Source organism: Borostomias antarcticus (assembly GCF_949987555.1).
Source record: "Borostomias antarcticus genome assembly, chromosome: 16".
In the NCBI taxonomy this organism is placed as follows: domain Eukaryota; kingdom Metazoa; phylum Chordata; class Actinopteri; order Stomiiformes; family Stomiidae; genus Borostomias; species Borostomias antarcticus.
Window position 1 is genome coordinate 8,096,479 of NC_140249.1, and position 72,089 is coordinate 8,168,567.

A 72,089-nucleotide genomic window follows, 5' to 3' on the forward strand; every position below is an offset into this window, starting at 1 on the left:
CATTCATGGTTGAGAAAGTAACGTTAGGGTCAGGGGGGAGAGAGGGTGAGGTCCAGGGGGGAGAGAGGGTGAGGGCAGGGGGGGGAGAGGGTGAGGGCAGAGCCAGGGGGAGAGAGGGTGAGGGCAGGGCCAGGGGGGAGAGAGGTTGAGGTTAGGGCCAGGGGGGGAGAGAGGTTGAGGTCCAGGGGGGAGAGAGGGTGAGGGCCAGGAGGGAGAGAGGGTGAGGGCAGGGCCAGGGGGGAGAGAGGTTGAGGTTAGGGCCAAGGGTAGGGCTGCACAATTAATCGTGAATTAATCGAAATCGCGATTATGACCTCCCCGATTAACTAATCGCAAAAGGCTGCAATTAATGTGATTAATAATTTTGCTTTGAATTGAGTGTGCTAGGACTACACAGATGAATCACAGGCGCTTATGCTGTCTGACCAATCACATGCGTTCCCGCTGAGTGTGCCGTGCGCAGCAATTGCACTGAGAAGACAGATAGCAGTAGGTCAAGACAAGTGTCACAAGAGTACCTGCAGCCGTGAGTAGTGAAAAAATGAGCGAAAACAGGTGTTCTTGGCGGAGGGAGATCACCCAGAGCCTAAGACTGTATTAGCACTGGTGTGCCCAGACCCTAATGGCCCAAATCATGCACCCATAATTATTGGAACAAACGCCAGAAGTTTCCACCATGGGCCTAATACTGGAGATGGAAAGAAGAGTAATGGCACAGCCCAGTCATTGCGAGTGAGTGTGAAGGTACCTGTACAGGCTGAACCAAAACCCACCTCTTGGCCTAGCGGTGACAGTGTGGAAGGGCCCAGGACCACTCAAAATTCCCCCTGGCGGGGTAGAATGTGCTGGCTGCAAAGTGACTGCAACAGAGCCGTGGGAGCAAAATGTTTTAGTAGTTGAGGCACCTGTCCACCACCCTCTTCCAGCCGGGATTGAGATACCCCCATGTGTTCTCCTCCCCTCCGACATGGATGCAAACAACTTCTCGGTGTTAGTGAGAAATAACACCCTAAAAGTCAAGTCTATCCCTAAGGGCACCGTTGTTGCCAATGTTCATAAAGCTGAACTAGCGACGGAGCTCAAGAGAGGCGAGGAGTCTGAAATGAAAAACAAAATAAAATGCCCGAACTATCCCGGACCAGTACACTGTACCCCGAATAGACAACGCCTTAGACTGCATGGCAGGGAGTTGTTGGTTCTCAGTACTGGACCTCAGAAATGGCTACTACCAAATCGCCATGGCAGAGGAAGACAAGGAGAAAACCGCTTTTATATGCTCAATGGGGTTCTATCAGTTTGAGCATATGCCCCAGGGCATCACTGGAGCCCCTGCTGACATTTCAGCGGCTCATGGAAAAGGCTGTGGGGGACATGAACCTGCTCCAATGTATAGTGTTTCTCGACGACCTGATTGTGTTCGGCCGGACACTGGAGGAACATGAGGAACGCCTCCTTAAAATCCTTGACCGCCTGCAGGAATATGGCCTGAAGCTATCCATAGATAAATGTCAGCTGTGCCAGCCTCAGGTGAAGTATGTCGGCCACATAGTGTCAGCCGCGGGAGTAGCCACGGATCCAGAAAAAATCTGTGCAGTGGCCCACTGGGAGCAGCCAACTGACCTTAAGACCCTGCAATCCTTCTTGGGTTTCTGTTGGTACTATAGGAGGTTCATTGCTAACTACTCAGTTATAGTGAGGCCATTGACAGACCTGACCAAAGGCTACCCGCCTATACAAAAAGCACAGAAAGGAAAGAAAGCCGCGACAAGCCACGTCTACTTTAAGAAAGCTGAGCCATTTGGAAAGCGGTGGACTGCCTCTGTAGGAGCCATAATGTTTATTTTGTTTGTGTATGTTTATATTTGGTTTATTGTTTATGAGCCTGCATAACTGCCTTTGTTTATTGTCTTATTTTGTCATTGGGATCCTCTAATTGTTGTGTGGGTGTGTCTACCTACAGGGTGTGGTTCTACCTACATAACTGGAGGGAGGGCCTAGAACAGGTAGACAGAGAGAGGGGGTTAGTTGGCTCGGGATATTTTCTGTTGACCGTCATATTTACGTTTTCATTCATTTCTTTCAGTTTAGTTTAATATTGTTCTCTTCCTCATAAGTTTAAGTGCTATTTAGTTTGATTTAATAAAACCTTAAAACGTCATTTTGTCTGGACATGGATCTCTGAAACGAGTCAAACAGCAACGAGTCCATCTAAGCCTCTCAGCGACCCTATATTGTTTTGTTTAGAAGTCGCTACAATATAGTCAACAGAAAACAGTCAATGAGGACAACCACGGGAGTCGCGGCGGACACCGAATTCGCAAGCAAAGAAATGGATTACAGCGTTTTCACCCCTTCAGTTTGTAACCTAAGATGGAGCCGAGCCCGGGCTAATTGATTGTAGACACAGAAACATCGCCCCAGCCAGCAACGCACAGCACCAGAAGCGGTAGGCTATTTTGTTGATTGAAAGCCGATTGTGCCGCTTGTCCATTGGGGACTATTGTTTGTGTTGCGCGCGTTGGTCTGGTTTTGTTATTGGCGCTTGTTGTGGCTGTCGGCGTTGGGTTGATTATCGCGTCTCCAACTCGTGATTGCGCAATCGCCTGTTGAATGCGGTTCTGAATGCGGTTCAAAGTGATACAATGAGCGAAACAAAACAAGTGTTTAATGAAATGGAAGGAAAGAGGGTTGTCAAACTTTCAGCCAAGGTTTTGGCAAACAAAATTGAAACACTTCAAAAGGAACGTCAAACCTGTGTGAAAAGGAATCAAAGGCTCGCAAATGAAATTAAAGGGCTAATGCAAAGTGATGTGAATGCAAAGGAAGTGCGATGCAAACTGGACCTAATGCTTCAACTGTATGAAAATGCAAAGGTTTCTCATGAATCAGTGATTGTGTTAATTCCCAAAGATGAACAGAAACACCAAAATGAATGGTTTGAATGCATAACAAAATGCAACATGGGCTTTAAGGAAGATGTGATAAGATGGCTTGGGGAAATTGAAAAGCTTCCTTGGAAATTGCATGTGACTGAAGAAAACCCAGACGCTGCAGAGACGGCCATTCCTTTGGCACCTGAGAGTGTACCTGGGAAAATGGTCACACCCGAGCAATCAAAGGAGACAGACCTTCATATGGATGATGCTCCACACTATGATGTTCTCACCTCTGAGTCAAACATGGAGGGAGAGAATGCTTTGCTGGATCAAATACGGCCAGAGGATAGTGCATCAAATATTGGAATTCATAACTCAGGCTCCAGAGTTTCAAGCACTACGGCTGCACGAATCATAGCTGAAGCTGAAGTAGCTGCTCTTAAAGTGAAACAACAACTGCTAAAGGGTAAACATGCCTTGGAAGAGCAGGAGGAGCAGTTAAGAAAGAAAAGGGAGCAGATGGAGCTGGAAGCAACCATTGCTGCTACTTTGGCCAAAGTGAAAGTTCTAAGCTCATTAAAAGGATCAAGTGTTCGCAGCAAATGGAGAGCATCAAGAGGAAGTGATGGTATGAATTCATATTTTGAGAGACAACAAATTGAAAACCCGGCACAGAACCAAGCCAGGCCTTCAGGGGGGGCCGTAACTAGCAGCCAAGCTGTGGCTGCAGCTCCCAGCGAGCCTACAGATGGACGGGCTCTCCCAGAGCACAGCGTGAGGTTATCACAACAAATGTCACCTACCAACGGTGCTGTAACTGGCAGCCAAGTTGTGGCTGCTGCTCCTTTAACACATCATTCACGTAGTGGAAATGAAGATGGAAATCAAGGAAGGACTGTGACATCTACAGCTACACTGCCTGTTTTAAGCAACAGCGAGCAGAGTAATATTTATAGACTGATGGAAAAACAAAATGAAATCACTGCACTATTACTTCAGCAACAGTGTCTTTCAACCATGCCTAAGAAAGAGATTGACGTTTTTGACGGTGATCCCCTCAAGTACCAAACATTCATTAAATCTTTTGAGCATAATATTGAAAGCAGGAATACGCATCCCAAAGATTGTCTCTACTATTTGGAGCAATATACAAGAGGACATCCAAGAGAACTTGTAAGGAGTTGCCTATATATGGCCTCAGACTCTGGATTCTTGAAGGCCAAATCTTTGTTGGAGAAGAATTTTGGTAACGAGCATAAAATTGCTACAGCTTACATGGACAAGGTTCTTTCCTGGACATCAATAAAATCTGATGACACAAAGGCTCTGCAAGCATACACCTTGTTTTTACGTGGTTGTTGTAACACAATGGATGACGTCAGTTATTTGCAGGAGCTCAACATGACTGCTAACCTGATGGTCATCATAAAGAAGTTGCCATATCGATTGAGGGATAAATGGAGAACTGTGGCTTGTGATTTCCAAGAGAGATACAACAATAGAGCTACATTTAAGAACCTGGTGGATTTTCTGGAAAGGCAAGTGAGGATTGCAACAGACCCAGTCTTTGGGGATATTAAAGACACTCCAGCAGTGAGTAGAGATGCAAGGAGATTGAAGTCTCAACCTCAACCAAAGAAAGGAAGTGCCTTTGCCACCACTGTGACAGTCACTGAGAAGAAACTGCACAAAGGAACTAAGGAAAAGGAGAGTCTGCCTGCTGTGTCCAGATGTTTATCCTGTGGAGGTGGACATGCTTTAGATATGTGTCCACAATTTGAAAAGAAGGCACATAATGAGAAAGTCTCTTTCATAAAGGAAAATGGTATATGTTTTGACTGTTTGTGTAAAGGACACATAAGCAAAGACTGTAAGAAGCGACTGAGCTGCGCCATATGTGGTCTAAAGCATCCAAAGATGCTGCATATCCACCAAGTGAAGAGGAAGGACATGGACAAAGAGCAGGCAGAACCAAAGAAGACAGAGGACAGTACTGCAACAGTAGAGGGCAGTGCTGCAACCTCTGTGACCTCTGTACAGTCAAGTGGTCTCACTGGGGCCGGTGAAGACAACTGTAAGCTCTCAATTGTACCTGTAAAGGTGAAGGCCAAGAAGGGGAGTGCAGTAGTGCATACCTTTGCTTTTCTTGACCCAGGCAGCACTGCATCATTTTGCACAGTTGGTCTCATGAACAAGCTTAATGTGCAGGGAAGAAGATCAAATATTCTGTTAAGAACCATGGGTCAAAGGAAGATTGTTGAAACAAGCATTGTCTCAGGCCTAGAGATTGCAGGACTGGAAAGCAGTGACTTTTGTGCTCTCCCTGGCCTGTACACACAGAGAGCAATGCCTGTGCATAAAGGAAACATCCCACGTCAGAGCGACATTGAACAGTGGTCTCATCTGAGGAATGTACGCCTGCCTGAAATTGACTCTGAGATTGAGTTACTGATTGGCTCAGATGTACCAAAGGCTTTGGAACCACTGAATGTCATCAGGAGTGTGGGAGATGGTCCATATGCAGTGGAAACCATTCTTGGTTGGACGGTCAATGACCCTCAGAAAAGGGGAAAGCGAGAGTGGCTCCATTAAAGCCAGACACTATTCCTCGCATGGAGTTGACCGCAGCTACCATGGCAAGCAGGATGGACACAGTGTTGAAGAAGGAGCTGCAGATGGAATTGGCAGACTCTTGTGTTCTGGACCGACAGCACCTCTGTGCTAAAATACATCAACAACAAAACAACAAGGTTCCGAACATTTGTGGCGAACAGAGTTTCTGAGATTGCAAAGGTGTCACATGCACAGCAATGGAGATACGTCAACTCTGCTAACAATCCTGCGGACATGGCCTCTCGGGGCCTGACAGTCAAAGCCTTTCTGAAGAAAGAGATCTGGCCAGCTGGGCCTCCATTTCTGTACCAGCCTCAGGAGGTATGGCCTCAAAATCCAGATGGGTTGGAAGAGATTTTATTGGAGGACTCTGAAGTGAAGAGCATCAGGGTGCACGCTGCTCAGATGACATCAGAGGAAGTGGATCCAACAACCCGCTTGATCCATCATTTCTCATCCTGGACTTGTTTGAAAAGAGCAGTGGCATGGATGCTCCGATTCAAAGGACTGCTTCTGTCTCAGAGCAGGAAGAACAGACAAGCCGATCAACATGACCCTCAGAAAACTGACAGACTTGGACTTGGAGAACTCGCTCAAGCCGAAATAGAGATAGTCCGCTTCTGCCAGAAGAAGAGATTTGCAGACGAAATCTCATGTCTGAAAAAGGGGATGAATGTCAAGAAGAACAGTTACATTCATAAACTCAACCCCACTCTGGAGAATGATGTGCTAAGAGTTGGGGGACGTCTTAGCCGAGCAGCGATGCCGAAAGAAGCGAAGCATCCCGTCATACTCGCCAAAGATTTCCACATTTCTGATCTGATTCTCCAACATGTTCATCAGGACACTGGTCATGGTGGCCGGAACTATATGTTATTCAGATTACGCCAGAAGTACTGGATTCCTGGCGCCACTGTGTCGATCAGAAGGATCGTGTCAAAGTGCGTTGTTTGCCGGCGTATGAACGTTACTCCTGGGAAACAACTGATGGCTGATTTGCCTGTGGACAGAGTTTTACCCGACGAACCACCTTTCACGTATGTTGGAGTCGATTACTTCGGACCCTTTGGAGTCAAACGTGGCAGGAGTGTTGTAAAGCGTTATGGTGTGATTTTCACATGCTTGACTGTGAGAGCAATTCACCTTGAGGTGGCATCCTCACTTGACACCGACTCATTTATCCATGCCCTCCGTCGTTTTACAGCCAGACGTGGTCAAGTAAAGGAGCTGAGATCTGACAATGGCACCAATTTCGTGGGAGCTCAGCGTGAGTTGAAGGAAGCCATTGAGGGCTGGAATCAGGATCAGATCCACAATGCACTGCTGCAGAAAGGAATACGCTGGATTTTTCATCCCCCTGCTGGCTCACACCATGGTGGTGTATGGGAGAGATTGATTAGGTCAGTGCGCAAGGTTCTTAATTCCACCTTTAACCTGCAGAGTCTTGATGAGGAGGGTTTGCAAACAGTTTTTTGTGAAGCCGAAGCTATCCTCAATGGTCGACCAATCACCAAAGCCTCAACGGATTCTAATGACCTTGAAGCACTAACTCCGAACCATCTCCTGCTTCTCAAAGCTACACCATCATTGCCACCAGGTCTCTTCCAAAAGACGGACATGTATGCTCGCCGCAGATGGAGGCAGATACAGTATATGTCGGATGTATTCTGGAAAAGATGGATTAAGGAATATCTTCCACAAATGCAGGAGCGGCAGAAATGGTCTCAAACCAAACGCAACTTCACCCCAGGAGACATTGTGATCATCGTTGATGATTCAGCACCACGAAACTCCTGGCCTGTCGGGAAAGTTGTCGAGACCATCATGGACAGGAAAGGACTTGTGCGCATCCTACGGATCAAGACCAAGTTCGGATTTTTGAACAGACCCATCACCAAGGTGTGCCTTTTGCAAGAGGCAGAAGAACTTCCATGAAGACCCATACAGACTTCCTTTTGTTTATTTTGCCCTCTTTTTAGCACCATTGCCCCTTGCCCCTTATTCACTACACTACAGACTTTGACTGATGGACAAAGAGTGATTCCATCGCTCAGACTCAGAAGACCATGTGCTAGTAACCTCTGGTCTTACTGATCTATCTCTATCTCTTTGCCCCTCTATCGCTCTTGTAAAGCATCTCTGGCTTTATGAAGAATGAAGATCTACACAACGTTAACCGTGTTATTACTGTTATACCAGTAGTTGATAGTTTGTTAGTGTGTATGTGTAATGGTAATTATTGTTATTACTGTCTGTAACACAATAATTAGGGGCCGGAATTGTAGGAGCCATAATGTTTATTTTGTTTGTGTATGTTTATATTTGGTTTATTGTTTATGAGCCTGCATAACTGCCTTTGTTTATTGTCTTATTTTGTCATTGGGTTCCTCTAATTGTTGTGTGGGTGTGTCTACCTACAGGGTGTGGTTCTACCTACATAACTGGAGGGAGGGCCTAGAACAGGTAGACAGAGAGAGGGGGTTAGTTGGCTCGGGATATTTTCTGTTGACCGTCATATTTACGTTTTCATTCATTTCTTTCAGTTTAGTTTAATAGTGTTCTCTTCCTCATAAGTTTAAGTGCTATTTAGTTTGATTTAATAAAACCTTAAACGTCATTTTGTCTGGACATGGATCTCTGAAACGAGTCAAACAGCAACGAGTCCATCTAAGCCTCTCAGCGACCCTATATTGTTTTGTTTAGAAGTCGCTACAATAGCCTCACTCATGCTCCTGTCTTGGCATTTGCAGATCCGACAAAGCGCTATGTACTACACGTGGATGCCAGCCTAAATGGTTTGGGTGCAGGGCTCAACCAAGAATATCCAGAAGGAGTGCGTCCAGTAGCTTTTGCAAGCCGGAAGCTGAAGAGTGCTGAAAGAAATTACCCAGTCCATCAACTTGAGTTTCTGGCTCTGAAATGGGCCGTAGTCGATAAATTCCATGACTACTTATATGGGGTCAAGTTCACCGTGAGAACGGATAAAAATCCTCTCACTTATGTTCTCAAAACAGCCAAACTCAGTGCTGCTGGCCATCAGTGGTTGTCAGACCTATCCACCTATGAGTTTGACATACAGTACAGGCCAGGCAGGGAAAATATTGACACCGACCTGCTGTCCAGGAAGGCAAGCACAAGAGATGAGGGGTGGATACCATCGTCAGGAGTGAAGGCGCTCTGCAAACAGGTGAGTGTAGCTGAGTATCGAGACCTCTCAACTCGGTGCGTGGAACAGCTAGGTGCCTTACCCTCTGCCATCCCAGACCTCTATGCATACCCAGTACAGCTACGTGAAAGCCATGTGGAACAGTTAAGCAGCACAGAGCTACAAAAAGCCCAGGACTTGGATGAAGCCAATGGAAGGGTGAAGCAGGAAATAAGAGCTGTGAGGTGGCCCTGCAATCTTCAGAGCACCCATCTAGAGACCGTTCTTCTTCAGAGAGAAGGGGAAAAGTTACAGCTGCGGAATGGACTGCTGTATAGAAGGATAAGGAAGCCAACTGGGAAAGAAGTATTTCCGATGGTACTTCCAGAAAAGCATCGGCCCCTAGTACTACAGTCATTGCATGATGACTTTGGACACCTGGGGATTGACAAGACCTCAGAGTTGGTAAGAGATAGATTCTTCTGGCCCAAAATGGCCGTTGACATCGATCAGTACGTCAAAACGTGCGGGAGGTGTGTGGCACGGAAGACCTTGCCTCACAAGGCTACTCCATTGCATCAGAGTCGGGGCCCACTGGACGACTGCATCGACTTCTTGTCCATTGAACCAGATTCCCGTGGAGTAGCTAACGTCTTAGTCGTCACGGACCATTTCACCCGGTATGCCCAGGCGTTCCCCAAGAACAATCAGCGGGCCTCGACTGTTGGAGAAATTCTTCGTCCATTATGGTCTGCCGGCGCGCATCCATTCTGACCAAGGGCAGGATTTTGAGAGTCGGCTGATAAAAGAGCTCTTGAGCAGTGTTAATTTCGTTGACGAGAACTATGACGAAAACTATTCGTCAACGACATTTTTGGGGTTATCGTCACGAGACGATAACTAAATAAAAATGAATGTATGATGACAAAAACTATGACTATATCTATTCACATTTTCGTCAACAAATAAAAACTAGACTAAAATGGTTATGGAGGGACGTATGGGAAAAGTTCAAATCAGAATGTCGAGGTTCGGGATGTGCGCAGTTGGATCATGGATGTATTAATAGAACGAGTTGGATGCAACCTACAGGTAGCCTGTGTGTATAGGCCTACATTTGAATAGTAGCCTACCGTTGCTACACCGGCCGGCGGAAAGTCAACTAACAGCATACGACTGCTGCGCCTGAACTGTTCAGTAAATTACCACAGTTCAGAAATGTCTTTGTCAACGTTCGCACACACCGGGAGAAAAAGGAGAGCAGACATCTTGATAAACTTCATATTTGATGCAAAGGAAAACAAAACAATTTGTAAACCGTGTGGGGTGAAAATTACTGGCAAAAATACAACAAACTTAAAGCGACATTTGGAGAACAGTCATCCCGAAATTCACGAGAAGGTAAGCACCCCCCCACCCCCGGCTAACGTTACTGTATTAGCTAAACCCAAGCTGGTGTGTTTCTGAAATACTTCAAATACAATACAAGCTAAAAGAAATCAGTGTTTCACGTAGGTTTGTGGCGGGGGAGAACTGAAGTGTCTGATCATTGCAACGCTAACGTTAGTGGCTAGCTAATGTTAGGCACAGGTTAGCTAACGTTACACTGTGTAGCAACAAGTGGGGCTATGCTTGTGGCGGCTGGCGGGGGTATCTAGCATTAGCTAGTCTGGGTAAGCTAGCTAAGCAACTACTGCTGCTGTCTAATGTTATACTGTAGCTAGATGGATAAGACACGAACAGTTAGCTACCTGGCGCCGCCATAGCCCCTCTCCGGTGTGACGTTAGCTAGCCTGTGCCGGATGTTAGCTAGTCTGACTAGCCAACTAGTGCTGACATGATAATGTTATAGTTTGCTATATCAGGCACAAACACAGTTAGCATCAGACTGGGGGAGAGGAATGCTTCATTATGAAACTGTCTGACAGAAGCAGCCACGCTTCTGTCAGTCTGCCCCAGGGCAGCTGTGGCTACAGATGTATCTTACCACCACCGGTATGACTGTCTGAATGAATACTGGACTCCGTAAAGCGCTCTGGGTTTCATGAAGGGCGCTATATAAATCCAACTTGATTGATTGATTGAACCAAGCCTGTTAAATTTGAGTTGTCTAAATCTATGGTAGATTTTGTCAACTAAAGTCGTAATGATATTTAGTCAACTAAAACTAGACTAAAACTAAAACAAGTCAGATTACTAAAATATGACTAAAACTAAATGGCATTTTAGTCAAAAGACTATGACTAAAACAAAATCATAATTTGCTGTCAAAATTAACACTGCTCTTGAGCATGCTGGGGATAAGAAAATCAAGAACGACTCCTTATCACCCACAGGGGGACCCGCAGCCAGAGTGCTTCAACCGGACTCTCCTATCTATGCTTGGCACTCTCAATACAACCAACAAACAGAAAAGGAGTCAACATGTGTCCTTCTTGGTGCATGCCTACAATTGCACCCGCAATGAGTCAACAGGGTACTCACCCTACTACCTGATGTTCGGCCGAGAAGCTCGTCGACAACGCTTACCACTTGGCATCTGAAGCCTCTCTCAAGAATCATCAGAAAAACAAACGAGGCTACAACACCAGAGTCAAAGTCCACAACCTGCAAGAAGGAGATAAGGTTCTTCTCCGAGCCTTGGGAATCCCATGAAAAACACAAGTTGAAGGAAAAGTGGAATCTACAGCCATATGAGGTGATTGAGAAGCTCCCTAACCTACCGGTATATCGTGTGAAGCCTGAGGATGGAAGAGGGATAGTGAAAACACTCCACCGAGACCATCTTCTACCCATAGGGTTCCTGGTGAGGATGCCAGAAAGACAAGAAGAGAGGGCTTCACTTCAAAGACCGTCAACCAGAGCATCTAGAGCCCTTAAGCATAATAGAGCCCAAGGTAATAAGGAACACACAGCTGGTGACCGAGAACACAGTGCTTCGAGAGTGAGGAAGAGACTTCTCACTATCCGCCCAGAGGAATCACAAATGGTGACTGGTCAATCTGGCCCCTTCCCAGTCAGTAACTCATTCTGATGATAGTACTGATGCGGTCTGTGTGGAAGGAAACAGTTGTACTTCACATAGCCAAGAAAGAATGTCTGACTCTGATGCTACTGTAGAAGACTCTTCTAGTATTAGGGGATGACACTGGACTGGACGGGGGTGGCATCACCACAAATAGTGAGCCCAGTAATGAGGAAGACACTGACAGTCTCCCTGCTGCCAAACGAGTATTCAAGCCAGTCATTCGGTTGACCTATGAGGAACCAGTGGAACCCACATACAAGCCACTTGTCATTGTACACTGAGGGATGAGGATATATATCACCAGTGATATGGGAGAAGTGAGCACTGCGGCTCCTACATCTTCAAGCCAGAGAGAAAAAGACAAGAACCTGACAAGTCCACCCACAGATAGAGAACTGTTTGATAGGGCTGCCAGATATCTTAAGTTAGTCTGATGAGGGCATCCAGACTTCTAGAAGGGGGAGAGTGTAACCCTGGGAGTTTTACATGGCCATCTATAGGGCTAGCCACCAACCTAACTGTTGTCGCTGTGTTCAACCCTCATTGGTTAGTCAGGGGTTACTTCAGGTTCCTCAGTTGCCATTGGCTGGGGGGCGGGACGACAGAGGGGAGAAGCAAGGGTGGACGAGAGGAATTAACTCTCTTCAATTTCACGACACAAGACGGGGCTCCAACGGACAGTGCGGGTGAAGGGATCAGAGGCGCGGAGGATACCAGATAGCGCCCCGTGTGACCTCCAAAGCACGGGTGCACCACTGGCTACGGGGGATCGGTGTCATGCTTATTTTGACCACATTGAGGACTACGTGGGATTTGTTGGTTGGAGTAAAGCTGAGACAGACTGTGCAGCTGATTGTACTCCCTCAGACTGAGTAACTATCCAAAATTTAATTACTGCCGACTTGTTTTGTTTACCTTGGTTGTGTGGGCCCACGCTGTATTGGTTTAAACTGATGTTGTTTCCTAATATCTATTTTCTGTGGATTTAAAAACCAGATAATGGCTATGTAACCATCATTCAACGTCCGTGATTTGGGAGCATTTTGGTTATTATATATGAATATTATATATTAAATATTAATCGCAATTATTCATCGCAATTAGCATTTTGAAGCAAATAATGGCAATTATTATCTTTTGTCATAATCGTGCAGGGGGGAGAGAGGGTGAGGTCCAGGGGGGAGAGAGGGTGAGGGCCAGGGGGGAGAGAGGGTGAGGTCCAGGGTTGAGAGACGGTGAGGGCCAGGGGGGAGAGAGGGTGAGGTTCAGGGGGGAGAGAGGGTGAGGGCCAGGGGGGAGAGAGGGTGAGGTTCAGGGGGGAGAGAGGGTGAGGTTCCACCCTGCGGTCTGGACACACTGTCTGCCCAACTCCTCTGGCTCGGGGGGTGGTTTCACAAACAGCATTAGGGGAAAAAAAGAAAAAAAGAAGAAGAAATCTCACACCAGCTCTTTTCTCTGCCAACAAACCACCACCCTTGACCAATCCCCAGGATGGTTCCTACAGCACCGTCACCCTGACAACGCCACCTCAGCGCCAGTAGAACCCCCTCTAGCACCGTCACCCTGACAACGCCACCTCAGCGCCAGTAGAACCCCCTATAGCACCGTCACCATGACAATGCCACCTCAGCGCCAGTAGAACCCCCTATAGCACCGTCACTCTGACAACGCCACCTCAGCGCCAGTAGAACCCCCTCTAGCACCATCACCCTGACAACGCCACCTCAGCTCCAGTAGAACCCCCTATAGCACCGTCACCCTGACAACGCCACCTCAGCGCCAATAGAACCCCCTCTAGCACCGTCACCCTGACACAGTGTCACATCAGCGCCAGTAGAACCCCCTATAGCACCGTCACATCAGCGCCAGTAGAACCCCCTCTAGCACCGTCACCCTGACACAGCGTCACATCAGCGCCAGTAGAACCCCCTATAGCACCGTCACATCAGCGCCAGTAGAACCCCCTCTAGCACTGTCACCCTGACACATCAGCGCCAGTAGAACCCCCTCTAGCACCGTCACCCTGACAACGCCACCTCAGCGCCAGAAGAGCGTTCTGGTGGGAGTCATTGTTCCCGGGGAAGCCACCACCGGTACCGTATGTTGCAAGAAGACTTGGTTTTGTGAACGGGCTGTTTGTATTTGGACCTCTAGAGTCTGGTGATCTACCTGCTCTGTGAAACTCCTGCTCCTTTTTAAGGCTTCCTTTTAAGCTTTTTTTTTTTATGAAGGCCCGTTTCTTACAGGATTTCCTCACAGTCACAAAAACCCTCAGATAATGGTGGTGCCATTTTTTTAAATACGCTGTGTCTACCCAAGCCTTGGAGCCTGTCCCCGCGCTACACTGGTGTGTCTACCCAAGCCTTGGAGCCTGTCCCCGCGCTACACTGGTGTCTCTACCGAAGCCTTGGAGCCTGTCCCTGTGCTACGCTGGTGTCTCTACCCAAGCCTTGGAGCCTGTCCCGTGCTACGCTGGTGTCTCTACCCAAGCCTTGGAGCCTGTCCCCGCACTATGCTGGTGTCTCTACCCAAGCCTTGGAGCCTGTCCCCGCGCTACGCTGGTGCTCAGGGTTGCGAGACATTGGTCCAGATGAGACTCCTGCTCCCGCTGGGCGAGGGCAGGAAGGCTGCTACAGACCTGCATTCTCCATGAGGAGAACCTGCTCCCTACAGGCCTGCATCCTCCATGAGGAGAACCTGCTCCCTACAGGCCTGCATCTTCCATGAGGAGAACGTGCTCCCTACAGGCCTGCATCCTCCATGAGGAGAACCTGCTCCCTACAGGCCTGCATCCTCCATGAGGAGGAGAACCTGCTCCCTACAGGTCTGCATCCTCCATGAGGAGGAGAACCTGCTCCCTACAGGCCTGCATCCTCCATGAGGAGGAGAACCTGCTCCCTACAGGCCTGCATCCTCCATGAGGAGGCCCTTCTGCCCGGGGAGAGATGTGACTGATGCTGCCCACAGCCCTGGAGGACAGGAAGCGCAGTGAGGACCTCTGATACAGATACAAGGTGGGAGGGGCGGCACCAAAGAAGAAGAACATGGCGTCCAGACAGACCCTGAGTGGGGAACCGGCTATGCGCTGCCCCAGAACCACACTCCAACACTACTGTAGGAAATCTGAGCGCTTCCTCAAACAATAGCCCCTCCCCCTCTTATAGCCCCTCCCCCTCTTATAGCCCCTCTCCCACTTATAGCCCCTCCCCCACGTATAGCCCCTCCCCCTCTTATAGCCCCTCCCTCTCTTATAGCCCCTCCCCCTCTTATAGCCCCTCCCCATCGCCCCTGAACTCAGCTCTCCTCCACCCAGCCAGTGGCCCGCCAAGCTATCCAACTTCCATCTTGAGACACTTTTCCTTGTAAGGGAAACAAAACGCAAAGGTGGAATTTCTGGCAAGTGAGTCCAGATGTTTCTGGCAGTGAGAGGAGAACTGGGCCGGCCCGTCCTGCCAGCCCACTCGACCCGCATGGGTGGTTCAGAAAAACAGAAAGAGGGGAGAGAGAATGGAGTGAATGGGACAGATTGGGTTTAATATAATCAAAGAAAAGCTTTTTTTACTCCATAATCTCTTTCATTTTCCTTTGCAGTGGGAGACGTGACTCTAGTCCACCCTCAATGGGATGATGTAAACATGATGACATCAGCTCAATAAAAAAATAAAAACACACAGAGGCTCAGACCTGGCAACCCCCCCCCCTCCCCCTCCTGAATGCAGCCCTGATACAGGAAGAGAGCCCCCCCCACCCTCTCTGAATGCAGCCCTGATACAGGAAGAGAGCCCCCCCCTCTGAATGCAGCCCTGATACAGGAAGAGAGCCCCCCCCACCCTCTCTGAATGCAGCCCTGATACAGGAAGAGAGCCCCCCCCCTCCGAATGCAGCCCTGATACAGGAAGAGAGCCCCCCCCCTCCTCTGAATGAGCCCTGATACAGGAAGAGAGCCCCCCCCCTCCTCTGAATGCAGCCCTGATACAGGAAGAGAGCCCCCCCCCCTCCTCTGAATGCAGCCCTGATACAGGAAGAGAGACCCCCCCCCCTCCTCTGAATGAGCCCTGATACAGGAAGAGAGCCCCCCCCCCCTCTGAATGCAGCCCTGATACAGGAAGAGAGCCCCCCCCCCCCCCTCCTCTGAATGAGCCCTGATACAGGAAGAGAGCCCCCCCCCCTCCTCTGAATGAGCCCTGATACAAGAAGAGAGCCCCCCCCCCTCCTCTGAATGCAGCCCTGATACAGGAAGAGAGCCCCCCCCCCCCTCCTCTGAATGCAGCCCTGATACAGGAAGAGAGCCCCACTTCAAGGGCCTCATTGAGTGCAGTGTCACTTCATTATGTGTGCAGGGGTGGTCTTGGATAACGACTTGAATCAAGACCACCCTGCACATATAATGAAATGACACTGGTGAATGGGAGTATGTTGATCAGCATAATGACATGCTTTCCGCTCTCTGTCATTCAAAAACATTCATTAACTGGGCCACAGTGGTGAAATGTGATCGACCACTTGGATATCCATTATTAATCATTCCTATTGATGTCATTTATTTTTAACACCAATTCGGTTACACCAGCATGTAGCCTACAATAAAAGTAATTTTGGCAACCTCAACAAAATAGTTGTTATTATTCGTAAAATCGTCTTATCTAAAGGGTGCTGATGTGTGTAATGTCAGCATCTTAATCCATAATATCACAACTGAAACTTAGTGCCTAGTGGAGTAGCCTAGCCTATTGCTTGAGGGTTTACAGCGGTTGGCATGCGAGTTGTGCAAATAAACTGATCGCTAATTTGCTCTAAATGGGAGAAAACACGCTAAACGACCCTGTTGTCACGTAACCGCTCTCACAACTGCGGTGCTTAGATTCATGAAGGCTATACGATCATTTACCCACCTTGAGTTGATGCTGCCTTCTTGTCCAGACTTGTGCAGCTGTTATAATTGGTTGCGAGAAATCAGTTCCTCTCGCAAAAAGTGATTCCTATTCTGTAATAACACTTCACCTTTGTCTAGATAATTTTCAAGATACACCAATATTATTTCACGATGATAACGACCATCACGCAATCGTTATACAGGTGACAAAAGAATCTCCTAATAATGTCGCCTAATTAACATTGGCGCGCTGTCTATCGCCTGTCACCCGCGCAAACATGCCCGCGCCTTCCTTAGCGAAGGTATGCTGTGGATAACACTTTATCAGTGTACGAATCGAGAGAAAATATATCACAATACGTTGGAGTAATGTTAGTCCATTCGGGATGCTTTTTCGAGTAGCAAATGATCTTCACTGATAATCCGCAAAGGTGAAACGGCCCAGAAGCGTCTTGGTTTGGGAGGGGAGTTGTGATAGTCTGGAGAAAACGCCGACGTCGCCCCATCCCTCTCAGAGCACTTTTTCCAATCTGTTGTGTTCCAGCGGTGGTAGCCTAGTCTACCCTGCTGGAGTGGTTTCAGCGCAGGGATGTGACCGACAAAGAGACGGAGCTGGGAGGGAGCGGGCCCACTCATCTGTTATGTATTTCCCCTTTGATTCAGCTGCCGCTCTTATTTTCCACCGCTCCGCCTGCAGACGTTTTGTTTTAGCTTTGGGATGCGCGCCAATTCGAGCTGCTTGACTGCTCGGCTCATTATTACCGTTTATATCTACGTCTCTTCTTCTTTTTTTTTTTATCCCCTACCTCTTTTCAATTCTTCTCAGTTTCTCTCTCTCTCTCTCTCTCTTTCTTAAGCTGGCTGTAAACAAAAAAAACAACACTGTTTTACGTCTGGAACGAACTGTGCCAAAATCTCACAAAGCATTTTCAATGTGGCTGAAAGTTGTGTTTTATGACTCTTCCAGAGGGCCGACATGCTTGAGCTTTTGCAGGTGACCCGAGGCAATCGCAATGAAGTGGAAAAGGAGTCTATGCCATCAAATTGTATAGGCCTCTTGCCGGAATACGCTATTCAAAATAAGACTGTGCTATTTCCTAAAAGACACATTTTTATTAATCTGACCACAGTAGGCCTGAAAGGCTTATAGATTAGATCAACTCCACACATTATCCCCTAAATTTCTCAAGAGTAGGCCTAGAGGAACTGCTGATTGGGTCCAAATGTTATTTAAATCAACACAATATTTTATATATTAACCACAATTAACAAATACAATTGATCAAAATGGTCATTAATTGAAGTAAATATTTGTCAGTCTTATCAGTGAAATATTTGTAAAAAAAAACATTTTGAGTATGATATGAAACCTGTCGGTAATCCCATTCGAGCATCACTGTGATAGACGGCCAGGTCACTGAGCTGTAAATGTGATTATGTCCACTCTCAGGAATGACACGTTTGACTAAACCAGGAAAATGAAACATTAGCGCCACCTGTTGGTTATAATACGGTGGTGGATTTGGTGTATTGCCTTGTCTCGTTTATTATCAATTATTTCTGGAATATTATGTTCACATTGGAAAAAGCAGAAAAAAAACACAAAGACATTAAGGTAGTTACTCTTTTAAAACAAGTATATCACATACAAATCATCTTTATCATAAATGATTATACAATTATTGTATTGTACAATCAAATCTCAGTGAAGTAAATAGGTACATTACAGACGGTGACAACAAATTCCTTGAGAGAAAAGTAAGGCACCGATTGAATCGGTGGTATAGGCAGTTGTTAACAGAAGAAGAAAATCCAAAGTGGATACATTTAGTAAGGGACTGAGTCAAAAGAAAAGCCTACTACTGTACTTACAAAATGTTTAACACCAATGCAGTGTGAACACACCTTGTGAAAGTTGTATAAAAGTGTACTGTTCCTAAATAAGACAGTACACACCACCTCTGTGCCATGAGCCATGTGTGCAAACAGCTGCAGGGGACAACTCCTACCTCACATCTGGGTCATTCATTCTGAATCATTGATAGTGCACTAGGGCTTCCTGTAAGCATTCATAGGACACCAATGCCCCTAATAACTGCAACATGAATGCCCCAAAATAAAGCAAAAATGATAACCATCCTACAGCTTTCATAGATATATACAGTGCATCTACTGTAATTGTAATCGCTAGTAAATTATGACTAATTGTAATCCAAGACTTTCTTGAATTGCTATAAGATCTTATAATTTATTTTAAAAGCCTAAAGTAAAGCTAAAGGCACTCAATGCATAATGCAAAGATGGTTAACTGAGCGTGTTCCAAAGCTGGCTCATTCATATTCCCTTCTGGTGATGCTGGTGAAAACCTCAGACTTCTCTTTGGTAGAAAACATCCACATCTGTATTTTGAAGGTGTGAATGTCACCGTTGATTTCCTGACATCAGATCTGATCTATCAGTTGCCAACGTATGTCATCACTGTTCCATTAGTCTAATAATGACTGTGATGTGATATCAGCGAGGGTTCAGTGTGTGTGGAGTGATATCAGTGAGGGTTCAGTGTGTGTGGAGTGATATCAGTGAGGGTTCAGTGTGTGTAGTGATATCAGTGAGGGTTCAGTGTGTGTAGTGATATCAGTGAGGGTTCAATATGTGTAGTGATATCAGTGAGGGTTCAGTGTGTGTGTAGTGATACCAGTGAGGGTTCAGTGTGTGTGTAGTGATACCAGTGAGGGTTCAGTGTGTGTGTAGTGATACCAGTGAGGGTTCAGTGTGTGTGGAGCATCTGTCATGTAATCATTAAAGAGCTTCAAGTTTCTTGGTTTTAAAAATCAATCCAACATTAATCCTTGTGAAGTCCTTGATAAGCAAGATGCCATTTAAATGTGCAAGGATGTCTCCTTCACTCAACCAGATGCCAGGAAGGATGTTAGTCTCCATTGAAAGGGATCCATATTATGCTGGTGAGTCGACTCATGAGCCTCACAGAAGTGACAGGTAATAATGAGATGGTCTCTGGTTGACTGAGTCCCACAGGGCCAGAGAGGTGCTCTATCTGATAGAGCGGGTGGACTGAGTCCCACAGGGCCAGAGAGGTGCTCTATCTGATAGAGCGGGTGGACTGAGTCCCACAGGGCCAGAGAGGTGCTCTATCTGATAGAGCTGGTGGACTGAGCCCCACAGGGCCAGAGAGGTGCTCTATCTGATAGAGCGGGTGGACTGAGTCCCACAGGGCCAGAGAGGTGCTCTATCTGATAGAGCGGGTGGACTGAGTCCCACAGGGCCAGAGAGGTGCTCTATCTGATAGAGCGGGTGGACTGAGTCCCACAGGGCCAGAGAGGTGCTCTATCTGATAGAGGCTGAATGCTGCTGGAGCCTTCGTCTATGCATCAACGTTAATGTACAGTATTTGACTTGGATGCTATACTGTAGGCCTACTCTCCTATCCAAGTGTAACAACCAGAGAGAGAGAGAGAGAGAGAGAGAGATAAAAAGAGGGAGAAATGATTGGAGGAGGAGACAGAGGTTGTGCTGCATTGTGGGAGTTCCTGTGAGGGGGAGCAGTCTTTCACAAGGTGTGTTTCACTGTCAGACTGTCCAGATGTGCTTCTGAGTCATTACAATCCACACCAGTCTGACTTGACAAGTTGATTTGACAGGCTTTTCTTTTCACCTTTGAATGTCTTTCTATTTTGTGAGGGAGACACAGAACATGGCTACCAGATCGACGCCATTACCTGCTGACAACAGCACCTAGAGACAGCATCACAGTAGCAACCGTTTCCCCCCAATACATTTACATGTGTCCCTTTTATAGAAGTGCCTTCCCCAGTTTTCTCCTCACTAAATACACAGAACATGTCGTTCACTCTATTAAACACATTACAATGGTTCATCACAGCAAATTACGTGACAAAAGAAAACTAGATCAACCAAACTGAATGAGGTGCAGATGTGACGCCCAAATCATACAGTATTGCTCATAGAGCTATTAAGCTTATACTGCCTTCATTTATTCTTGTAATTATCGATACAAAAATAGGTAGGAAAAGATCTATATAAAGTACACAATGTGTAACAATCAGTAAGTGCGTAGTGAAACAGAAAATGGTGACATCCCACAAAGAACAAGCAACCACCAACTACCAGACAAATGAGCGCAAATGCACCATCCCCCACTGTAGCTTTAAAACACAATTATCTAGCCTTTATAGTAAACGTCCAGTAAGTAAGCGCTGCACACTGCTACTGCAACTTGAACGACAGGTACTGCCAGGATCAAGATGGAGTGAGTATTTCTAAGTCACCATGGTAACTTTGCTAACAATATCAACTGAGTTCATGAAAACTTGAGCTCCTATCAATAAATCCTGGTTGTACTTCTAAACAGTTGGAGCAAGTCACCATTCATGATCAATGTGTTCATTAAGGTTGAGTAGTGTGCAGGCCTGTGTGCTTTCTGGAGACGTGGACTCTGGGAGGGGCTCTCAGGGTGACTGGCTGTGTGTCCTCTCTGTACCCATGTGTTCCACCCTAAGGTGAAAGGTCATTGGATCCCATGGCCTGGGATGGGATCCTCCCTTAAAGTCGCACTGAAATGAAAAAAGCATTCTGTCCCATTTTGGTTCACATAATTGGTCATAGTGTTCACATATTCAACGATGTATGCCAAAAAACGTACAAAATTCTACATTTGTTGTAATCTTATATCAAAGTATATAATTTCTTAGTTCCTGGAAAACGGTAGGTCACGTGCAATGACGACAACAGGTACCTTAGATTTTAGGCCAATAATCTCACAACATCCACCCGTCAATCAACGCTATCCTTCTATCGAATCTCTCTAAAGTTCTTAAAACCCGTCCACTTGTCAATGTTCCAATCAAATTCCTCTAAACATATGTCCCACCCTCATAGCTTTTTTGCGTCGGAAATACGTCAAACTACTGAAGTTAGATGATCTCAAACGTCCGTTTCAGTGCGACTTTAAAGAGCAACCTGGCCTAAGTGAACATGTAAGGCAAGCGTAGGGCATTGGGTGTGCGTGGTCTGGGCACGCTCCTGCAGCACGTGCACTAGCACCAGGGAGGACACAGAGGGAAGATAATACAGGGGAGTTATTACAATAGTATATTTCATTGCGTAATGTATTAGACTGGTGGGTCTATTTAAGTGAAGACTGGAAATATCTACTTTTACTAGAACCATCACCATCAACCCCAAATCAAGTCAAACATTCCCTTGATTTACTCTGAGAATATTGGCCAGCAATGACAGTAAAATTATTATAGTCTAACTTGTTCAGTATCGAATATGCAGTTTATTCCAAATGTACAGAATCAGTTTGAACTGGTGGATGTCAACAAAAATGCCGTCTAACTTACTGTAGGCCTTGGGCTGACAAGAAGACAAGTACTTATGCTGCTGTATGACATATTTTCTGAACACCTCATACTATCTTCTCCTGCAACTCACAATGACAGTTCTATTCTTCTTTTTTCAATGTTCAGAAGAAGAAGCAAATCTTTCACTGAAGACACAGTGTTGTCGCTCTCCTTAGGACTGTGATGCCAGAGAAACTTGAGCAAACTCAAGTAATATTCAGTTAGCGTGCTGATTTTTCTGAAAAGTACTAACGATTGTAGAGCACTAGGCTATGTCTTGGACTTTTCCTAATAACTCAAACTACACAGAATAAGTTTTTATATTCCTGTTTCGAAGCTTTGATGGAATTAAGCCACTCACGCATGTTGGCCGTCATATCGGCAGTTCTAAAGCGGCGTCAGAATTGACAACCCCCCCCCCCCCACACACACACACACACACACCACTTCTACATCTGGCCTGGACCATCAACCACATGGATGACCCTACAGAAGATCCAACTGGACTATGACAGGCACTGTCTTCAATTCAATTCAATTAGCCTTTATTTATACTCGAAGGCCACTGAGGTTTGCCCTCATTTTCAGTGACGACGAGTAGTGTCTTGTCAGCTTTGGCAAGTAGTCATCACACATTTTATTGTTACATCTACTGTAAGTAAAACATGTCAATCTCAAATAGGCTTTGAACTGTGTTGGCCATATTAGACAGGCTACATAACACCAGTCGCCATGCCCAGTCCGTAATCTGGATGCCTACAGAGGGAGGATTTCTGCTGGAGCAGAGGCACCTTCGGGGCTTTGCTCTCATTTCCCTTTGAGCCCATCCCTCTTCCTCTTCCTCAGCCCCTCTAGGATTCCTCTGCTCAGCCCCTCTAGGATTCCTCTGCTCAGCCCCTCTAGGACTCCAGCAGACTGTGCCACCGACAGACCTGCTGTCCTTTAGACTCTTTCATCTGCGTCCAATGAGAGAGCTCCTCCTCCCCGGAGCTGTTGAGGCCCAGAGAGATCCAGCCAATCATCTCCTTGCGCTTCATGCTGCGCTTGTTGTAGACGGAGAGAATGAGGGTGACGTCAGACAGCTGGAAGAGGGCCACCTGGAAGACAAAGCTCTCCTTGTAGGTGGGGTTGGGCTGGCCACGACAGATGGACGTCTTACACTTGGACATCTCCTGGCCCATCGAGTTCAGTAAGGTCAGCATGACATATGTGTCTGAGGAGAGGGAATAAGGAATAAGAATTACAACAAACAATGACATCAGGGTATCCACTCAAACACTGCATATGATCCAAATATATTAAGGATGTGTCATGTTTATAAGACAATGCTAGCAAGGCAACACCATACAGTACATTCTACTATGTTCCAAATCACTTTGGATTTGCTTTAACAACAAAAATATTATGGCGACATGCAAAACTGTGATGACTACCAGATGACTACCAGCGTTAAGCCCATAGGAAGGATTCAACTGTATCTATTAGCAAGTACAGAATAATATATACTGTATCTATTAGGAAAACCCGTAAGTCTTAATCAGAGTTTGGTTCAAAGTGCATCAAGAAAATAGAACAAAATTAAGTTGAATTGTGACTCTTCTGCCACATTCTATCCCATCAGCTGTTCTGTTCCCCCCCAGATCCCAGAGTGTGTTCTGCCCCCCCCCCCAGATCCCAGAGTGTGTTCTGTCCCCCCCCCCAGATCCCAGAGTGTGTTCTGTTCCCCCCTCCAGATTCCAGAGTGTGTTCTGTTCCCCCCCAGATCCCAGAGTGTGTTCTGTTCCCCCCCAGATTCCAGAGTGTGTTCTGTTCCCCCCCAGATCCCAGCTTTTGTTCTGTTCCCCCCCAGATCCCAGAGTGTGTTCTGTCCCCCCCCCCAGATCCCAGAGTGTGTTCTGTCCCCCCCCAAAGATCCCAGAGTGTGTTCTGTTCCCCCCTCCAGATCCCAGAGTGTGTTCTGTTCCCCCCCAGATCCCAGAGTGTGTTCTGTTCCCCCCCAGATCCCAGAGTGTGTTCTGTTCCCCAGATTCCAGCGTGTGTTCTGTTCCCCCCCAGATCCCAGAGTGTGTTCTGTTCCCCCCCCAGATCCCAGAGTGTGTTCCGTTCCCCTCCAGATCCCAGAGTGTGTTCTGTTCCCCCCCAGATCCCAGAGTGTGTTCTGTTCCCCCCCAGATCCCAGAGTGTGTTCTGTTCCCCCCCAGATCCCAGAGTGTGTTCCCAAATCATTTCATATTCAGCTTATTGAATTACCTCCTAGGGAGGCCATTCATCTTCAACTATTAGCAAGTGAACATTCAACATTCCCTTCCTGCTCTTTCCTCTCCATTCATTCCCACGCAACGAGCTCTGATCGAACAGCTGACTACAACCCAGGCCACAAATCAAATTGTGAAAAATTGCGGCAAGAGTAGCAATCAACAAAGGCTGTTTCGCTTTTGCCTACAACCATACTCCATAATAATATTCTGCATTCGACACTTGTGTATCAGTGGGTAAGGAATTAATTGCAGGGGCTTTTATGTTACTGAGTGCCAGCTGCTTTAGAAAGCAGACAGGCCAGCCTGGAGCTCTCCACCTCAGATGAACATGTTGCCTTGCTCGCTTTGGCATAAAAGCGCCACTAAAATAGCCTTGATTTCCTTTTCATTTGCAGTTAAATGGCTTTGACTATTGAGCCCTGCATGTTGATAATTGGCCAGTAGAAGAGGGACACTTCTTTTGGAATTTTTCTGACTGATAGGCTGATAAGAAATTGCCTTTGAAATTTGCCTTGTAGGCCAATCAAATCTTTATCCAAAACGTACATTCACTACTCTGAAATGTAAAATGCAAGGCATCAGTCATGGCCGCAATCAGGATTTTTAACACTTTCAGGTTCAGTGTCAGAGTCCCTCATTAACATTGGACCAATTAATTAATCTCTTAATGCAATCTAGTAGAGATCCAGACCCATTGGCTCGTGTCAATGTGCATAATGTAGGTATTTCATTTGTACACTGTAATCTCTGCTCTGTTGTTGTTGTATTTTATTGTTGTTTTGTCTGTAACTTTTAATGATGCTTTTTTGGCCAGGTCTCCCTTGTAAATGAAATCTTTGATCTCAAAGGGACCACCTGGTAAAATAAAGGTTAAATAAAAAAATGAAAACAAACAATCCTAAAACATCTGCCGACTAGTCATCATGGTGTCTGCTGCTCGAGTAGTGTGATGTTGAGGAAAATAATTATATTTCACAGAAAGCATATTTTTGCATATTAATAGTATTGTCATTTTGTGCAGACTCCAACACATACACTGTACAATAGCTCACCTAACGGCATTGTTCATGAAATCAAGCCAGTGGTCACTGGCATCAAAAAGTCTTCAGACAAATATTTCAAACAGAGATGGCGAGAAAACATAAGGTTTTGCTGAACGCAACTAAGATTCTTGTTATGTGGAAGCAAGCAGTCATGGACTCCAGCAGGCAGCCGTGACGCCCCATCACGATGACAGGAAGCTGAGCGCAGGGCCAAGGCGTGGACAAGGAAACACGCAGGAGAACAAGCAGAGCTGGGAGGAGGGGATGGACATGGCGCACATTCATGCTACAGTACACAAGCTTCTGAGATAGCAATGCTCTTCATGGATGAGTCCTACTGTTCAAATTTTAACCTATTGGTAAGTAGAGTCTATTATACTTGTATATGCAAATGTCAGGGTGTTTGCTTTAGTGCCCTTTCTAATGGTCAATCACAAATTACATTGTTATTTACTGCCAGTTACTGTCATTTAAGAGATTTGAGCCCTAAACTAATGCATACTGTCCATATTCCCATACCCTACATCCATGAGGATACTGCCAACCTCTAGTCTAGTACATAGTACATCTCAGAGCTGAGGGAGAGGGGGGGGAGAGAGAGAGAGAGAGAAAGACAGAGAGAGAAAGAGGGAGAGGGAGAGAGAGAGAGAAAGAGGGAGAGAGAGGGGGAGAGAGAGAGACAGAAAGACAGAGAGAGAAAGAGGGAGAGAGAGAGAGAAAGAGAGAGAGGGAGAGGGGGGGAGAGAGAGAGACAGAAAGACAGAGAGAGAAAGAGGGAGAGAGAGAGAGAAAGAGAGAGGGAGAAAGAGGGAGAGAGAGAGAAAGAGAGAGGGAGAAAGAAGGGGGGGAGAGAGAGAGAAAGAGGGAGAGAGAGAGAGAAAGAGAGAGAGGGAGAGAGAGGAGGAGAGAGAGAGAGAGAGAGAGAGAGAGAGAGTGTCTCACACTGACAATAGGAAGCTGGCAGACAGCTCAGCCTGTGAGAAAGTGAGACTCACCTCTGATAATATAAACCTGGCCACCTATCAAGTGTTTCAGACAACAGAACAGCCCATCTGACAACAAGGGTTGGGAAGCAGTAAGAGAAACAACGGACCAAGATGTCAATAGGTGGGGGTGAGAGACTTCAGGCACGGACATCACAAAGAGAAAGAGAGAGAGAGAACATGAACAACTGGAGGTGAGATAAACAGGGTCAAAGGGTCAACAGTACCACACAAAGTTCAACAAGAGTGTGTTTTTGTTTGAACTTGCTGGATCTCCTGGTAACTCGGGGGTTGGGGGGTGAAGAAGGGGTAAAATAGAAGGGGCAGGTTGCAGCAGGTGGTGTGAGAGAGACTGGACCATCTCCGGCCCGGAGGTGTGAGAGAGACTGGACCATCTCCAGCCTGGAGGTGTGAGAGAGACTGGACCACCTCCAGCCTGGAGATGTGAGAGAGACTGGACCATCTCCGGCCCGGATGTGTGAGAGAGACTGGACCATCTCCGGCCCGGATGTGTGAGAGAGACTGGACCATCTCCGGCCCGGAGGTGTGAGAGAGACTGGACCATCTCCGGCCCGGAGGTGTGAGAGAGACTGGACCATCTCCGGCCTGGAGGTGTGAGAGAGACTGGACCATCTCCGGCCTGGAGGTGTGAGAGAGACTGGACCATCTCCGGCCCGGAGGTGTGAGAGAGACTGGACCATCTCCGGCCTGGAGATGTGAGAGAGACTGGACCATCTCCGGCCTGGAGGTTTGAGAGAGACTGGACCATCTCCAGCCTGGAGGTGTGAGAGAGACTGGACCATCTCCGGCCTGGAGGTGTGAGAGAGACTGGACCATCTCCGGCCTGGAGGTGTGAGAGTAGCGATGCAGCTGCTCCACGGTTCAGATGTTGTTCACACAGAATGTACAGTATTTTTTTGATATGTGGCCCTGTAGCGTTGCCACTATTTACAAAGTGGTAAAAAGCCGAACTCCATGACCACTGACAAGAACAGGTTTGAATTATCTGGGGGAAATGTATTTAATTCAAATTCAAAATCAATTATTGTTATTTACCATGCTAAAAGATCTGCAATCTGCATTCACATGTTCTATGATGGTGCACAGTAGTTGACGTTGCCCATTATGGGTTTGAGAGAGTCTCATCCTAGGTTACTGTAGTTCTCTATTGATCTAAGCACTTCCACTCTGGTTCTTCAACTATTTTCTCATTTTTTTCTCAGGTGACACAAATATTGACAAACTGTCTACAAGCAGGCGCCAGCATGCTTGAGTGTACTTACTGGGTGGCTTGTTGGCAGCCAGGTTTTTGAAGTGGCTGCCTTTGATGACCTCTACGGAGAGGCGTCCGGTGGTGGCGTTGTACACCAGGCCCACCAGTATCTCCGGCGTGGAGCCCTGGCTCACGGACTGGAACGAGGAGGCGCTCTCACTGCATGACATCTCTGAGATACTGACCTGGGATTCACCGCCCTGCAAACATGCAAGTCAACAGGCAAGGTAAGAAAAAGGCAAGTGACCATTTTAGACATTGCACATTTCGAGATAATAATAATAAAATACCCTTAGAAAGAAGTTCTAGAAGTGTTCTTTGGTTGTACCTTCTTTGCTTGTACCCTTTTTGTTTCCTGGTAGAACTTTTTATTGGTTATGGCTATACCATGGCCTGGGTGAATACTCCATTCTGATTGGCTCGATTCGGATTATTTCTCGACAGATGCACGGCTAGAGCCTCATCACAGTCTTCACAAATCACAAATTAATGTGCTTGTTTCACCTCTCAATGTCAGTCACATTAGAAAAATCTGTTGGTGCGCGACAGCCCTCGGCAACCCTTTTTTTTCCACAAAAAGTGTTGCTCATGACATCAAAAGTGTCGAGTGGCGGTTTTAAAAGTATAAATTGGGCTTAAATTGGGCTTTACCATTTCACTTACGGTTTAAAACCCATGTTAACTATTGGACGTCATCGCTGTTCCTCCAGGAAAAATTATATACAATTTCTATAGCAACGTAATTTAGCACTGAGGGACTATAATGAAAGTCAGCAGTAAGCAGAGCATAAGTAACATATTCTTTATATTTTCATGTAGAAAATGTGAGTAAATGGCACATCATTTTTGTCTTGGTGGTAAAAGCGGGATAATACACTTGGCTTCGCCTCGTGGGGTTATTAGCCTCCACGTCGTGCATTATATTTCGATAACGGCACACCTCGTCGTGTTTTATCCCTTACTTATATTAATAACCTTTTTTTTATATAATAGTAGGAACCAAAACGGCTTCAAAATGTTCTCCCACATGCACAACCAAGTAACCTTTCATGGCACTGTAGCTCCTTTTATCAGAAAGGAAGCGATAACACAATCACCAGCTCTTTTTTAAGCACCTTTTTAAGAATATACAGTAATTGGCAGGCAAATCTGCTTTTATGAACGATTAACAGAAAGGCTGAAAATATAGTATTTAAACATGCAAGGTTTTGTGTTCCTATGCTCCCAATCCTCTCCAAACTCATCACAAAATGGTTGAAGAGAATCAAAGCCAGTGCATTTACATTTCCAACTGATGTGAAAGAAACAGGGCAAATAACAAGGCCAGGGAAAAGGCCTTTCCTGTTTGATCCACGTAGCTGCACCCAATCACACAGTTACCTTCAGCTATAGTCTTCTCCCATGGCAGGTGTTGAGCAAACCCTCACAGCCCAACGCTGATCTACTCACCGTCAGAGCACAGCACGGCTCCAGAGTGACCGGGACAGACATCTTGCCCTGCAGGTTGAACTTGGTGAGGTAGAACACCTTCTCTCCCAGCACCTTCTCCTTCTTCATCCGCCGCACGCTGTAGAGGCGGAACCGGATGGCGTAGTTTCCGATCATCTCCGACTCTACGTGGCTGAAGCGGAAGGTCTCTGTGAACATGGGGCACGGCCCTTTCTGCACGCCCGTCTTCGCCCGCTGCTTCTTAGTGGGCAGAAGAACCAAGTGGACCTGCCAGGAGACGTTGCCCGTGCGTTTGAAGACGGGGATGTCCGTAACGGCGGTAACCGTCACCGCAAGCCGCTGGTCTTCAGAGTCGTAGTCGAACGCTACGTCCAAGGTGCCATACTTGGCCACGGGATCCGGTTCATAGCCTTTGGGGAGCTGAAGTGAAGACCCTCTGGCCGGCATGTCCTGAAGAGAGACATCACAACATACAAGGACTCAAAATACCACTGACAAACCAATATCTCTACTTTATATAAGTGTGGTTCTTTCCTAATAAGTATAAAGACACTCTCATGACCAACTCCAGACATACAGTATGCTAGTTAGCCACTTGAATAGCAGAGATACACAAACATGTTCTGGGCCGAGTTTCCCAAGGGCATCGTAGCGCTACGTTCATCATAAGCTATGGCGTTCATCATAGCGCTACGATGAACGTAGCGCTACGATGCCTCTGGGAAACTCAGCCCTGAACTTCCAGTCCTAGACCTGACTACTTATGGACTCACACCATGACAAAGACTACATGCCAAATGCTTAAGGCTGCATGTCCACCGGGAACTGTATTTTAGAGCTGGCGCTGTTTTCTTGTTGTTTACAATGGGTATTGGGCTCTAGGGCGCTATGGAGACGAGAGCTGAGTTCCAAGCGCTTTTTAGCACTATAGCGCCATTACCTTTTTTTTTCAGTTGAAAAAAGTTGAACTTTTAGGGCTAGAGCGCAGGCTGTAAAAGGCTGCTGTGCCGATGACAACGGTCGGTTTTTGGAGAAACTGTAGAGACAGCGAACGTTAGCACAAGCTAACATTAGCTAGCTATCTTAACTTGGCTGGTTAATCTACAGTCTGCAAAAACACGACACCCGTTGCTAACGTAGCTGTAAAACGTTGGTAACATAACCAGCTCTTAACCCCAGCTCTAGTGTGCTCTGAGCAGCTGTAAGCTTGGTGCCCCTAGCTACATACAGCTCACTGGTGGACACACAGCCTAATGCACTTCCCCTATGTTTTGATTTGGTGACCATGATGATGTGGGATGAAGTAGTGGATTAGTAGGCTTCTTCTCGGGGAGGTGAGGATGAATCAGGATGATCAGTTACCTTTTGTTTTTGACGTAGTGTATCTTTGCTCTTGTACCATGCCCTGTACAAGGGCTTCTGTCAGATAAAAACAAAGCATTTTATGAGGGATCTCTACCACAACAGACTACTGACTGGGGGATCCTGTTTTCCAATAGACCTTATGAGAATCTGAGGTACATTTGCTGTAACAAAGGGCTCCCACTTCCCAAGGGAAGACAGCTCGGCAGCATAAGTTACCACGGCGATATAGCAAATAGCAAATAGCATATAGCAAAAAAAGTGAACCACCTTCGTAGTACAGATAAACCAGGCTTGAACCTGAAGTTATCACGCTAACCCTGTAATCCTGTTTCGTAGTACAGGGTTAGGCAAGGATTTTAACTCTGGTCAGGTAGGACTGACTTAATCTACCATGCCTGGGCTTGGCTACTAATGCCTGGATATGAAAACCACGCCCCCCTAATTAGCATATAAGGAGCGAGCAAACAAAGAATAAATAAATGTGGAAAAGAATGTGGAAATAAATACATAAATAAATAAATTAATAAATAAATGAATATGGAAATAAATGCAAGAAATAATGAATCAAACAATAAATAAATATATAATTGTATACATTTATATCAAATTTAATGTATTTATTTACACATTACTGCATTCATTTATTCATTCATTTATTTATTTTTGTGCATATTTATTTATTCATTTATTTATTGGTCATTTTTTGAGTAATTTATTTATTTATGTATTTATTTTTAATTTTGACAGGTTGGGTCCTCCATACAAAGCTATGGAACACAATACTTATAGATATCAGGGAAGCTAGCTAACTGAATAGTTTTAAAAGAAAGCTGAAAACGTACTCACTTTAGCTTTTAACTAGCTCCTTTTGCACTTGTGGGCTACTGCACTTTTCTTTCTTTTTAATTGAATTTCTTTTTATTTTATTAAATTCTACACTGTATTTTACTTGATTCATATCTTTATCTTTTATTGTGTTTTGTCTTCCATCTTATCTTCCTGCTTTTTGTTTATTTTGTCTATTTTATGTGAAGCACTCCATGCATGTACATTCTCTGTTGTAGCACTTTGAGCTGCATTTATTTGTATGAAAGGCGCCATACAAATAAAGTGTATTATATATTATTATTATTATTATTTGGGTTTTTCATCTTCACACCAGGCTGTGGAGGCAGTATTTGGAGCCTTTGCCAGGTTCTGTGATTTAGTCTTTTGAATAGAATGTCATTTTATTTTAATACTCTAGCAATATATTAGTGTAATTTGCTCACTGTCATAAACATGGCAGCACTACACCATGTACCTGAACACCATATACCTGAACACCACGTACCTGAACACTTGTAGCGAATTAAATTAACTGTACTGAACAATGTGAAATACATTTTACGGGCTAGTAATAAAAAAATAAAAAATATAAAAAAAATAAAAACATCAGCAGCCACCACTTAAATGCACTTTGCAGTTTGTAGGTATGTCTCTTCACAATAATCTCTGAGCTCCAGCTCCATGTGTAGTGTTCTTACCTCAGGGCTGAGCGCGGCGGTGCTGTCGCTGGGTGCGTCCTCATCGTAGCCCTTGTTGAGGTAGCTGTCCATCTCCTGGCCCCCGCTGGCCTCACTCGGACACTTGTCGTAGGAGTGGCGTGGACTGTCGCTGGTGAAGGACAGGTCACACTTGGTGTCACCCAGGTCGGAGGGCGTGCAGGACATGCGTGGCGATCCATCGTCGTCCTGGTACGGCGGCGGCTGCAGCTCGTCCAGGGGGGGCGTTCGCCTCATCCTCTGGATGCAGTTGGCTGGTTGAGGAACGAGGGGTAAGACGTCAACACCGTAACTAATGTTCCTGTCCTTCCCTCCTCTTCCCTCTGCCCATGTACATTGTCAAATGTTTACTACTACAAGGAAGGGATTGGTTTAAGGACTCTACAGAAATGATAGTCCAATCGGATGGCCGTGACATGAGCATGGCCGACCACTGAGTCACAGACACTACTTTTTGTGAAGTGACTCTTCATGAGGCAGTAGTACTGTATGTGTGTTTGATCCACAATGTTTATATTCAGGTCAACGTCCATTCATGTGTATTTTCAATCTTGGAACCACAGTTACAAGGCACTCCATATTTCAGATTTCATGTTCATACTGACAGATGAGTGTAGCGTGGGTTATGGTTAGGGTTAGTGCGTGTCCTCGTAAGCATAAGGACTTGTGTGAGAAACTGTGGCCCAAATTCAAATGAATATCCTAAATAAAAAATCAGATGGGTTCCATTAAAAGATTTAACGAAATGCATCTTAATCTCCCATATTATATTTAATTCCTCTCACCTTTCTAAATTATTCAGTTGCCTGGAAGGCGATACAGAAATAGAGCCCCTTCTGGTCCAAACTGGTCACTGCAGGCCGTGTGATGGAGGCTGAACTGAAATACTTGGGCTATTTTCACATCGGCATACTTGTCAGCTGTGGTCCACGGAAACTGAGACACGTAAATACTGCTCCCCAAAGATGATCTGATTAGTATCACAAACCTTCATAATATCACTATGACCTCAAATCAGCTTATATCATTGAAGCAGAGTGGAGGCAAAGAGGCTTTAGCAGTGTCATGGAGGACTTTGATAAAAGGGACTGTAGAGCATTCACAAAATGAGTTTATTGTTACAGCAGACACCGTGCATGTGTTCACTCTGGGAAGTCCTGTAAAGTTGTCCAGTCAGTACCTTATCAGCTAGTAATAAATACTTTTCATTTATAAAGTATTCCCTCCTTATGGTCATTCAACAGGGATGACTCCATTTTCCCTCCAACTAGAACCCTCAACTGTTCTAGTTCCAGCGGGGGCTCTGTCTCAGTGGAGCCATAACAACACTCTACCAGCAGGGGGCATTATGTCAAGGACAATCCTAATACATGAACCATATAAAATACAGTAAAAAAGGCAGCGTTAACCTAATGGGCAAATTTTCAGCTGTAGTCCCCGGCCAGTTGTTAAATGGCATCCTTAAAATTAAAATCATTGGTTAAAAAAATACATTTCAATACCCTAAGGGCACATGGCCGAGACAAGACACACTAACATCACACTTGAAAAATAAAGCACCAGTAAGCAAGCAGAGGTGATTACAAGCAAGTCATTGAACCCCGTATCATCCCTCAACAAGCCGGATTCCGACCTGGCAAATCCACAACAACCCAACTCCTGAACCTCACTCAACACATCGAAGACAGGTTTCAGAGAGGACTCGTAACAGGCGCCGTCTTTGTTGACCTGTCTGCAGCGTACGACACTGTGTGTGAACCATCGTCTTCTCTTGAAAAAGGTCTTGGAGCTGACAAACGACCTAGCACTTGCAGACCTCATTGGAGCCCTTCTGAAAGATAGGCGCTTCTTTGTAGTCCTAAACAACAAGCAAAGCCGCTGGCAACGTCAACAAAATGGCTTACCTCAAGGCAGTGGTCTGGCCCCCCTACTATATAACATTTACACCAACGACCAGCCAACAGACCAAAGGACTGAACATTTGATTTATGCCGACGACCTCTGTGTAACATCTCAAGAGAGTACGTTCGAAGCAGTGGAAACAAACCTCACCACAGCCCTAGATGAGCTCCTCTATTATGAGCAAAACCACCTATGTGCCAACCCTGCAAAAAACAAAGTATGCTCGTTCCACCTCAGGAACCGTGAAGCCAATCGACCCCTCAACATCAAATGGTCTGAAACATCTCTTGAGCACTGCCCCCAATCAGTCTATCTCAGAGTCACCCTGGATCGAACACTCCTATAAAAACCACATCAGCAACACCAAATCTAAAGTTGAGTCCCAAAATAACATCCTAAGGACTGACTAACTCAAAATGGGGAGCCACAGCATCCACCCTAAGAACAACTGCCCTAGCCCTGTGCTATTCATCTGCAGAATACGCCTGCCCTGTCTGGGAGAGATCAGCCCACGCTAAGAAATTAGACCCGGCACTGAACAACACCTGCCGCCTGATCACTGGATGCCTGAAACACACCAACACAAACAACTTACACCTCCTTGCTGGTATTGCCCATTCCAACATCAAACGGGAAGTTACAGTACAAGCAAAGTCGAGGTGACAAAAGCCACAACAGACGAATGCCACAATCTTCATGGACGCCAACCCCCAACACAACGACTCAAGTCAAGAAGAAGCTTTCTCAGCCATGTCCAACCCCTAATAATATCCCGGGAAGAAACCAGATGCCAACTCTGGTTGGAGAAGCTCCAAAAGGAACCACCACCAGTTCACATGCAAATTCCACCTGCTGAAGAATTCCCTCGTGGCTCAGACGCACCATGGACCCAGTGGAAAACTCTGAACCGCCTGAGAACGAGAGCAGGACGATCCAAGGTTGCCATGAACAAATGGGGCTACAAGACTGGACCAACCATCTGTGAATGTGGAGAAGCAGACCACACCATGGAGCACGGCCTCATCTGCCCTCTACTACCCAACCCCTGTAGCCAGAAAGACCTTGCAGAGTTCAACACACACGCAAAGACCTGTGTCATGAAATGTGAGACTGTCGTATAACATCACTTTGAAGAAACAAAAAAGGTTCAAGTCCCAATGATCGTCACACAGAGTGTGTGAAATTTGTTCCGGTGGAGAGACCACACAGAAGCATCGTGTGACTGGTGTCTCTGTGGAGAGACCACACTGAAGCGTCCTGTAACTGGTGTCTCTGTGGAGAGACCACACAGAAGCATCGTGTGACTGGTGTCTCTGTGGAGAGACCACACAGAAGCGTCCTGTGACTGGTGTCTCTGTGGAGAGACCACACAGAAGCATCGTGTGACTGGTGTCTCTGTGGAGAGACCACACAGAAGCGTCCTGTGACTGGTGTCTCTGTGGAGAGACCACACAGAAGCGTCCTGTGACTGGTTTCTCTGTGGAGAGACCACACAGAAGCGTCCTGTGACTGGTGTCTCTGTAGAGAGACCACACAGAAGCGTCCTGTGACTGGTGTCTCTGACGGATCGGGAGCAGAGCTGCTGGGAGCAGGAAGCAGAAGGCGCGGCTGCTGGAGTGTGTGACTGTTTCCTGGCGCTCCGACAGAGAGTGCGCTGCGCAGGATCTGAGCTTTGATCGCTGGTCCCTGCTCCAGCTTAGGGGACGGAGCATTAGAGTGTGCGTGTGTGTGTGTGTGTGTGTGTGTGCGTGTGTGTGTGTGTGTGCGTGTATGCGTGTGTGCGTGCGTGTGCGTGTTGATGAGTGTGAGTGCATAGGGAGATGAGAGAGGCTGGGTTTGGATATTTGACTCAAAGACAGAACCGTGATTGTCTACAGTCTCACTCACAGAAAGTCATTGTGATCTGGTAGGCTTATGAGACAAAAGACTATTCACACCCTAAATATGCAATTAGCTACACAATCTGGCAGCCCTATGTACTTGTGTAGGCAAAATATACAGAAGGATGCAGTCCAAAATCTCATGCAATCCACACCTTTCTCTGCATTGCAGTGGAGGACATGGCTACTGTAATAACTGTTTTTAAGATGCAAGGGAGAATGTGAACTGGATGATTACATTTTATGTACGCAACATTTGAACATAGTACTATGTAAGGTATAAATTCACCTATAGTGGGGAATTCAAACTGACAGTCATATCTCTTAGCGGTGACCTTTTCCAAACCAAGGGCCCAAACCTGCCACTAGATGGCAGTAGTGACGGTGACACTAGTGAATATGTGTCTTCCTGTTATCCCACTCAGACCCTCAGTCCAGGGTTCTGCGACCACAACATGCAACACAAGATCAGCAATAATACCCAACAGATTTAGCGAGGGCAAATTTTCACCATCACATTAAAATCGTGAAAAAAGTCAAATTACACTTACAACATTTTTCCCTTCAGCGTGTTGACTTAGGAAGCACCCATGGCCGATGACTGACAGCGACAGAGTTGACAGCAAAAACAACTCTTACCTCTCTCATAGGATCACACATAGTTCCTGCAGTAGTCGTGCGTAGGGCCTTGTTTTGAGCGTAGGGCCTGGTTTTGAGCACACAGCATCTCCCTCACGTCGGCTCCCACCGCTAATCAAGAGATGCTGAACCAACTATCAACAAAGATTCAACTCACCATCCATTGACCATTAAATAAACCCCCAGTTGTCTGGTGATAGTGGAGGTTCTGTACAGGCCCCTGAAGTATGGCAAACACACGTTGTTGTCTCTTGTAGGTTCCCCTCTCGTTCCCTCAGACGTGCCTGACGTGGGCAGAACCTACCGTCCTCTGCCGAGGCCTCGCTGCTGTAGCCGTCGTACTCGGCCGTCAGGGGGCTGTACTTCTGACGGGTCTCCCAGCAGTAGCCCCGCGGCTGGCGAGCGCTGGCCCCGCCCCCCCGGAGGGCCTGCGACCGGCTGACGGCCTCCTGGTATTGGCCCATCACCTCGTCCTCACTGTCCGATGACGACCCCCTCAGGTCATCGTCAGGGTGCACTTTATCTAGGGGGAGGAGAAGAACTGGTGAGTGATTTGGAGGCCTGGGATTAGCCTCAGCGCTAAAGCTCTCACTGTTTTATCAATGTCTGGAGCTAGAAGTTAAAAGGAACGAAAAGGCCTGGAAACTCCTTGGGAGAGTTCTGTGAAGGGAGAGTTTCACATCCTTTCAAACAGACACAAGACATAAAGCTGGAAGAAATGTCTACTATTCTGCACCTCAGACTAAGTATACTTATAATTGTTTCATGCGAAGCAGTTCCATTTTTGAAAGAAACTGGCAAGAGATGTTTTAATGAGTTGTGGGAGAGTTGTGCAGTGATAGCCTTCCAACACCAGAGGGCAGCAGAGCTTCATTGAAGAACTGTTCCAGCCATTCTGCTTTGAACAGCTGATCTGAAACCAGCATACCTTACACCAAAACCTCACTGTTCTGGGTCTCAACTGAATATCACGACACATAACAGATCAAATGTAATCATACACCAAACACCATTGACTACATGTAGGAATTATAGCCGATGTCACACTAAAACATTCACACACAGCAAGACCATGTCACAAATATGTTATTTCTGATAGCCAGAGTGTATCAGATGTGCGTGCAGGTCAGAGAGGAGAGACGGACTCAAGGACTCAAGATTAGAAACCATCATAAGAGCAGTGGAGTTTCTGGTTGACAGGAGTTGAGCCTAAATGTCGGAGGAGAGAGGCCATGCAGAGAAGAGCAGGAAACAAACACTCGGAGTTTCTTGCTACACATTCTGCTTCAGAAAGAAACCGTAACATCCAAGTTGAGCCAAAATGGCGGAAGGCGAAGAGCCACCTTGCAGAAGAGAGGATAGGAGCAGGAAACCACACAGAAGCTGGACACACTCCGGTCTCACCTTTACCACTGAGCTTCTTGGTCCTCTGGTTTTCCTCTTTGTCTTTCTCTGAGTGTTTACCAGGCTGGTCTCTCCCTGGGGAGCCCAGTCCCTCCCCTCTCTCTCTGGGACCCCCAGCCTTGCCAACCCCCGAGTCCCCCTGGGCAGCTGACAGGGAAACGGTCCCGCCCAGTCCGCTCGGCGCCTCCTCGGGAGGCTGACAAAGGTCACTGCCGGTGGAAAAGGTCTCCACTGAGAGTGCCGAGGCTGTGCTGTAGTCTGTGGCGTAGGCCCCCGAGTCCCGTGACTGGCTGGGGGATCCCAGGGGCCTGAGCTGGGCCTCGCCCAGAGAGAGCACTCCATCCTGGGCGGGGGCTTCGGGACGCTCGTGGGTGGGAGTCTCTCTGGCCGCCATCTCACGAGCGACGGCCTCGCGTTCGGCGATTTCGATCTTGCGAAGCCTCTCGGCCTCCTGCGCCTGCAGTTTGCGCTTGACGCTGTTGACCCTTTCTGCCAGCTCGCCACTCACAGAGTATGTGACGTCACCCAGGGCGATGGCCAGGTCATCCATCGCAACGGCGACAGAATCAAAGAACGATAAGGGGAGATTTGGAAATTTTTGAAAAAGGCCATGCTGTAGTTTGTCCTTCCCCTGCCGGAAAGTACTTGAATACTTTATGACAAACCTTTCCAGATGCAGTAGAGAACCACTTTCCACTAAGGCCTTTCACAGGCATCAGCTTTGGGAAGGTGTTTTTCTCTCAGCGTGTCTCTTGTTCGGGAGGAATCCAGGGCAGAGAGGATCCTCAGCTCAATAGTATTGATGTGGGCCGAAGGCTGGGAAAGAATAAGAACACTGATGTGGGAAAAATAAGTTGGTTCGGGGAGAAGTGTGTGTGTGTGTGTGTTTGTGTGTGTGTGTGCAGGCTTTGCATCTGTGTGTGCATGTGCTGGGTTATTTTCCATAAGCTGTTTTGAACCTCCAATCCAATTGAACAAATCCCATTTTAAACCTCCTGTCTATGCAGGGCCAACAGTCAGTAAAATGCAGTGTGGGTAACGGTATTGATTGTGCCCTAAGCAGTGGACTAGTATATTGTTTGCCTTGTTCAACCCCGCTGTCCATTCTGTGGTTCAGTCACACTGTAATGGCCAATGACTGGAAGGAGAGAAGCAGAGCAGCAGGTCATTTCCTGTCTTGTTGGACAGATGACGGGCTGCTATAGTGCTTCTCCGTACCTGAATTATATTCCAACACTGAACGTATGGGTGTGTATATCCACTATGTGCACGGTGTGTGTGTGTGTGTACTGTAGAGTGAGAGTATATATATAAACTTTATTACAGGCTCGTAGCCCACATAGTAAAGACAGTACATTACATATAAATATATGTAAAAAAATAAAATTATATATATATATATATATATATATATATATATATATATATATATATATATATATATACACAATTAGAAGCACATAACAGGCACAAAGGCTAAAAGAGGCACTCATGCCAGTGTTCCCGGATGGTAGACAAGTACCTGACAGAGTTACGGCCAGGATCTGTCATCAGTTCAATGATGTCATTCAGAGAGCGGTCAAGTCTGCACATTTGAAGGTCAGGTTCCTCAACAGGGCAATGAAGGTGGTAAGTCCAAGGTTACGTTTATATGTTTGTGAGTGTGTGTGTGATATACAGAGGGAGAGAGAGAGAGAGAGAGAGAGTGACACACACACACACACACACACACACACACACACACACACAGAAAGCACTATTACACTCTGAGCACACTCCTCCCAGCCCAGAGGAGGTGTTGCATAACCCTCAGTCATCCGACTCTCCTGATTGCGGTTCGTATTGATAGCATTGTTTCCTCGCTGGCGTCTCAACCAGCCCATCAATCTGGCTAGTGAAAGAGGAGCTGGCCAGTGTCCACGTCTGCTGAAAGACACACCACAAGTCCCGGCCGCATGGGTCTCCCTGAACCCCTGACTGGACCTCCCAACCAACTGAACCCCTGACTGGTCCTCCCAACCACCTGAACCCCTGACTGCACCTCCCAGCCACCAGAACCCCAGACTGGACCTCCCAGCGCCTGAACCCCTGACTGGACCTCCCAACCGCCTGAACTCCTGACTGGACCTCCCAGCGCCTGAACCCCTGACTGGACCTCCCAACCACCTGAACCCCTGACTGGACCTCCCAGCCACCTGAACCCCCGACTGGACCTCCCAGCGCCTGAACCCCTGACTGGACACACACACATATTAGGACATAGAAAAGGACACATAAGTGGTTAAAACCCTGTCTTTGCAGTTATATCATCTTGATTTGAGCCTCATACACTCTGTGAAGCGTAATGTTAGATGTACCGTAGTCTCGTTTACTTACGTGGATGGTCATGCTGAATGCTTTACACTTTATACTGGATAGAAATGGTACTTATTGTGTAATTAGTAAATTTGTACCTTGTAAATTTGTAATTTGTAAATTCAGTATTTGTAAATTGAGTCTTTATTGGTCACATGTAAACGTATAGTGTGCTGTCATAGTGAAATGTTGCTGCTGGCTCCGTTGGGCTCAATTACAGATAAGTTATAGATACACATTACAAATTACACAATCAGAAAATTGCATGGTCTGCCCAAGGACACTTCCACATGTGGACAGGCTCAGGAGGAGCCTTGATTCGAACTGCTGACCCTATGATCATTGATCATTGGACAACCTGCTCTACCTCCTGAGACCTACAGTACTACCTACTTGGTTTGACAAGTCGGTATGATGTTTGCTGGTGGCTTAACAACACAATCCTTCTTTCAATGTTGGTACACTGAGTGCTAGAAATATACAGTATAAAAACATCATTATTTCAAACTAGTACTAGTACTGATTTCCACAGTCACCAAACACACACACACACACTGTCAAAGCTTACCTTGCAACTCTTTGTTTTTCCTGAGCTCGTCCAGGCCGTGCAGGCTGCCGGTGTTGTCCAGCGACAGCTTGTTGTTGAGGTACAGGAAGAGGAAGATCATGAGGATGATGAAGAGTCCGATGGCCGTCAGAAACCCCAGCGCTTCTGGAGAGACTGAGAGAGGAGGAGGACATGGTCCAGTCAGGGGGAAGCTCAGCTCTGTCTGATCATCCTGAGTTAAAGGAGGCTCAGCTCTGTCTGATCATCCTGAGTTAAAGGAGGCTCAGCTCTGTCTGATCATCCTGAGTTAAAGGTGGCTCAGCTCTGTCTGATCATCCCGAGTTAAAGGGGGCTCAGCTCTGTCTGATCATCCTGAGTTAAAGGAGGCTCAGCTCTGTCTGATCATCCCGAGTTAAAGGTGGCTCAGCTCTGTCTGATCATCCTGAGTTAAAGGAGGCTCAGCTCTGTCTGATCATCCTGAGTTAAAGGAGGCTCAGCTCTGTCTGATCATCCTGAGTTAAAGGTGGCTCAGCTCTGTCTGATCATCCCGAGTTAAAGGTGGCTCAGCTCTGTCTGATCATCCTGAGTTAAAGGAGGCTCAGCTCTGTCTGATCATCCTGAGTTAAAGGAGGCTCAGCTCTGTCTGATCATCCTGAGTTAAAGGAGGCTCAGCTCTGTCTGATCATCCTGAGTTAAAGGAGGCTCAGCTCTGTCTGATCATCCTGAGTTAAAGGAAGCTCATTTCATTTACTTTAACCAGTGCAACAAAGGACATAAGATGACAGAAAGACATGTCCCACCACAGCGCTGATCCAAAACAAGGGAGGATCTATGGTTTCCGGGTCACTGAGCGTAACAGAATTAGCAGTGGGGTACAGTAGCGAGGGCAAACCCTGGAGTGAAGAACAGTAACATTCTCACAGGAGGAACAGAAGACAAGACCAATCTCTCTAATCCCTTTAGGAGGCTTTTCTGGATTAACATCATAAGTGGTATTTTTGAACACGTTCTGTGTTTCCGTGGGATATTTCTGTCCAGCTGCTGTCATGTTCAGAGCCTGTTTTGCACTTCCTGGTGTCACTGGTTGCTTCACCTGAGCCTGTATTCACCACAGACATGAGAGTGATATAGATGGTCATTGTAAATCGGACAATGTATGTAGGAGTTATGACTTCCTGCTTGACCTGTAGGCGGCGCTATAAGTATGAGTCAATACTGACCTACAGATGTGTTCAGGACGTGACCTTCATCAAGCGTGAGCAATTTGGTGTAAATAGGATAACCTATGTAGGAGTTATGAAGACTTCCTGTTTCACCAGTAGGTGACGCTGTTGGTATGACGCAATACTGACTTACAGATGTGTTCAAGATGTGACCTTCATAAAGCATGAGCAATTTGAAGTAAATCGGATAACGTATGTAGGAGTTATGAGTACTTCCTGTTTCACCAGTAGTTGTCGCTGTAAGTGTGACTCAGTACCGACGCATAGATGTGTTTAGAATGCGACCTTCATGGAGCTTCATGTCTTTGAAATCGAGAGTTTAACATGTTTATGAAAGATTTTTCAAGGTGCCCACCCACATCCATTGTATGACCAAAACGGTGGTAGAGCAATTATCAGACTTTCTCAAAAGTGCTAGTTTTGTCAACGTTTTGATCTGAACCATTGTATATGATCATAAGTAACCTTAAAACGGGGCTAAACATGCATTTTCCCTTTACTACTCCTTTAAAAAGTACTTTGGAGTTAAGTGCTTCTTAACTCGTTCGGGAAACAGACTTCCTGTTTCACCAATAGGTGGCACTATAAGTATGACGCAATACTGACACATAGATGTGTTCAGGACAGAACCTTCATGAAGCGTGAGAAATATCGGACAAATTGGATAATGTATTGAGGAGTTATGAGGACTTCCTGTTTTATGGCGAATCGTCAAAATTCGCCGCGGCAACACAATAACTTTTAATCAGAAAGGTTTTCAGATGAAGCAGACCGAGTCTGAAGTCGATCGGATTAAATCTGTAGGAGGAGTTCGTTAAAGTACGAGGGATGGAAATGTCAAAAACGAGCAAAATGGCAGACTTCCTGTTGGACTTGGGGTATGGCTCCAAGATACTTTTTTGTGTGTGTGGATCAGTGGCGGCTGGTGACTCGTAAAGCATGTCGGCGCAACTGTGCACATTACCTTGATCGTACCTGCTACAGCTAAAGTGTGTGTATACGTGTGTTCAGGGACGGACTGGGACAAAAATTCAGCCCTGGCATCTTGGCCCAGACCGGCCCACCACAACCAGCGCGCAGATGCTCTACCGACTCGCCAGGTCGCGCTCAGGACTGGACTGGGTGAATATTTCCTACCGGGAAATGTAGCCCCAGTCGGCCCACTAGCCGAGCCGACGCGGTGAGATGGAACACCTTCAGTTTCGTTTTCAAGCTGCTGCGCGATTTGTTGACGGGGGGGGGGGGGGGGGGGGGGGGTGCTGTTGTGCGCATACGTGTAGTGTGTGTATACATGTACTTCAGTGGCGGCTGGTGACTCAAAAAACTGAGGAGGACAGGAGGAAGAGAGGCGAACCGCCCATGGGCGCCGGGGGGCACTTTCCCTCAGTCAGTTATTATTTGAAATATCAGCTTTAAAATTTACAGTCAATTTTAGCATATGAAAAACTGAATAACACTTTCTTTAACTACATGCAGCATTTATTTATCATATTCATGATAAAATATTACAAAACAACAATAAAACATTGTAAGCAATGGTTGTTGTAATGGATTGTACTCTTCTCTAAAGAGAGAAAATAATTGATATTGGTGAGGTGCTGGAGAGGTTAGGTGATTGAAAATGAAAAATGTTTTTGATTAGGGGACACAGGTGTGCTGGCTCTCAAACAGTTTGTTGGCAAATAGATTTGACAACTGGACAATGGAATACGTTGCACAGCAAATGCAATACCCAACAGTTCGCTCATGGCTAGCTAGCAATGGTACAGCTATGGGATTAGCTCATTTAGGTTGCTGTCAAAGATGGCACTCTTATGTTGCTATAGCCTACAATTATCAGAACAATATGAACATTCAGTTTTCCATCCACCCATCCATCACTGGATGAGGAATAAGCACCGCAAAGTGATCAATTCTCACGCAAGCTCGAGCCAAGGTTCAGTGCATTTCTTCGATCCGGCGTTGCGACCCAGTCTCTAGAAATGTTTTGGACGAGTTGCCGACAGTTTGCGGCTCCAGCCAATCTGCGCGCCTGCCTATGCCATAGCCTGATGTGCACCTCGTAGCTAACGTTACCAGCTATAGCCAGCCAGTGGAACTGTCGTGTTCAGACGGCTCTAGCTCAAAAAGTATTTATGTCAGCTTAGATATTTAGATGGCTAGAATCAAGACAAATAGACAAAACGTTTGATGTATAATATGTCCCATAATACTTTCAGATGTATTATATTATGGAGCTACGAACACACAAAAAGTCTCCAATGGCACAGGGAAGGGAAACACAGACATCGCCGACTCAATCGGCCTTCACTGTGGTAAATCTGGAATCTGGAATGTGATTGGACTAACAAAATGTCAATCATTAAATCCTGTTCAGAGTACTGTCCTACCTTGCGGTAATATTTCAGCGTTTTGGCCAATCACAAATTAGCATGAAAAAATGGCATTACATTGATAGACCCCCATAAGGAACACGCCCAAGGGAGGAATTCCTCCCTTCCATAGATATCTATGGGTCCTCCAGCTGCATGTTATAGATCACTGTTGGAACTTTAGAATTTCAATAATGGGTTTTTATCCATAGGGAAAACCTGCTTTATGAACAAAACTGAGATAATTAGGGCCCGAGCACTGACGGTGCGAGGCCCTATTGAAATTGTAAGGATTATCATTCTCCTCCTACCTTCTCCTACCTTCTACCTTTTTCTCCCCAAACAAATGCCTTTTTGGCGGCCTAAACATCAATGAAAACGCCTGAAACTTTGCAGATACGTCAGCGTGGCAAAACGGCTCAAGGGCGCCCCCTGGAAAATTTTAAAGGCGAGCCTCACCTTTCAGCTTGATGTAGGCGAACACAATTTTGCTCTTAATGTGCCATTTTTTCCTTGTTTTTACCATTTCCATGCCTCATACTTTAACGAACTCCTCCTACAGATTTCATCCGATCAACTTCATAGTTGGTCAGCTTTATCTTAAGACCTTTATGATCAAAAGTTATCAAAAAAAAAAAGTTTTCACCGAACACCCTTGCCGTGGCGCCCCGCCAAATTCTGACATTTCACCATAAAACAGGAAGTCCTCATAACTCCTACATACATTATCCGATTTGCACCTAATTGCTGACACTTCCTGAAGGTCGCATTCTGAACACATCTATGCATCGGTATTGAGTCAAACTTATAGCGCCATCTACTGGTGAAACCACAAATGCGTTTTTGGCGGCCTGAAAATCCATGAAAACGCTTGAAACTTAGCAGATACGTCATTCGCAGTAAAAACTGTGAAACTGCAAGTTTCATGCGTTTTCATTGATGTTTAGGCCGCCAAAAAGGCATTTGTTTGGGGAGAAGAAGAAGGTAGGAGAAGGAAAATTTCAATAGGGCCTTGCACCGCCAGTGCTCGGGCCCTAATTAAGTGCATCATCAGCACTCTTCAGACACACAATTCTCTCATGTTTTAAGGATAAATTGAGCAATATCAAAAACCCTTTTTAAAGAATAGTTCAAGTCTAAGCTCATCCTCTAGCCAGAACTCTTGTCTTGTCACTAAAGTCAAAGCTTTTGACTTCATTTTCTTTTCACTCCTCACATCCCTCATCATACTACACAAGCATGCATTCACTCAGTCACTCACCCACTGATTACCCATGGACATATGAAAACAACAACAAAAAACAAATGCACATCTTCCACAACACATACTATATAACACGAATAGTATGAACTCCACCCTCAATCGAGCTGCAACCAGCCCCCTGACCATCAGTTCTGGGTCCACAGACCCTGCCCCTTTTATCTCATTCCTCCTCGTCAGCCAGATACCCATCTGCACCTCTGCAACCAGGAAACTGACCAGGCTGACCCTCTTGCGTCTTGCCCCACTATAGCTTGGCCCCAGAACAAACCTGCACTCCTCAAATTTCTCCCCTAGCCCCACCAACCACCACCTCACCAGCTGAAACAGCCTCTCCAACCTGGAACATCTCAGCCACAGGTGTTCCAGTGTCTCCTCCTCCTCACAGAAGGGACAGCTACTCCCACTCCTGGACCGATACGTGCTGTGTGTCTGTTTGAGGAGAACCAGGGGAACCGAGAGAGAGAGAGGGAAGAAGACAGGGAAGACAGGGAGATACTCACAATGATAACAAGACAGGAGAGAGAGAGAGAGAGAGAGTTATGGGGAGAGAGAGAGAGAGAGAGAGAGAGAGTGAGAGAAAGGGAGAGAGAGAGAGTGAGGGGGAGAGAGGGAGGGAGGGAGAGAGAGAGAGAGAGAGAAAAGACTGCCCTTGAGATTCAGCTATGGTTGCCATGGCAGCAGCCTGTGTAGGTGTCTTGTTGCCACAGACATCTCTCTCAGTCTGAGACAGTCAGGCCACTACCAGGGTGGTCTCTCTCACTCTGAGACAGTCAGGCCACTACCAGGGTGGTCTCTCTCAGTCTGAGACAGTCAGGCCACTACCAGGGTGGTCTCTCTGCCATCTACATGTAGCAGTAAATAAAATCAATGATTGCTAAATTTGTGATTTCAGAAGAAAATAAATAAACACACTCAATACTGCATACTGTAAACAACTAAGATAAGAAGTAAAACAGCAGCACAGAGCCAACAGGAGCAAAGTGTCCTGGCTTCAACCCACCAAGGATTATTTTCCCCAGCAGCGCTAGCAGGGATTGACCTGGTGACATTAGGACATTCTATCCCCCGAGGACTGTTTGATTACCAGAAGACAGGGTATCAGAGCACAGGCCTGGCGCAAGAACAAACCAGCAATGAGATCTGATCTGCTCAAACTGGACTGATTGATCGATGAAAATGACAGAAGGAACAATTGCACAGACTAAAATGTGTTTGTTTGTAAATCTTTGTTCCCTTTTAAAATTCTTGTTCCTTTTATTTGCTCCCTAAATTAGATATTCCCAATCTGGTGATGAGCACAAGCTGTATGGATGCTGAGTCCCATCCCATTAGACAGAGTGAGTTCACGTGATCATACAGAAACACAGTGGACTACATAGCATCAAACTAAGGGTGGAATCGCCCAAAATGCATGAGCAGGGGGAGAGAGAGAGAGAGAGAGAGGGGGAGAGAGGGGAGACAGAGAGAGGGGGAGGGGGGAGAGAGAGAGAGGGGGGGGGGGAGGGGAGAGAGGGGGAGCAGGGGGAGAGAGGGGAGAGAGAGACAGAGGGGGGGAGAAAGGGGGAGCAGGGGGAGAGGGGAGTGAGAGAGAGAGGGGGAGAGAGGGGGAGCAGGGGGAGAGAGGGGACAGAGAGAGAGAGAGGGGGGAGAGAGAGAGGGGGGGAGCAGGGGGAGAGAGAGAGAGAGAGAGAGGGGGAGAGAGGGGGAGCAGGGGGAGAGAGAGAGAAATAGAGGGAGAGAGAGAGAGGGGAGAGAGGTGGAGCAGGGGGAGAGGGAGAGAGAGAGGGGGAGGGAAAGAGGGGGAGAGAGGGGGAGCAGGGGGAGAGAGGGGGAGGGAGAGAGGGGGAGCAGGGGGAGAGAGGGGGAGAGAGGCAGGAGGAGCATGGTGGAGCACAGCAAACACTCCCAGATTCCCTCGGCTTCATCAATTAATCAAAATTGAATCCAAATGAAATAATTCACCCACTGCAGGTGAGAGACCCTGATCACAGTCCAACTGGATGAAGTATCACAAAGCGCTGATGACATGTCTGTCCTGGAGAGGACCATGACTCAGGGGCGGGTCTAGCAGGTTCAGGGGCGGGTCTAGCAGGTTCACGGGCGGGTCTAGCAGGTTCAGGGGCAGGTCTAGCAGATTCAGGGGCGGGTCTAGCAGGTTCATGTGCGGGTCTAGCAGGTTCGGGGGCGGGTCTAGCAGGTTCAGGGGCGGGTCTAGCAGGTTCAGGGGCGGGTCTAGCAGGTTCAGGGGCGGGTCTAGCAGATTCAGGGGCGGGTCTAGCAGGTTCGGGGGCGGGTCTAGCAGGTTCAGGGGCGGGTCTAGCAGGTTCGGGGGCGGGTCTAGCAGGTTTGGGGGCGGATCTAGCAGGTTCAGGGGCGGGTCTAGCAGGTTCAGGGGTGGGTCTAGCAGGTTCAGGGGCGGGTCTAGCAGGTTCAGGGGTGGGTCTTGCAGGTTTAGGGTCGAGTCTAGCAGGTTCGGGGGCGGGTCTAGCAGGTTCAGGGGCGGGTCTAGCAGGTTTGGGGGCAGATCTAGCAGGTTCAGGGGCGGGTCTAGCAGGTTCAGGGGCAGGTCTAGCAGGTTCAGGGGCGGGTCTAGCAGGTTCAGGGGCGGGTCTAGCAGGTTGGGGTGGCAGAAGCGTGGCAGGGCTTCCAGCTGGGGGCAGAGGTCATCTCCCACACATACATTTGAACTCAGAGATGGCAACTACAGTAGGGTGGCAAGGCTTTTTTCAGGGGTGGACTCAAGACTCAGCTTTCGAAAGATATGATTTTGTTCTCATTAAAAAACTCATTGCCGCACAGTCCAATGAGTGAAAATGTGTAGCCTATGGAAGAAATGGCTAAAGATACTGTAGTAGGAAAGCAGTGAGCTACGGTGGTCTTCCTATCTGGGGAAAGCAGTGGAGATACCGTACATGCAGGTCCACCACACACTAAAGTAAGCCAGAATACCAGCTGACACTCAAAGCTTCTTTAAGTGGATTGCTACAAAGCATGCATTTGCTTACAACAGTTGTAACCATGGCAAGGTGGGTGAGTGACATGTCCACGCCTGCTGTACAGTGTCCATATTAGGACATCCTCAGACCTTAGAGGAAATGGCATCATTCCTGGGACTAAAGGTTGTCAGTTGAGACACAAGAATTGATGCCATGTCGAGGAATGATGCCATTTACTCCAAGGTCAGAGTCGTCCCAATATGGACACCATACTGCTGTCTGCTCACAGTTTATCCAAGTTGATAATTCATTATTTTACAACATGACGCACATGCAGAAGGACGCAGTAGTTCAGTGTGGATTGTGAAGGCATACACTAGTAATCATGTGAGCATTGTGTAGTAACTCAATAATACATGTGAAGGAATTAATCGTTTTCATGTAGTCATTCCCAAAAACTAAATAGTGTGACAGAAGTAATTAAGTTATAATTATGTAGTGATTTAGAAGCTATTATGTACTAATTACAAATGAAACTACTACATAAATCTCTACTAGTTTGCTACACATCTCAATAGCAATCAAGTAGGTTTTGTGTAGATCCTGTATAGTAGTGATTAGTGATTCAGTAGTAGGTTTAATGAGGCTACTAGCTGAGACCTTGACCGATCTTGACTGCCGTCCCTCACGAGGACAGGTCAGGTTTAAGAGCTGAACTGTGTCTTATGAACACGACTCTACTGCTCAAGACAATGAACTGAGAATACTGCTGGCCCATTGGCAATGGTCACCTGTTCTGCTGTTCACAGTAAATGCCTCTATGCAAATCAGTGGTAACTAAGGATCTGAACTTAATAGTTTTCTTTTTTTTAATAAAGAGGTTATTTAGGTTTGTTCATAAATAAAAGGCAAGTCTTAATATCCACACCACCAAGAGAGATGGGCCGGCCCTTCCCTGCTGATAGGACAGGCTCTTGCGCTGACCGCCATGTTGGTCTGTCTTGGCAGTAATGCGCAGCGAGGAGCTGAGGGCTAATTGATACCTGTCGCCTGGCACAGAGCCAGGTGGCACAGAGAGTCACCTACATCACAGGTGTCACGGCCTCCTGCTCCAGACTTTCCCCAACACACTCTCCTCGTCCCCTGAGAACACACCTCGGTCTCACTGTATAGAAACAAGGACCGCTACAACACTTGGTGCTTCATTTAATCAACACCAGTGAGCATGAATATTTCAGGTAAGGCATGGCAAAGTAATGTTTATCACTATGAGAAATAGCTTTCTGAGACACAACATCACAAAACCATATTTACTATTCAAAGCATACCTCAACAGGTTAGATACATCTGGGCTCAACTAAAGTGGATAATAAGGTATTACATTTTGTAATTGATTAAGTCCCTTGTTCAAGTTTTTTTTACTAGTGATTGGAACCTAAATTACAGACCTTTTCTCGCTATTTATTAATTGATATCAATATGTGAGTCGTACTGACTGACGAGCTTGAAGATGACCCTCTCAGAGAACTAGGGTCAGATCATTGGTCCTCATTCCTGAACGCAGTTAAGAAGAAGTTAAGAAGAAATTTCTTCTTAACTCCACTTACGAAGTTCCCGGGACAATTCTGGCATTCCTGAATGGTTTCTTATCTGGGATTTGTTCTTATCTAAGAACAGGATTTAAGAACGCGGAAATGCAGTCGTAGGTAGGCCAGATTGGAGTGTGCCCGTTCGCAAGGGCTGAATTTATGAGAAATCCGAGGTGACTACGTTCGCGGCAATTCTACAGACATCCTAGGCTTGAAATAATAATCCTAATCATAAATTTGAGGATATTTGTATCATTTCCAATTACGTTTCACATTTATAGTCATGATTCTACGAGGCATCGTGGTGTCCCAGACAGACAGACAGACCCAGCTCAGCTCATACTGACCCAGACAGACAGACAGACCCAGCTCAGCTCATACTGACCCAGACTGACAGACAGACAGACCCAGCTCAGCTCATACTGACCCAGACAGACAGACAGACCCAGCTCAGCTCATACTAACCCAGACAGACAGACCCAGCTCAGCTCATACTAACCCAGACAGACAGACAGACCCAGCTCAGCTCATACTGACCCAGACAGACAGACAGACCCAGCTCAGCTCATACTGACCCAGACAGACCCAGCTCAGCTCATACTGACCCAGACAGACAGACAGACCCAGCTCAGCTCATACTGACCCAGACTGACAGACAGACAGACCCAGCTCAGCTCATACTGACCCAGACAGACAGACAGACCCAGCTCAGCTCATACTGACCCAGACAGACAGACCCAGCTCAGCTCATACTAACCCAGACAGACAGACAGACCCAGCTCAGCTCATACTGACCCAGACAGACAGACAGACCCAGCTCAGCTCATACTGACCCAGACAGACAGACCCAGCTCAGCTCATACTGACCCAGACAGACAGACCCAGCTCAGCTCATACTAACCCAGACAGACAGACAGACCCAGCTCAGCTCATACTGACCCAGACAGACAGACAGACCCAGCTCAGCTCCTACTGACCCAGACAGACCCAGCTCAGCTCAGCTCAGCTCATACTGTGTGTCCCTGAGGGAGGGGATGTTTGTGAGACATTCTCAAATTGTTGTGTGCCACAGTTACATACTACATGTATATTTTGTTCTAGTCTGATACTTTTGCCACTCTTGAATTATATCTTGAGATATTGAATAGTGTCCCATAACAACATCTGGTGTTCATTAAACTGGGCTGTGTAGGAGGGGAGATGCTCGGCAAAAGAACACCGAACAAGACCACATTAATATAAGGCAGTCAGTTTAGTGGGTAAAATGGAGGAAGGCAAGTATGATTTACCAGCAAAACAGTGTAAACAGTGTAAAGTAACATATGCCCCTAGATAGGTTAAAAACAAAACAAATTAATAGAGCAAGCCATTAATCTGGGCCTCACATTCGAGTCCGAAGCAAAAATACTGAGTCATATGCAGACAAGTCACACTTGAGGCCTAGCGGATGAATGAATCAGGTCAATAGACAATATAAACGCTCGTTAGGACGTAATCTAGGACAGGGAGATGCATCCAAAGCAAACAGCTGCTCCCCGAACGAGACTAACGATGAGCAGGGCCAGAACAAAGATGACAAGGGGAGGTAGTGGACAAAAGGGTGGCCACAAAGTCATGAGGGACACAATCAGATGCAAGTTAACGTCAAACTCTTGAGTGCTTTCAGACACAAGATACTAAAATGGGCTACAGAAAAAAAGGTTAATATTTCTGGTCTGCACAGTACTGTCTGGTCATATGACCAGAATATTTAACTAGATTTTTAGATCTACAGTATGCAGCCTTTTTGAGTGTCTTCTGTCTGTCTGTCAGTGTGCGTGTCTGTCTGCCTAACTGCCTGTCTGTATAAATAAATAACTACATGTATCTTTTAGAAGATATTTTCCTCTGCAAACCCATTAGCTGTAGTCCTATATATATCCAGACTGCAAGAGAGTAACAGCCCTGAAACACAGAACAGGAGAGAGCATGCATGATCACTCAGGAACTTGTAGTGATGAATGCCACTATTCAATCGTTGAGATGAATGAACAGAGTTGTAAAGGATAATTTTACTCAAAACTTTATACAGAACCAGGAAGAACATTATCAGGTGCACTTCAAATTTTGGAGAAAAACTTGTGTCTGTTAGGAAGCATTTAAAGTAATTAATATGGGGACACTTCTGTTTTATTACACAAATAATGAGGGTGAAACTTAAGAAAACAAACAGTACTCAGTCTAGTCCAGCATGTTGAAGCAGTAACTCACGTGAGGGTTATGCTATATGGCCTGTATATACAGTATATATGGTATATGACCTGTATACCCCGGGTTGTGTTCTATGGCCTGTATATATATGGTATATGACCTGTATACCCCGGGTTGTGTTCTATGGCCTGTATATATATGGTATATGACCTGTATATCCCGGGTTGTGTTCTATGGCCTGTATATATATGGTATATGGCCTGTATATCCCGGGTTGTGTTCTATGGCCTGTATATATATGGTATATGGCCTGTATATCCCGGGTTGTGCTATATGGCCTGTATATATATGGTATATGACCTGTATACCCCGGGTTGTGTTCTATGGCTTGTATATATGGTATATGACCTGTATATCCCGTGTTGTGCTGTGGTCAGAGGCACGAGACGCAGTTCAAGAGTGACAAAAGTATCAGACAATAACACAATATAGGATATAACTGTGGCACACAACAACCCTCGAGTGAGTTATTGCTTTTATACAACGGTTTCATAATCGGGAAACATTTATGGGATAAATACCTCCTATTTCAGTGTCTTAATATCGCGCAGAGAACGCAAATTCAACTTCAGAAGGGGAGCACAGCTGAGAACACTTTGGCGGTTTAAGAACACATTTCCACGCGTTCATGAATCCGGCGGGGATCTTTCTTAGGGTTGGTCTTACGAAGTTCGTAAGAAGACATTTAAGAAGACACTTAAGAGAATGTTCAGGAATGAGGTCCAATGAGCCCTAGCAGTTGAAAAAGTGGTGATGATAAACCAGAGTGGCATACAGAATGTCAAGAAGCACTAACCAACTCCAAACCACAAAAACACCCACAACACCCACATACAGGCAGTCCAAACACTCAGTCTCACACACACACGCTCCTACTCAGGATCATTCACATACTTGAACACACAAACACACACACACACACACACACACACACACACACACACACACTGTATAACTCTTTCTTTCTCGCTCTCTCTCTCTCTCTCTCTCTCTCTCACAAACACACACACACACACACACAAACACACACTATAACTCTTTCTTTCTCTCTCTCTCACACACACACACACACACACACACACACACACACACACACACACACACACTGTATAACTCTTTCTTTCTCTCTCACACACAAACACACACTGTACAGTATAACTCTCTTTCTCTCTCACATACACACACACATACATGCATTCTCCATCTCCTTATCAGAGAGGCAAAATGCATGCGCAGATACACACTAGGGCATTAACGACTTCAGATTTTTTCAGTCAAAGTCGAAGTCGAGTCGACAAGTCGTGTGATGACGTCATCACACTTACACAGCGGAGGAATAGCCTAGCCTACATAGATACAGCAACAACAACAACAAAACACCATAACATAATGGCCTGGGGGGTATTCCACAAAGCTGGCTAACTGAGTAAGCCTAACTTTTGCAATGAGTAAAACCTTGAAACTCTTCAAATCTGGAACATGGACTGAAGAAAAAATGAAAAAAAACGTGGTATTGCGAATGTAGCTAACTAAGCAAACACTCGTGAGGAACGTCGCCACTGTCATCATCAGAAGGTAATTTAAGCTGCTCGTTGTCTTGTTAGCTCCGATATGGCTGGCCAGCATAGTCTCTCCCTGTCAGTTGAATCGCCGCGCTCCACATACTCCATAATAGAGAGATCTGCAGCATGCAGCAACGTAGTTAGCGTAGCTAATGTAGTGTATCAGCGCAAGAACTCTCATGAGTCTGGCGTTGAGGCTATCTCAGGTACAGAAACAGAGAGAGAGAGAGAGAGAGAGAGAGAGGGGAAAAAAACATGACTCGTCAACTCCTCCCCGGGGGAGTCGACTTGTGCTACTGACGTCGACAAGTCGACTTTTCTGTTATTGCCCTAATACACACACACACACACTTATTACTACACACACCCAAAAGCAGGTAATAATAATAATAATATATTGGATTTAAAAAGCACCTTTCTCAAACTCAAGGACACTGTACAAAACAAACATAATAAAAGTGTAAAATAAAAAGATCAAGTACCAAGTAAGTAAGTAAAAGGGTCTAGACCCGACCCTGCTCTGGACCCTGCTCTAGACCCGACCCTGCTCTGGACCCTGCTCTAGGCCCTGCTCTGGTGACTGCTCTAGGCCCTGCTCTGGTCCCTGCTCTGGTGACTGCTCTAGACCTGACCCTGCTCTGGACCCTGCTCTAGGCCCTGCTCTGGTGACTGCTCTAGGCCCTGCTCTAGGCCCTGCTCTGGTGACTGCTCTAGGCCCTGCTCTGGTCCCTGCTCTGGTCCCTGCTCTGGTCCCTGCTCTAGGCCCTGCTCTGTTCCCTGCTCTAGGCCCTGCTCTGGTGACTGCTCTAGGCCCTGCTCTGGTCCCTGCTCTAGGCCCTGCTCTAGGCCCTGCGCTGGTCCCTACTCTAGGCCCTGCTCTAGGCCCTGCTCTGGACCCTGCTCTAGGCCCTGCTCTGGTCCCTGCTCTAGGCCCTGCTCTGGTCCCTGCTCTAGGCCCTGCTCTAGACCCTGCTCTAGGCCCTGCTCTAGGCCCTGCTTTAGGCCCTCCTTTAGGCCCTGCTCTAGGCCCTGCTCTGGTGACTGCTCTAGGCCCTGCTCTAGGCCCTGCTTTAGGCCCTGCTCTGGTCCCTGCTCTAGGCCCTGCTTTAGGCCATGCTCTGGACCCTGCTCTAGGCCCTGCTCTAGACCCTGCTCTAGACCCTGCTCTAGGCCCTGCTCTAGGTCCTGCTCTGGACCCTGCTCTGGTCTCTAGGCCCCACAATCCCACACATATAAACACAAACCACCTGGCCAGATCAGTATTGTTGTAAACATGAACCGCATGCAAGCCGGTCACTTTCACTGGATGATGTCAGATAGTATACTACAATTATACTAAATATGTTTTCATGGAATAGTACATAGTAAACAGTATGCAGTATGTTAGTATGCAGTATATACTATGTAGTGTGTAGTGTTGAATATTGTTGATTTTCAGAGAAATGCCTTTTAATATGATCCTGTTAGCTATTTCCTAATTATGATGATTGACCTCTGAGTATGGCTGTCGGCTTGAGTTTTCGGTAAGAAGTGTCCCTCTTCCATAGACTTATGAGATAAAGACATTCCATGGCTGGTACACTCTGGGCCAAACACCATTGTTGTGGTTAGAGATAAAGGCCTGGGCGCCGAGGCGGTGTAGGTTAACGTGACAAAACAAGGCCACAGAAGAGACCAGAGACAGTCTTATCGGAGAAGAGACGAGGAAGGGGGGGGACACTCAAACCACATAAGAACATTGCAACGAGACCAATGCTTTGATTTGGGTTCAGACAGCATACAGAGAGGTCAACTGTACATTAGGCATGCCATCGTCTTTTGTATGTCAAACCTCCTGTAATAAATCGCTTTTGCTGAGGCTCAAATCCCGTGTTGGAGAGATTCATTTGGAATACACCTGAAAAGGAGACACTGGACTGTGTGGTATTGTGTGAGATTGGGGCTGTCTTTTATTGGAAACAAAAAACACAACGCAGAGCTAATCAAGGACAATAATAAAAGACAACGAGATTCATCAGTAGTATGGACATTCGGACATGGCCCCTAATATTTTTCACTGTGCTCAATCCTGTCCAATTGAACATGAGAGGGTTATGGTTAGGGTTAGCACTAGCACGGACACCAGCTGTTTCATGTGCAGTAACGTGCAGTAAAGTGATGGGTATGTTGTAGCTCACGTGGCCAGCTGAGGTATGCAGCTCGCATGCGTTCGCCTCAGGGACATCGCAGTTCCTGCTCTTACTATTCTAGGCATGTGGAAAGCACAGTGCAGGGCCTCATATGGATCGAATACATTTCCCTTTTAAAAGTACTGTACTGTACAGGCTTTATCAATTCAGGGCCAACATTTGGCACAGTATCGACTTATGAGGTCTTAAAAATGAGAACTGGGTAGGCTACTCATATGAGCCATACCAAACAATTCCTAGTGTAATAAATACATTGTTTTGACAGAAAAGAACTGCAATTAAATTGTGGAATGAGGAATAAAACCCCTGTACAACAGAGAGTATTCATTTACAATCACGTCATTGGGTCACCGAGGGCAACTACGGATTGCATAATAGTCCAAATCTTCCTCACAGCATCGAACACACAGATCAATGTGTGTGTTGTGTTTTCATGGACAACCTGTTCCCCAGGGTGGGCAAACTCCCATCGGTATTCACACACTGAAGCGGATACTCTTCTTATTCCTGGAGTCATTCAAAAAGAACTGTGTATATGGTTTTCTAAGATGACGCCATCATTGGGCAGTGCTCCTTCATTCAGCGCCGTTACGCCAGCTGGCAAGGCTGACATCCACGCAACATGGTATCACACTGGCTATCTCATGTGAGAATTATTTCTGGAGGTTTTCTGTAACCTCTCGTCTAAAACCATTTGCAGTTTTTGTGCGTGGTTGTAAGCCAGCGCACCTAGGATAGTGTTTGTCCAGTTATCACTCCCTCCCTCCCTCCCTCCGGTCAATGTTGACCCGCATTTCTCTGTTGGCACCACAAGAGGCAGTAGTCCCAGCACACCAAAATAAAGTAGGACACAAAAATCAACCTGCTGGTCTCCACTGCACAAGTAGAGTAGTGGTGAGAGCATTGGACTCCCACCCGGGAGATTGGGGTTCAAGACCCGGTGGGGATGATTTTATGGGACTATACCCCAAACCTCCACATGTTCATCCTTTCACTCCAACCTTTACCCCTTGCCTTATAGGTCAGATCCTGTCCCAACCCCTACCCTTATTCTAACCCCAACCCTTATTCTAACCCCAACCCACACTAGGGACTGGAAGAAGGACACCAAAACCTATGCGTAGATCTCCACTGCACAAGTAGAGTAGTGGTCAGAGCATTGGACTCCTACCCGGGAGAACAGGGTTCAAGACCCGGTGGGGAAGACTTTATGTTATCATCAGTGTAACTGCTTTAGCCACTGACCGCTACCATTAATGTTATGGAAGCTGCTGCTAGTTGTTGTGAGCCCATGAGCTAACTGGCTATGCCGCTCTTATTGTGTTGGATTAGCATTGGAAGCATTGGAACTGATGTGTCCAGGCGACAAGACCTATCTTAATTTATCAGACATTATTTCATGTCATTTCAATTCACAGCTATTTCAGTGGCCTGACTAGCTTCCGTCCTACCAGTCCTGAACAGAAACAAGCCAGCCACGCAACATAAGCCAGTCTGAACCTGGCCTGGTTTCAGTCCACTCCTCCTCAAACATGGCTACAGTTCCAAGGCCTGAATTAGACACCAAACAGTGAGAGATAAAAAAGACTAAACGTTGCAGATCTTGGTGAAGGACAAAGACACAAAAAAGCAAAAGGAACAAAGTGAAGGCAGACACACGTTGGGAAACGAAATCACAGTTGAAATAGACTGGGCTGTCCTGACAACATGGCAGTACAGTCCCAGTGAGAATGGTTTTGATGGGTGATTGGTGAGGCGCAGGAGGTGCTGTCTGGGGTCAAGGTTCAACTCCTCCACATTTGAGCCCTCCTACCTTTCCTGACGCAGATGAGCTCATGAACTCCACAGTTGCGCTCGCCACCTGGAAAGACAACGCATGTTTAATGACGCACACTTTGATGTCCAGTAAGGAGCGAGACAGACAACGAACCAGACAAACACTTTGATGTCCAGTAAGAAGCGAGACAGACAACGAACCAGACAAACACTTTGATGTCCAGTAAGGAGCGAGACAGTATGGAGCGAGACAGACAACGAACCAGACAAACACGTTGATGTCCAGTACGGAGCGAGACAGACAAAAAACAAGACACAACAACAACACGGATCTTTGACAATAACAGGTTTTGTGGAGTCACAGAGAAAAACAGGAGAGCAGTAATAGTCCAGTACACTGGAGGACAATGGACACCAGGCAGTCACGCTTCATAGGGATGGACCTATATTACCTCTGAATGTAAAAGCCATAAAGGGAGGATGGCCTAAGTTCCACTGATTGTCACACACCTGAGTCTGTGAAATTTGTCGGCATTTGACCCATCCCCTGGGGGAGCGGTGAGCAGCAGCGGTGCCACGCTCTGGAATCATTTTGGTGATGTAGCCCCCCAATTCCAACCCTTGATGCTGAGTGCCAAGCAGGGAGGCAATGTGTCCCATTTTTATAGTCTTTGGTATGACTCGGCCAGGGATGGAACCCACAACCTCCCAGTCTCTGGGTGGACACTCTACCACTAGGCCACAGAACTGGTAAGCCTGAACCGGCTGCCCTCATTTCAATGTTTAGCCACACGTCTGACGCAACACAAGTCAAGGTCTTTTATCCCTGTTACTGTTCCCTGGGCCGATCCACTGTGGGCCAATTCAATCAATTGTCATCTTCCATCAAGCACACACTGTTGTGCAAATCCAACCAATCAAATCAAGCAATGAGTTAATGTGACAAAGCTAAAGGCTTTCAATTATACAGTTACAGAAGTATACATCAGTTACAGAAGTATATACATAGTGACATTCCAGGGTTCAGTAGAAATGGGAACTTGAATATACGCCTGCCAACACAAGAGTTGTGAAATGTATGTGAGCTTCTTTCCGGGACTCCCAGCTGCAAATCTCAAAACTCATCTCAGAATGATGGATCATCGCTGCCCTGCAGATTCTGACCTCTCCTGTTTTATGATGCTCTTAGAAAAGAAAAGGCTCTGTCTTTATGTTGCTGTATTTCCACATGCCCAGACTAATCCATACAGTCCATATTGTGTTTGTTCACACCAGTGTGAAGGGCAGACAATTTACAAGACTGCTTTAATGTTCCTTTAATGAGAGTCAATGGGGTGTGTAATTGTATTTCTGAATTGTGCTGTCTTTTCCTGACAGTCTTCATGTCAACCACCGATTCAGAATATGTGATTGGATATTCTTCCTCACACAGTGGCCACTTCTTAATTTCTCCTTCTATATTTTAAACACTGGGCTGCAGCAGGTACGGGCTTGAAAGAATCAACCTTTTTAAACATTGCATTTTAATCTGAGTAGAACTGAAAAGGTAGAGAAGCAAAATCCTCCTCTTCACACCTGTCAGGGAACCATGACAACGGATGGGATGTAACATCAAAGCACAAAAGCAAATTAAATACACCAGAAGGACACTGAGGGGGGGACGTTGTACATCCCTTTTATTTGGTGCCATGATGCAAACTCACCTACTGTAGCTGGACATGTGTACAGAATGCTACTGCATATACGGTTCTGCATCATCTTAATGATTGAAGCACAATCAACTGGGTCACATTTCAATGCAACATCAAATTCCAGTTGCAGTGGCTTTGTTCACACGGCAGTGAAATGTGACCCAAATCCGTTCTTTTTGCCTACATGCGACTCAGGTCAGATTGTTTCATGACCATCTGAACAGCGCAAGTCACATGAAATCTGTTTGTTTTAAAAAAAAATCCAACCTGGGTCGCTTTCAGAGGTGGTATTATATCGGATACATGTCTGATGTTTTGCAGCGCGCCCACCTTCTGAACAGTCATGTCATGTTTAATGCTACTTTTACATCTCTAGAGCGGTGACTTGCAAATTCGTGAAGCGTTCCACTGTGGTGTGCTTCTGCGGCATACTGCACGTCACGTCACAAGACGATCCTCATCCTTCATCTCATTATCATTTGCTCATACCGTCGCCGGCTTCCACTGCACAAATAGCCTACTTGAAAATCAACCCGTAGTAAAGGCTAACTTCAGTTGTGGTTGTAACGTTATCATGGATGTATTCATAGAACGTATCCATGGTTAACGTTACTTCTTTAAACAGTGCGCTGCGTGTGACGTCCTGACGTCTTTGTTATTGTTCTTCTGCGCATGCGGGTCTGTTCAGGGCCGTGGGCTGTTCACACGGCAGTCAAATATATGTCAAATATAGGTTACATTTAAAAAGTCATGTGAACAGCTAAACAAAAAAATCAGATCTGTGTAAAAAATCGGAATTGAGCATTGAGACTTTGTCTGACCGTCTTTCAACACATGCAAGTTCATCCCACATCTGGTCCCTGGTCTCAGCAGTAACTCAGCAGGTTTTTGATGACTGGTCCCTGGTCTCAGCAGTAACTCAGCAGGTTTTAGATGACTGGTCCCTGGTCTCAGCAGTAACTCAGCAGGTTTTAGATGACTGGTCCCTGGTCTCAGCAGTAACTCAGCAGGTTTTAGATGACTGGTCCCTGGTCTCAGCAGGTTTTAGATGACTGGTCCCTGGTCTCAGCAGTAACTCACCAGGTTTTAGATGACTGGTCCCTGGTCTCAGCAGTAACTCACCAGGTTTTAGATGACTGGTCCCTGGTCTCAGCAGTAACTCACCAGGTTTTACATGACTGGTCCCTGGTCTCAGCAGTAACTCACCAGGTTTTAGATGACTGGTCCCTGGTCTCAGCAGTAACTCACCAGGTTTTAGATGACACTACATCAGGCTTTACATGTTCTTCTGGAACTGACCACAACGTCCAAATGGGGTAACAGTAACCCACTCATTATCTGGGGACAGATAAGTTTCCATTCTGCGGCAAAGTGAGCTAACGTACTCTTATCTCCTCTCTGGATTGAGCAGATGTACCATGTTACAGTGACAAAGAGAGAAAGAGAGAGAGAGAGGGAGAGAGAGGGAGAGAGAGGGGGAGAGGGAGAGAGAGAGGGGGGGAGAGAGACAGCTCAGACTTCAAAGATGGAAAGACAGACCACTAACAAAAGCCAGCAGCCAGCCACCCTGTTAGCCAGTCAGTCAGTCAGTCAGTCAGTCAGTCAGTCAGTCAGTCAGTCAGTCAGTCAGTCAGTCAGTCAGTCAGTCAGTCAGTCAGTCAGTCAGTCAGTCAGTCAGTCAGTCAGTCAGTCAGTCAGCCAGCCAGTCAGTCAGTCAGTCAGCCAGTCAGTCAGTCAGTCAGTCAGCCAGCCAGTCAGTCAGTCAGTCAGTCAGTCAGTCAGTCAGTCAGGAGTGAGAACAACCCTGCCAGTGATCACTACTCTGGAGTGAGAGGAGGTGAAAGATGTGTCCAATGCCAGGCTTCGGGCAGAAGGCTCCCTATAATCCAAAATTGGAATTAGGTTCAGAATAAGTTTCATAATGAAACAGTGAACTAAGTGATGGAGGATTTTAAAGTCAGCACCTAATCTCTCAAGAATGAATCACACTTCAGTGTGGAAATGAACACGCGAAGGCATATGAACTGATGTTCACTCAACACACACTACAAAAATGGGTGTTATATAGAACCATTTGAAACTAGAAATGGTGCTCAGAGAGCACAGCAGACCCCCCTCAAATGCATGTTGTGGCTCTGTGTGCATGCACGTGCGTGTGAGCAGGATATGGTTGGTATTGCTGCATTCGTTAGGCCGAAAGCTTTATGCCAGTCCAAACCATATGTCTCTGTGACCTTCCCATGTTGAGATATGACCGTTTCAATTCCCCCTATTGACAATGAATGGGGGGAATTTTTCGCTCCCCAAGTCTAAAAAATGAATGGTGGTGAATGGCCGGCCATGTTTGAGACAGGCTCGTCGACCAGCCCCGTGATACGGATTGGCTCCAAAATGTAATTGGTTCTAATTGTCCAATTGTCCCATGCTACAGCCCTCCATTGAGTTGAGTGAAAATCTGGTAATTTTTGCGTAATCCTGCTAACAAACACACACACAAACGAACAAACAAACAAACAAACACGCCACCGTAAACATGAGCTCTCGGTCTGAACTGTTGCTGTGGAGGATGAAACGAGAGAAGAACCGTCTGAAAAGAGACGCCAGATACAACGCTTTTCAGGTTCATAATACACATGACAATTTCCCCCCAAGGATCAATAAAGTCTCTATTTATCCAAGGGGCTGTTTGAAACCCTCAACAGTGTTTATATATGAAAAGGCTTCTACTGTATCTGGAAGGGATTCACATATACCCATAATTCAAGTTGTTCATAATAAATAATAATAATGATAATAATAAATGAGATTTATATAGCGACTTTCTAGACACCCAAGGACACTTTACAAGAACAGAGAAGACAAATCAGACAAAACAACAGACAGGACTAACAACACAGGGTAGGCTAACTGAGGAGTTAACTGGCTAACTATGGGCCAAAGGCCTGGGCAAACAGGTGGGTTTTGAGGGTTGATTTGAATGAGTCCAGGGTTGGGGCGTTACGTATCTCGGAGGGGAGGGAGTTCCAGAGGGTGGGGGGCAGCCACACTGAGGGCTCTGCGTCGGCTGGTGCGGGGGGTGGAGAGCAGACCCATGTTTGAGGACCGCAGGCTTCGGGATGGAGTGTGTTGTTCATGAGCTGTGAAAGCTGTTAGCGGTGAACTACTGTACTCTCATAAAGCATGTATCACTGACTGTGGTCCCTATTCTCTTTGATGAGTGGGGGATAACATCCATCTCACACTAACAGGGCTACCGTACATCATATCTGTGTAACATGCCACCAAAATGCATAGGCACAACAAGAGCCTGGGCTCAAATCATACAAGGTGATATAACATAAGATGAGCTGTGAAATACATCGGCGAAGTTAAAGGCCCCTCTTCCATTCATCTGTAAACTGAGTAATGGTGATGTTGTCCAAGCTCCAACACAGTATTGAAAAGGGAAGCAGCACTTCAACAGATACTACTAGCTACTGTGGAAGTACCTCCGAATCTGCCTCAGTTAGCTCTCAATGTTATTATACTACAGCAATAAACATGTAACAACATATCTGCAGAAATATGATGTAGTGGCCTAGTACAGTACATGCTAATACCTCCTCTAGTAGAGGATTGAATGTTATCTCCAATTCCAACTTTCTATGCTGTTTTTAGCCATGTCGGTCTCTCTTTCTGGTCTTATCCTGTCCAGTAAAGAATGAACAATAAGAAAGAAGGGTGGACTTTGAGTAAGAAGCTGTGGAGATTGTCCTCCTGTCAGGTTCAGAGTGGGAGGAGAACGTGGGGTCAGGTGGTCGTGCAGTGACATGGCCCACCCTGACAGCTCCCCCAGTCTTCATATATACTTCATGGGCTGCTGTCAAACCACCATTCCACAAACTCTGTCCACAGGCTAATTCAGGTCCAAGCTTTTCAAATCATCAATTATTTAAGGTGATATGTTTTTCACCTTTTTGTTTGTTTTTTGTTGTGAAGTCTTTTTTATACACTTAATGCTGTGCAAATAATTGATTGTGTTCAATTCTTTCATAGTTGACTCATTAGTGAAAGAAATGCAATGGAAAAACAATTTCCTCCGCAGCTTGTCTGATGGATGTGTAGTCATAAATATATGTATATATATATATATATATATATATATATATATATATATATATATATATATATACAGCTTATCTCTGAAGTGGCTCGTGAGCTTCTGGATTTGGGTTCCTTGAAGTTGCAACTATCCAGTTTGGTCAACACTACAAGCTCTCCCTGAGGGTCAACACTACAAGCTCTCCTTGTGGTTCTCTCAGAGTCTGTACTCATCTTAATTGACCACAAGTCTTGTAGCCCAGTGATCAGGCTCCAGAAATACACACCACTGAATGGAAAGAGTACATGACAGAGAGCTCTGTCGAATTTGGATAAGCGCAAAAGGATAGCTTTGCTGTTGCTCAGATCGATACAACAACAGTTGTGTGTGGGAGGATTCTCTCTTCCCTGTCTTTTGCTGTCTGTGATACAGGCTACTTGCTTCTCAGAAAAGAAGGCTTTGGCTGCTAAACATACTGTATTTAGGCACCATGTACATCTTTGAGAAAGACATGCATTGGTTATGAAAATTTAGGAATGTTCCTTCTGTTCTGTTCTCATCCCCCGAAAATGTCCTAAAAGCACATTGAGAGAAGCGCTGATAAAGCAGATGAATGGATGTAGAATCATACTGCTGAATGTTTTACACTGCAGAGTGTGCAGGAAGTTCACTCATCGTTCCAACCAGAGCACCGAGCCACCACCCTGCCTGAAGGACATTCCTGTCCACTTTCTAAGATGTACTGTGTCACACAGGTTCCCCTTGTCCTAATTCAGGAAGACACCCAACATTGTCTCAAAGACCCTAACCTACACTGTGTTTGCCTGACATGTACTAACTCAAGGTGAAGTCTTTGGCATACCACACCAGACACAATGTTCCCCCCAGCAGACGGCCAAGCTCGTATTTTTAGGGCTCGTCCCACTTTCCTTGAGGGATACCTGTGGAGCAAAACCAGGCCAGTTGTATGCTGCTGTCTGGTCCAGATATAGAGGTATGGGCTAAGGCCACGTCAGCAATACAGAGGAAACATCTGAGAAGCTTCCAAGGTGACCTTGAGATTTTAGAGTAGAACTCAATAGGGAGAATGGCACTTAAAACGTGCAACTCTGCCATAGGCTGTATACAAAACTGGATGGATACGGCATGTGCTCTCCTCAAGTGCTAAAAAGAGATAGCAGGCACATGAACGCTGCACATTACTAATATACTTGGCGCCAAAGCCCTCCCCACCTGGGAGATTCTTCTCTTAGGGCTGAGATACTGAACTGTGAAGGAGTGGCCCTTCGCTAGATACTGTTAAACAATTTGAAGTGACCTGTGAATGCAATTCAAGTCTCACCAAAGTGTTTTGTTTTCCTACTTGACTGTTGTTCTAACTTTGTAGTTCATTCCTCTAGAATCAGTCTGTTAAAACTACAAATTGCTCCTGTGGGACATCACTTCCCTGTCCTCTTCATCCTGAAACTGTGTCACTTCCTTTTTCACGTTATAAACTATGGCCCAGTCCCAATGTCCCCCCTAAACCCTCAAGCCCTGAGCCCTCACAGACTTATTGACGTCACCTGGTAAAGTGGTTGAGTGCGAGAGGCTGCAAGGGCTCGAATCGGTATAAAAAGGAATGGGACAGCACTTGTGACATCACATTACGTTGACGTGAAAACATATTTCTTACTATTGTGGGTGTGGGGCTTTTTATCAATTTGTCAATTTTACATGTTTTTCTTGTAGGCCTTCATGTAAATTAATTTAGAGCTGACGAACTACATTACTGCCTGTGATTCTTGTTTGTGATGAATCCAAAAGTATTTACTTAAGAATGATAATACACGTTCCTGCACCTCACAACTCTTTCCATATTCATGTTGGAAAATCTCAATTCAAAGAACACTGCACCGAAATGGGTGATTAATGTCATACTGCTTTTAACTGGGAAATCATCTGATTTAGCGCAACAGAAATCGATGTAATTTATAACCATAGCCTACATATTTTTACACAAATCACATTATACAAACCCATGGGGTTAATAACCCATACTTAAAAATAATGAAACCAAAATAATTATAAGGCTACTTGTGCAGATAAGCAAGTCCAGCTGAAAACATGAAAACATTTTGTTTTGTAACGTGAACATTAGGGTTGGTTGATCTGTCCGTGCTTGTTTATTGGCTGTTCTTCAGGTGACCCCGTGTTTCACGTCACAACGATATGAACTGTGGGTAATTCCCTTAGGCGAAGTCTGCAGAAGTGCAGACTTACGGTAAGGGGGCATAAAGGGCTCAAAATGTCTGCCAGAGAGCCCTCACGCACTTGCCGATTTGACATTGGGACACCCCTAAGCCCTCGCGGACTTCGCGGGAGCGCGCCCTTAAGTCTGCGAGTCTGCAAGGGTGGACATTGGGACTGGGCCTATCGCTTTCGTTCCCCAGTCACTCATTCTTGCCTGGATTCACTTCCTGTGCATTGAGTCCGACTTGCAAATCGTAACATAGAATAAACTTATTGTCTTTGTTTGAAACCAGCTTGACTAACCACTCAGCGTGTTCTTTGAAATCTAAACTAAACCAAGTAAGATTTTTAATTTACAGACCTCTTCAATATGTCACAGCATGTATTGAGATTTTCAGATAAACACACAGATTAGGACAAATGAATGATCTAAGCCTATTTATGAGATGTGAAATTAAGGTTCAGAGAGCCATTCCAAATGGCGTATTTTTGATCTATAGGGAAACAGCATATTCAACTTTAAATTGCAACAGTGTAATATGGATGTTATCTTGCTAATTTAATTCCCATGAGTCAGAAGCGTGATCACACTCAAATACAGGTAATTCATCAGCAATCAAACTCTAGACACCATAGAGCTATCTCAAATTTTCAATTTGTTTTCGGTATATTCTTTCTCTCAACTGTCTTGCAAAGACACGAATGCATCATACAAAGTAATTTCAGCCTTGAAATTGGACTGAAAATTGTAAGGTTCCAGTTTCTCCAAAACTACAAAATGGATATATTTGTTTTTATTGTGTTTCTTCAACAATGTCCTCTTGTGCAAATAGCACGAACAAACTCAAAAAAAGTGAAAATTGCTGTTATGCCTTTAATATGCCAAGAAAGGGAGCTCTTGTGAAGTAGCAATTTGAAACGCCACTATGAAACAAAAGTCATAAGCAACCTTTCCTCAGAATTCAGAGCTAAGAACCAGAAAAATCAACAGGATGTAATCGGACAGGAGGAGAGGAGATATGACAGGAGGTGAGGAGACAGGAGGTGAGGAGAGGAGACAAGAGAAGATACAGTCGGAGAGGAGACAGTCAGAGAGGAGACAAGACAGGAAGAGAGGAGACAGGAGGAGAGGAAGGAGACAAGAGGAGAGGAGACAAGACAGGAAGAGAGGAGACAGGAGGAAGGATAGGAGAGAGGACAGGAATTTAAAGGGTTTGATTCCCCTTTGTTGGGTGGGTGTGTGAACCGGTTGGGAGAGGGGTGATGTAGAAGAATTATAGGGGGAAATTATGGCCATGTAGGGTTTGTATTTGAGTCCCCTGTCCTATACTGGCCCAACAAGCTGGCCACATGGTGCATGTTGAATGCCAAACACATAATTGGGGCAGCTCTGCTTCCTGCATTTCAGCCGCTGGCAAGCAAACTCTGATGAAGATATGATAAATCTATTTAGACTGGTGGGCTATCTGTCCTCAGCTCATCAGAGGCTGATGCATGAGACTGCCTCTCAGCTGGCTAGCTCCAGCACGTTTATAAATACATACGCTCTGTCTGGAGGCCACAAAATACACACGCTCTGCTCTGTCTGTAGGCTACAAAATGCTGTTAAAACACTATAACGTTAGTTTTTTAATGGAGAAAATGAAAAATAAAGTTGAATTTAGTGTTTTTTATGTGATGACCTATTTTTTTCTTAACTGAAATAGCACACATACCATAAGCTATTCTCTACATAAGGACACCATCACAAAGAAACAGTTTTTATTTATTTATGTAAAACTGATTTATTTGGTATCTACGCACACAGACACAAGCCCCAAACAGAGGCAAAGCTACTGGATAGGAATGCAAGGCAAGGCCTGGGGTCATAGGTCTCTTTCTAGTGTGCATGCGTTCTATTAAACCATGACTGATGCAAAACAAAAGTCTTTCTACTCAACAACTGGCCCTGGTGTTTCTTCTGCTCTCTGTGGATCCCCACAGACATGCTGCGCCTGACCGTCATCAACCAAGGTTTCTTTAACCTTGACCTTAACCTTTAACCTTTGATGTTTGGTCCACCCTCCGAACAGATGCTTTAATCAAACCCACAATCCATGGCTTTGAAACTCTACAGTCACCGCTCAAGTCACGTGTTCCGTTTGTGGCACTGCAAATGAATAAGGCACTTTATTTCAAATAGAAAGACTACATTTAAACGCAAACACATTGTGAAAAACGGTTTGTATATTTTGCGCTGTAGGCTGCTGTTAAATTTGCAGTTTCCATCTGACTGCTCGTGGACTAAACCTGGTGGAGCTCGCATGCACCCTCTCAAGACTATCACTGCTGAATAACTCTCATTAGGATACTTTGTTTTGTTCTTTATCTGGGGGCTGTCAAACAAGATTGAATTTCCTGGTTCAGGAAATAGCTATAAAGCCTCCCAGCCATAATTTTTTTCTTGCAGGCAAGTTCCAATCAATGAAACAGAATCACTTCCTGCAAAGTTGTGAATTAACTGAGGAAATTAAAAGTTTAGAAGATTCTCTCATGTGCTAAAAAGATAGCAAAACTAGCCCGATCACCCCCTAATCTGAGTGAATGTTACCTCAATTTCAGAAGTAAGACATGTAATGAACATGGTTTTCAGTTCTACCCGTTTATAGTACTGTATGCTGCCTTTTTAATCACTGCATTTGATTGGTTTAGGCGATACTGTCACTACACCATCACTACACCATTACTACAGACTAGCAAGGAAACGGTTAGCGGTTTCACGGTAAACCACAGTGAAATTACCCACGATTAGTATTATCATTTCAAAATAAATGATCATTAAAAGTGTTCGATTACCGTGCTTTGAATAACTAGGGTAAACAGGCTACTATAGACATACAGTCCGACGTCATTCACAGTTTCCACTTCAGAGGGAATGATACGCTTACGCACCCACATCCCAAAATGCCAAATACCTCACTGCAGCCCTTCCTATTACATAGCAAAGGACATGATGCCCTTTCAACCGATTCATCACTATTATGTACAGTACACATGCATGCAACGTTTTCAGGCTTCTGTCATTTTGCTATCACACAATGGATTTTGGATTTTGGATTGCATTCACCAAATAAGTGTCATCCCGAAACCCAACCTACTGCAAGTCTTTGTGAGGGTTTGCACAATGAAAAGACAGGATCATATTCTGCTACTGCGGACCCTTTCTCTCTTTCTCTCTCTCTAGGTCATCCTCGGACGAGCCCTCCATCGGCACTTCCAGTCACCCCGATCCTCCATACATCTGGCTAACTCGCCTGACCAGATCCTCCATACATCTGGCTAACTCGCCTGACCAGATCCTCCATACATCTGGCTAACTCGCCTGACCAGATCCTCCATACATCTGGCTAACTCGCCTGACCAGATCCTCCATACATCTGGCTAACTCGCCTGACCAGATCCTCCATACATCTGGCTAACTCGCCTGACCAAAGCCCGTGTGTCAACTCCCACAGCAGCAGTTTGCTGGGAGCTTCTGGTGTCTCTGGCAGTGACCTGCCAGCCTCGTTCTCCTGACTGCTATCTTCTCACTCACCCTTGGAGACCCCCCATACAGATGCTTGTTGGTAATATGCTCGCTCTTGTTGATGTTAAGATTGGCAATGCCAATCTATTTGGGAACTATTTGAACCTTAAGTTCTTTTATTCTTGCAACTCTTTCATACGGCCTGGGCCTGGATGACATCACAGGAGAAGTAAGCTGTGTGTAGTAAGCGGGCGCTAAACCTCCATCACAGAGCGCCACCGACCGGTGAGCTGCCTCTGATATGGCTGGCAGTGGGCTGTCATCATCTTGGTCTTTCAGGAAATGGCCACATCGTTGACGGATGTGGCGGAGGAAAGAGGGTGGGGGGAGCTAGGAAGGGGAGGAGAGGAGAGGCAGGGGCAGGGGCATGGGCAGGGTAGGGCATGAAGCGGATAAACACACCGCAAGCACAGATCCATCACGTCTGTCAATCTAAATTCACGCTAGGCAGAGAGTGGGGGGTGGAGGGGGTGGCAAGTGTGGAAACACCCAGAGAGGGCACTGAGGGTGTGAATGAAACAAGGGGCAGGGGTTATCATAGAGGAGGTTATCATAGAGGAGGTTATCATAGAGGAGGTTATCATAGAGGAGGTTATCATAGAGGAGGTTATCATAGAGGGGGTTATCATAGAGGAGGTTATCATAGAGGAGGTTATCATAGAGGAGGTTATCATAGAGGAGGTTATCATAGAGGGGGTTATCATAGAGGGGGTTATCATAGAGGGGGTTATCATAGAGGGGGTTATCATAGAGGGGGTTATCATAGAGGGGATTATCATAGAGAGGATTATCACAGAGGGGATTATCATAGAGGAGGTTATCATAGAGGGGATTATCATAGAGGTGGTTATCATAGAGGGGATTATCATAGAGGAGGTTATCATAGAGGAGATTATCATAGAGGGGGATATCATAGAGGAGGTTATCATAGAGGGGGTTATCATAGAGGGGATTATCATAGAGGGGGTTATCATAGAGGGGATTATCATAGAGGAGGTTATCATAGAGGGGATTATCATAGAGGGGATTATCATAGAGAGGATTATCATAGAGGAGGTTATCATAGAGGGGGTTATCATAGAGGAGGTTATCATAGAGAGGATTATCACAGAGGGGATTATCATAGAGGAGGTTATCATAGAGGAGATTATCATAGAGGAGGTTATCATAGAGGGGATTATCATAGAGAGGATTATCACAGAGGGGATTATCATAGAGGAGGTTATCATAGAGGGGATTATCATAGAGGTGGTTATCATAGAGGGGATTATCATAGAGGAGGTTATCATAGAGGAGGTAATCATAGAGGAGGTTATCATAGAGGAGGTTATCATAGAGGGGATTATCATAGAGGAGGTTATCATAGAGGGGGTTATCATAGAGGGGGTTATCATAGAGGGGGTTATCATAGAGGGGATTATCATAGAGGGGGTTATCATAGAGGAGGTTATCATAGAGGGGATTATCACAGAGGGGATTATCATAGAGGGGATTATCATAGAGGAGGTTATCATAGAGGGGGTTATCATAGAGGGGGTTATCATAGAGGGGATTATCATAGAGGGGGTTATCATAGAGGGGATTATCATAAAGGAGGTTATCATAGAGGGATTATCATAGAGGAGGTTATCATAGAGGGGATTATCATAGAGGAGTTTATCATAGAGGGGGTTATCATAGAGGGGGTTATGAAATCAAATCAAATCAAACTTTATTTATATAGCGCATTTCATACACAGAGGCAACACAATGCACTGTACAAAGAGCAATGGGGCAATGGGATCATAGAGGGGATTATCATAGAGGGGACAGAGGGAAGCATGACTGTGAGTGTTTTCCTATCCCATGGCTGGTACTGAATCCACTGCAAATCATGGCTCTACAGTGTGTTGGGTTTCCACAGCTGTGTGTCCCAGATGGAGACAGTGTGTTGGGTTTCCACAGCGGTGTGTCCCAGATGGAGACAGTGGCCCTTTAGTTAACATAGCGTGATCCAGATGACATCTACACCAGGTTGGATAGAGTTAAAGGACAATGCTCGTTTTTGACAACCTGGACCTTATTTACGACATATTATAAGACGTTTCACTCACCGAGATCACTTTGTTGTAGTTCGGAGGCATGTAGAAGAAATTTAAAATCCAGCGCGAGCCAGTATATCCATGTAATGGCGGTGGTCGGGGCACTTAGAATGCAGTTTCTAAAAATCTATTTTCTGTCATGAAACGGTTGTTGTGGTTTTTCACATGCCTCTGTAATATGATCTTTAGAAACGTCTTTAGACACGAAATAGCTTCCTCACTTGCTCCAGCACGCATGCGCACAGCGTGCTGGAGCAACGATTGCACGCTGTGCTCATGCGTGCTGGAGCAAGTGAGGAAGCTATTTCGTTTCCAAAGGCGTTTCTAAAGATCATATTACAGAGGCATGTGAAAAACCACAACAGGCCTATGCTCTATGTAAGCACAACTAGCGATTCATAAAGACAGATTGATGAAAACAACCGTTTCGCGGCAGAAAATAGATTTTTAGAAACTGCATTCTAAGTGCCCTGACCGCCGCCATTACATGGATATACTGGCTCGCGCTGGATTTTAAATTTATTCTACATGCCTCCGAACTACACCAAAGTGATCTCGGTGAGTCAAACGTCTTATAATATATAAACAAAAATGAGCATTGTCCTTTAAAGGAACATGCCACAAGACTGTAAAGTACCAACTCCCAGCGAAAGAGTCTTCAGAATGTCACGCTGGGTCCACAAGTGCTAATCCTAATCCTAACCCGAATTTCCAAGA

General features: G+C 45.9%; 1 protein-coding gene across 1 annotated transcript; it reads right to left on the reverse strand.

Annotated features, from left to right (window-relative positions):
* Nucleotides 1–22,818: 22,818 nt before the first annotated feature.
* syt14a (synaptotagmin XIVa) lies at nt 22,819–57,802 on the reverse strand (the record flags this gene model as incomplete). The annotated part of the gene is made up of 8 exons (XM_084450643.1): nt 57,760–57,802; nt 40,583–40,735; nt 36,560–36,778; nt 31,817–32,088; nt 28,926–29,375; nt 27,487–27,676; nt 26,216–26,272; nt 22,819–23,132 (listed from the first exon to the last, which is right to left on the reverse strand). Exons 2-8 carry the CDS (start codon nt 40,680–40,682, stop codon nt 22,819–22,821), a joined length of 1,602 nt encoding a protein of 533 aa, XP_084306769.1. The 5' UTR covers nt 40,683–40,735; nt 57,760–57,802.
* Nucleotides 57,803–72,089: the final 14,287 nt, after the last annotated feature.